Below are 72,089 nucleotides of genomic sequence, written 5' to 3'. Positions count from 1 at the left end.
CATATGAAGAACGCCTCTCGTAAGGACCAATTTTTATAGAGCTTATGCCTTACCACAGCTGTGCTCACTTTTGGCAAATTTTACTTTTTCCCCACAGGCTTTCTTTCATGCAAGTTTGGAAACGGCTAATCTTAAAACCAGATAAAAAACTGCCCCTAGCTTGCACTCCAGAAAGTTTGCATGCCCCCAGGTATAGGATAGAATTTCGAGGCTGCCCCTCCTCTCCCCTACTTCTGTTTTTCTTTGGGTGTTCACATTTATTTGTCATCTTGCTAATCTAATGCTAACGATACTTGTCTTCTCGTTATTTTAAGGGGTCTTACGCAGTACTCAGGCTTCCCGTCGGCCCACTTTTAACAAACAGCTATTTATGACAATAGGAGAACACTACTCAAAGATAAAACATTGGTATTATTGAGGGAGGCTTGCCTCTTTCTTATTATTCCAAAGACGGTTCGATTTGCTGCCGCAGATCAATCTCTTTCTTCGGCGGTGCCTATCATTGGGTTGTCCTAAGATGGTTACCCTCTGTCACAACAATACGGTCTCCTTCTCAATAGACTGCCCCTGCTTATCCTTCAAAACACATGTTTCGATGGGCGAGGCTTGAATTTAAAGATGGTGACTACTTGTTGTAATAAGGGAATTCCTACTCGGGCATTGCCCACTTTTTTAGACAAAGGTGAATGATTCCCAAACACATAACTTTAACAAAAGATCATTTTTCCAGAACAACCCCACTTCCTACGGACGGGGTACGGACTAGTCATGTTCTCCTGCGGAAATTCTGTCTTATACCCGGAGTTTCTTCTGCCCGAAGCAGACCAGGGTGCATGCCCCCTGGGTCCTAGTCTTTCTTTCCGAATCACTCGCGCTCATCGGGAAGGAGGACCGGGGGCGGAGGCGAATCTTGAGTGAACAGACCATTTAGGATTGGTATTTGACTATTTGCGATGCGAGATCCCGGAAATGAAAGTTGGTCTACGAGCTTGACCACCCTTCCTTCATGTGGAAAACACATTACTCTAAAGAGTGAGGAGACTATCGCTCCCATGCAATAAATATAGTTGCGTCCAAGGAGTAGGTTATAATCCAAGGGTCCTTGAACTACCAACACGTTCATCCTGACGGTCTTCCCCTTTAATGTAACAGGTACATCGGGGAGGATCCCTAATGGTCGACTGGTTCCTTTATCAAAACCTGAGAGATTTCTCAACTCAGGTAAAAGCGCCGGGGAACCCAGTGCTTTCCAAGCAACAGAGGAAAGGATACTCACAGACGCCCCTTCATCAATGATAGTACCAGCCATAATCATTCTATAGATCTGGACAATGATTCTGAATGGTACACTGGCTGGTAACCGGGGTCTGCCTAGTTGATTCCAATCAAAGGATACAACCAGGTTGCTTGGCGGTGGGACCGAATATACGGCCGGATACGACTCTGATGATGTTCCTTCCTGCGATAAAGGAATGGGCGCATTGCCCTGATGCTCATCGGAGTCGGTGCTGATGAAAAGAACCTGGATGGTGTCATCCTTGTTCTCATCAGTGAGGGTGTCGCATGAAGATGACTCTTCGGCGACGGTGCCATTTGAAGACGGGTCTTCAATGACGGAGTCATTGGACGATAGAACCTCTGAAGGAAGAACCGGGCCAACTGTCGTATCGACCTTTAGACTTTCGTCTAGTCTAGATTCAGTAGGTTCATTCTCAATGACCGACACTTCAGCTGACCACTTGAGTGGTTCAACTGGATTTTCAACTATCGAGGGATTAGGCGCGAGTTTTTGATATCCAGGTGGAAGTCGCACCGGTGACACCGGGCGATCTTCTAAAACTCTCTTGGCCTCATCTAAGAATGGACATTTGTGGATGGCATGATGACCTTCACACAATAGACAGGGTGATCTTGGTCCCCTTCTTCGTCCTTCACTCTCGCTAGTTGACGGAATGCAAACAACATGACAACCAGAGGTTGATGCTACCGGATTGTGCAACCTTGGGGACCAGTCCCTTAGTATCCGGGGAATACAAGGACAATCACGATGGAAATGGATCCCTTTGCAAATGACACATGGCGATTTAGGCCCGGTCGGTGCAGTGTGTGGGTTTTTGTCAGCTTTCTTCTGCTTGCCCCCAGTCGCCTTCGCCAGAGGCTCCTTCTGCTTCTTTTCTTTCTTCTTCTTTTCCTTCTTCTCCTTGGGAGGCTGACTTTTGCCGGCTCTACCTTGCGAAGATGAAGGATCAGAGGAAGTATCATAAGAAGTGGAAGGCTGGTGGGTAGTTCTAGATTGTTCTGACTGTTGATTCGAATGCTCAGGATTAGTGGCGATCTGGACTACATTAGTTGAAAAGAGCCATACAGGGAGGCCGATTGTCAATCCTGGAAGCGACAATGTAGCCATATGAGGCGCACCAACATCTCCCCAAGAGGAGAAGGGATTTGGACTTCCGCCAAGGTTACTTCCTTGGTTGGTGGGCTCCATACTTTTCAACTGAAAGATCAACGTGGGAATAACAGGTGATTATGTTCCGCTTTAAAATAAATTTTATTAACGACGCTTTTAGACACAAACTTGCTTTTTCATGTTTTAAGAGTCGAGAAAAAGCTAAAGATGACTCTAGTCGCCTTCGATGTATTAACGAGCCCGAAGTGACAAATGCTCGGTTGGACTTTTTCAGTTATAGAGTTTGAAAAAGGCCAAAAGAAACTGCTCTGGAGATCTAGGCAGAGGGTGTGCCAAACCTTTCGCAAAACCACAGAATACGTTTTACGGTACGGGTGGTCGATCTTCGTGAATGCTGTGTTCACTGCATCGCGATCAGTAGGGCGGCCGACACAGTTTCCTAAGGATAAAGGATAAAAACCTATAGGGGTCTCCCAATATACGCGACGGTACGCGGGAGCTCAAGTCCGTGTTAGTGCCACCGACTCTCAGGAGGAATCACCCACCTTCGTAGAGATCGACAGTCACTATGTTTAACGACGCCGGAACACGTCTCTACCTAGACCTCTAGATGTTTGCGTTAAATTCCAAAGCGTTGTTATGTAAATTGAGTTTATTTTAATGTTGATCTTTCTTAACAGTTTGCCTTTCAGGTTCGCCACGAGATGTATATATACAACTTCCTATATGCAATCTAAGAATGAGAAGCAAATCTTTTCAATCTTTCAACTTTGAAAACCTTAATCTACTTGAGGGAAAAGAAGGACACAACTTTTTCCACAGATCAAAGAACACACACTAAAATGCACATCTTCCTAAATCGTCAAGCATACAGTCAAATGCAAAATGCACAATGCATGTATTTCTTTTCGTTATCCTTAATGTTGATGCTAGACAAAAAGGAAACTGTTGTATGATTTTGAATCTAATTTCAAGTAGAAATAAACAAGCTTGTCCACAATAAAAAAGACACCTTATGATAGACTTGTTTGAACACAGGAAATGTATAGATTCAAACCATAAAAGTGAAGAGCAAACAAACTCAAACAGCCATGAACAGTAATAAAACTAACTCAAAAGATCACAAAGACACTTTTACAGTTCAGGATCTAAGAGGCCACAGCTATACTGGTTCGCTTTTCACAATGGGAAACTGTAACTGCAACAAGAAATACTGAAAGAACATTCACAGTTTCATCACACAACTGAGGCGGAATAATGTCAAGGAGAAGTGGCTTACAGCAAGTACAATAACCAGCAAGCAATCAGCCAAAAACAAGTGCAAACAGGGCCAAGACACAATAGGAAGACTGAGCAAGACAAGGGCTAACTGGACCAGCGCAGGTTCTAGTCTGCCAATTCCACTCTCAGCGCAGTTCCCGAAGGGAGTACCTGCGCTGTAATGCAGGCTGCCTGTGTACAGCCTGCACTGACTCACGAGAGTTTCGTCTACAAAGAATTCCGGGTCATAAAAAGCTCAAAAATGCACTGTTTTTGATGAAATAAAAAGCTATAGGTCAAGTACAGGCTAAGGGATGATCAAGAGGATGAAGATCTATCACAAAGAGTAAAGAGTCTTTTGTAGATAAGCTCTTCAAATCTTGAATTTGCTCAGCAAATGAGCAAGAGTAGCAGTCCCTCTACTTCGCTTTTGATATAGTCAAAAGCTTTTCGATTTGGTACTCTTTTCTTCAAGAAATGAATAGCAAAATACTACAAACACCAACAAGATACTAGGCTCCCCAGCGGAGTCGCCAGTTTGTTGTGAGGAAAAGTATCCGATGCGGATGACCCTATCCCTACTCTAAAGGTGACAGTCTTTAGCAACAACTGAAAGTAAAGCTTTGATGTTTTCCTTTATGAAAGTACAGAGAGGGGGAAGAAATGATCAACCAACCTGGTATCCTTCGCTTAGTCGATCTTGATCCTCTCTCTTTGTCTCTTGTTCCCAGCTCCTTGCTCTCTTTGCCGGTCCAGCTACACACAAGCCTTGCACAAAACGAGAGAGGAAACTACAAGATACAAGTACTCATAACTGATGCATGGATTAGAGTGAATCAAATATACATGTAAATACAATACATCAATGCAATACAAGTATATAGGAGAACATGCAAAACTTTATTGATAGAAGTAACAGGGTTCTGAGAAGGTTACAACCAATGATGGCTCCAATCCAGCAGCACCTCCCCAGCAGCAAGAACTCTCCTCTTCACCTCTAGTAAAACAATCACCCAATAGCTCTAACTGTAATCCAACAGCACCTCCTTGCTTTACACAAAATTCCAGCCTCCTTAGACCTCATAGAAGAGCTCTATATATAGGAGAGAAGAAGAGAGGATGAGTCAGCTTGAGGCTGGCATAGAGCTGACTAGTGTCCTCTCCCTCTTCAGTTAATCTTCAGTTCTTGAGTCCACTTGGAGATCCTTGCTTACACATGGTGATCAAGTACCTCTTACTCATCACAAGGCGAATCTGATGAACCAAGTGTCAGTTTGGAAGCTTCCTGGGCAGTTGACACCTTGCAGGATGACTGTGCCACTTGGCCAATCTCGCCCAGCGCAGGTAGCCTTCATTACTTTTGACTTCCAGCGCAGGTACAGAGTGGGACAGTTGCATTCCAGCGCAGAAGCTCAGTTAAGCAGCTGACATGATCCAAAATAAGCCTGTTTTGAAGTGTTTTCAGGTGGAGAACTGATTGGAAGTGCTGTTGCTTGATGACCTTGTTCTTTTAGGGGTAAGAACAACATGTTTAGGGACTGAGGATCCCTGTAATTATTGACATTCCATGCTCCATGATGCGAGGCACAAAAATGTCTATAACACATGGGGATTGATTCATAGGGTTTGTTGAGAGTTTTGTTATTTTGGTGTTTACGATTTGTTTGCACTTGGTTTGTGGTTTTGATTATGTTTGGTGCATGGCCATGCCACTTTGTTGTGGTGTCATATTGCTATTGGTTTTTCAAGGTTTCTTCTTGGTTTCTTTTGGTTCTCACCTTTTATGTTTTGATGGATTTGGGAATTGGTTGGGAAGGATGAAGTCAATGGAGTTAGGGGAGAGCGTGTGGTACCCAACAGATAATGTTAGACCCAGATGAATCTTGGTGCATGAGTGTGGGCAATTGAATGAAAGAATATGACAACTAGTTGGACTGGTTGGGTCCATTGGACTAAATGGATAGTTGCATTATAGTTATGAGAAAGGTAATAGGAAAGGTAAATTAAATGGATTTAAGGGGTCGAATGCCTTGGCTAACTTAGGAACTGTTATTCTCAATGTTGTGCATGTTGTGCACAGATAAAGGGGGTTATCTTAACCTTGGCCTTATGATATATGGTAATTATGTTGTGATCATGATTATGCGGGTGTCTATATATGTATACATGTATGTATGTATGTTGTTGTCTAACAGGGTCATGAGAGATCATGATTGTTTTATGATAATGTTTATTTGTATACATATGCATGTATATATTTTTTTGTCTAACATGGTCATCAAGGATCATGATTATGGAGGAATGATTGCTTATGCATGTGAATGGAATGAAGAGGTTCCTGATTTATGAGGAATCAAATGGGAAGAGTAGCCCTGACAGATATATGAGGTTACTATCATGTGGATATGAACTAATATTATGTGATTATACTATGTCTATGTTTATGCTATGACAAGTAATGCTAAGAGATACATCAACTGAATGAAACCAGTGTGATCCGCGACATGCTGGGACAAGCATGGATAGTGGAAGGACAGTAGAAGCAAGGTTTATTGGTAACGACGGTATAATATCTAGATGTGTGGTACTATTGTTGTGTATATGTTGTACATGTTATACTTATGATGTTTTGTACATGTAGTGTTGTGTATATATGGTGTTGTGTACATGTTGTTTATGCAGCGTTGTGTACAGATGGTGTTATGTGCATGTTTTATGTGCGATGATGTGTACATATGGTGTTGTGCACATGTTGGATATGTGGTGCTATGTACATGTGGTGTTGTGTGCATAAGTGTACATGTGGTGCTGTGTTCATGTGGTGATGTGTGCATGTTGGACATAGGGTGTTGTGTGCAAGTGATGCTGTGTACATGTCACACATGTGGTGTTGTGTACACATCATGCATGTGGTCTTGTGTACATGTGGTGTTGTGTACACATTGTGCAGGTGGTGTTGTGTACATGTTGTGCAGGTGGCACTGTGTACATGTGGTATTGTGTACACATCGTACATGTTGTGTTGTGCATATTTGGTATAGTGTTATGAATATTGTATAATTGTTGTATCGTGACATGCGTATTTGTGTTATTATACTATGTGTACATGTATGTATTGCGTTGTACACCATGTATACGTATATGTGTCGTATTGAAGACCGGGGGTAGGTATATGTGTTGTGTTGTACACCGGGTGTAGGTGTATGTGTTGTGTTGTACACTGAGTGTTGGTGTATGTGTTGTGTTGTATACTGGGTGTTGGTGTATGTGTTGTGTTGTACTCCAGGTGTAAGTGTATGTGTTGCATTGTACACCAGGTGTAGGTATATGTGTCGGGTTATACATCGTGTCTAGGTGTATGTGTTGTGTTGTACACTGGTTGTAGGTGTATGTATTGTGTTGTACACTGAGTGTAGGTGTATGTGTTGGGGTACATTGTGTATGTGTATGTGATGTACAGTGTGATGGGATAGGAAGGTACGAGATTTTCTGGCCCTTGTCGGTATTGAGGGTTGAGGCGGTTTAGTCTTGGGATACCCTTTTTGATGATATTGAGTGAGGAGATGATTTAGTCTCCAGATTCCTTTGTTTCTTAAAGAGAAGGCATTGGGTGCTTGTTGGGTTTGGCACCCGATTCAGTGTGTATATAGAAAGGAAAAAGAACAAAGGAAGAAGACAAATAATCATTTTAAAGATAAGTATTAGTATTTGATTTCAATTTTAATTATGCAGGTGATCTATGACTCTAATTTATGATGGTTACATGTGATTTATGATTTGATTTATGAAGATTAAGTTTTGAGCTAACCATATGTGATATGTTTATCCATGATGATTTTATCAAAGAGTTAGTTTGAATTGTTGTGACATGAAGTAAACAAAATTGCAGATGTACCTTATTGATGGGCCATCAATGAGATATGATTTGAAGTTATTTCAATTCCTTTTTAGTGTAATTAAATTATGTGCTTCGTACAAGAAGCATGAAAATGCCAAGTTGGGTGGTTGAAATTTACTGCAAGAATTAGCAGTAGTAGTGAAAGGAAATGGAACATGCAACGATATGTTGGTAAAGCACTTCAGGAGCAAGGCCATTATGGGAAACTGGTACCCAATAGTGTTCATTTATTTCCATGAGCATGATCGGTATGATGGTTTTGAAGAAGGGATATGCCTTCGTTTTTGGACCTTCTGATGCGAGGAAAAATTTCCAAGGGATGGATCACTAGGGATAGGGGATGTTGAGGAACTTGGAAGGTGAGTGACTGCACAAAAGGGGATGACAGGATTCCCTGAAGGACCATGTGGAAGAGAAGGGAAAGTCAGAGAATGGATTTGTTTTGGTCATTAGCATTACCAGATGGAAACAGATGCACACTGGGAGTGTGCACTAGAACAATAAGCCGATAACTGTTCACTAAGAGGACAAGTGGCACAAAATTGTAGCGTTGGACATTGGATGCAGAGTTGAATTTGGATTTGGATTCTCAACTTCCTAGGAAGGAGGTGAATCCTGGTATTACCTTAAGAGTAGAGGTGTGAGCCTCTAGATTCCCTTGTTGTGGATGGAGGAATTGTATCATTTTATTTGTTGGTTGAGAAAATGTGCACATGTGTATATTGTTGTGAATACTGTATCGAGCTGAATTTATAAATCTCTATAAACAATATGGCTATTTGCTGGTTGAAGCAAATGTGCATTAGTATATGTGGTTGTTATTGTAAATACCATAATGATTTGTGTTATAAAGCTCCAGTAAATGGTTTGGTTGTCATATTTTCAACAATAGTCATTGTAAATACTGCAACGAGTTGGGTTATAAATCTCCATGGGCAGTTTGTTTTGGATTTCAACGGTTTTATTGGTTGGAGGTGTCATTGAACACCGATGATAGTGTTCCCCTAAGGGGGATGGGTTTGTAACAACCCTGGGTAAAATTTTATGTAATAAATAATAAAGGCAAAATAAGACCAAGGTCATGGGACACGTATTCCAAGATGAATGTTGGGGAAAACATCTTAGTGGGTGTTCATTTGGTTTATTATGGCTAAGGGAAAATGACAAAGGAAATGGAAAAGGCTTTGGAAAGGAAAAATGCATTAGTTGAAATTTTATTTATGAAAATAAAGTAAATAGGGGAAAAGGGAGATGAAAGGTCACATATTTGCATGTGAGAGGAAAAATAGAGGGAAATGAAGAAAATAAAGGCCTCAATGATAAAAAGGATTATGAGTATCAGTTCACAGCCTTTTGTCAGTTTAGTTTTTGAATTAGTCTGAGAGAGGAGAAGAACACCAAGAGGAGAAGGAAATAAAGAAATCAAAGGAAGGACAAGGAAAGCAAAGGAAAGAAAAGATCAAGCCAGGAAGAGTTGGATCAAGTGAAATAGGGATACTTGCAAGTAACAGGTTGCATGTATGACTTCCTAGCTAGTTTTGGTATGCCTAGTATATGCATATGTGTATTTGGTTCATTTGTTGTCACTACCATGGGTTTTGATGGATTTTGATAGTGGTTTCAGCCTTGACTTGCCATTTCTGGATAGCCATGGTGTGATGGGATTCATTTTGGTTGAGCTTTGATTTCCAGAATGTTTTGGATCTGGGTGGGGTGGTCTTAGGAAAATCCCAAGGGTTGGGGGTGGAGATGATTTTATTTGTGAATCCCTCAACAACTGGGTGGAGACAGGAGAATTCCTCAAGGGATGGTGAAGGAATTCTGAGGCATCCAAGCATAGTTTGGTTTTTTGATCTCAGGACCGATTTAGTTGAGATCACAGTAGTGTGAGGGTGAAGGTGGTTTAACCTTTGGGTTCCCTTGGTTTATGGATTGGTTTATCTCATGATATCCCACATTCATGCTTTGAATATGGCATAGGGGTTATTAGCTGAAAGAAAGATTCGGTTTAGACTAATCTATTGTCAGGTGGTACGTGGAAGTCCCTAATTTAGTTAGATTTTGTATATGATTAATAAGAGCTAAGTTCCTCTTGTATTTGATGAGTAAATTTACATGTTTTTTATCTTTTAGGTTTCTGCGATCGCCATAACTGTTTAGATCTTCTTCTGGATTCATCGCATGAGGTTTCTTTTGATCAACGTTTCGAACCAGCAACGGTGGTTCATCTTCAGGATGTGAAAGATAAGTGGAAGACTGTTCTTATTATTTCAATAAATAGATATATGAGATGCATTGCCGACAGATGTTAAGAGTTTTAGTTGTTTTAATTATATTTTATTTTAATTGTTTAACTGTTATCTTAATTATGTTTTTATTTTATTTGTATGTTTCGATTGTAATTATAAATGTGGTTTTTTTTTATAAAACTTCATTAGAAATAACCACATTTAGAATGAATCCTAATAATTATTTGAAACATATAATTAAGAATAAAATACAATTAAAAAAATCAAAATAAAACAATTAAAATATAAGATAGTTATAATAAAAAATTATAAATTAAAAACAACTATAACAATAACATAATTAATACAAATTTAAAAGAAAATATAATTAGAATAATAATAAAATATAATTAGAAAAGCAAACTATAATTCAATAAAATTTTAGATGTTTAATTAATACATTAATAACATTTTAAACATTCAAACTAATTGAAACATACAATTAAACCAAATTGAAAAACTAGTTTCAAATTAAGTAAAACATATAATTAAAATAAAATAAACAATAAAATAGACAACAAAAAACATAACAAAACAATTAGTATGTAATATAATAAGAGAATATAAATTAACAAACGACTTTAATACAATAATAGTTTAAATATAAAATAAAACAATTAAAATAGAACAACCAATAACACCATTAATATGAAAATTAATTGAAACATATAATTAAAAAACATATGTCTCAAATTAATTAAAATATGAAATTAAAATAAAATATAACTAAAAACAACACAATACAAGATAAATAATTAAAATAAAATTTAAAATTAAAAATATGTTGAAGCCCCGAAAATCGGGTCTACAACAAGGGGATACCCAACCGGTCCGGACCTTGAAAGCAGCTTCTTTTCCGTTTGGGATGGTGGGTCCGACTGGGGATAATGGGACCAGTTTCCCAATTTGTGTGTGTGATAAGAATTGATATTTCCATTTTTAAATATTTCTAAGTAAAATGCTTTTAATCTAAGTCTAATTCAAAACATGCAATTATATTCTAATGAACAGAAATATCTAACTCTAAAACTAACCCGGGATTTAACTTTTTGCTTATGCGATCTAAAATAGTTTCTAACAACAATTGGTAATAAAGATCATTCAATCGCTACGAGAAAAGAATTCGTTAAAAATGAATTGTTTCGTATAAGAAATTAGCCGAAACAATTGTGAGAAGCATATCGCATAATAAGTCATTCATACATTAAGCATAAACATAATAGTCATCACCGTACAAAAGTGCCAAATGATAACTCAAACATTCAAGCCTTCATATATAAATAACTGAACATAAAATATTACTTTGACACATAAGCAGAAATTATTAAGAGATAAAAGTACCATTGATAACAAGTTCTACTCATGAGCTTCAACAATATAGATTTATCTCTTCCTAATTCAATATCTACTAAGAGTACAAAAATGCATTTCAGTAGCAGACATTAAACACAGATATCAATAAATCTCGTTCCATTCATTCATCAAAACCTCCTCGGAGAGTGCAAAAATGCATGTTCTGAGGAAACGTTTTTGACAAATTTCAGGACCCCTCTCTAAATGCATGAGAGGGGTTAAAATACTACTACCTAAATACTAAAAATAGTTTATTACAAAAATATAGGAGGAGGTTTAAATGACCGTCCTCATCTAAGGCAAAAATAAATAAAAAATAAAACTAAAACTGTATTTAGAAATTAACTATCTATGTATCTGTTCTCTGAGATCGCAAGCATTCAGCATCGGCTTGAGGAGCATCGGTTGGCCGACCTCCGATTTTAGTTGTCCTGCGAAAACAGAATCGGCAAGTGCTAGTGCTATCTTCTCGGCAGAGTTTGTAAGGCATTTGAGAGTCATGCATTGACTGTGCGGTTTAACCAAGTACTGCCAGTAAGTGTCCCAATTCAACTTGGTTAACTTCTTGATGGACTCTACCTTTTCCTCAGCTTTCTGTCTCCAGCTTGTCTGCAGTTGCTGTGCCTTTGGGAGAAATCCCAGAGCGGTTTCTGATATCAGGTTTGCTCTATGAAGATTTTCATTGACACAGTCAATGACGTTGTTCGCCGTTGTCACTACTTCTTCCGCTGCCTGTTCTACCTTTTTAATCTATGCATCCCACTTATGGAACAACATTTATTTATGGGCTTCATTGATTCTAAGCAAGCCTGCTTTCTTCCCTTCCTCTAATTCCCGCCATTTTAAATAATCAGAAATTCTTTTATCAATCAAATCATAATCGAGTCGCAAATCCACGACTTGATTTGTAATTTTATCACTCATCTCGCAATGGGAACTCCATTGCGATATTCTTTGGCATAATGCCTCTTGCTGTTGCAAGAGTTGGTCGTTTAAGGCAAGGGCTTCTGAGACAAACTCTGTAATTTTGGGGTCATCTCTATGCAATTCTAGCATAGTCTGGAATTGATTTTCCTTTTCGGACAAATTGTTCTGATACCCGAGTTGAATTTGTTGAAATTCTTGTTGTAATTTTTCTAACTTATCCTCTGCTTCTTAGTTGGCACTAGCCTGCTATAGCTGTTACTGCAAAATTTGGATTTGTTCCACTCTATTCTTAAGTAATTGTTGTACCTCGGACGCTTTATCAATGGTAGCAGAAGTATAGGCTTCTGCGATCTGGGATAACTTAGTCAGATATTCAATAGGGTCAGTGGTAGGGTCTTGCCAAAGGACATCTAGCTGCTCTGCCTCAGGTGAGAGCACGTTGTCCAATTTCCTTTTCTTTCTTTGTCTTCTTACCACTGCCTTGTGCTACGAACTCTAAAATACATCTAGAGGAGGAATATTCTCTATCTTGAGCATGATTTCAGACGATGGGGTAATGGGAATATGCTCCATTTTTGGAGCATGGCTGATTGTTCCAATGACCATATCTGTCTTTGTTTGCACTGTATTCTCAGGTGTCTTCATGTTCTGCTCCTCAGTATTAATCAATTCATTGAATGTTTCCCACTCTTTATCCAGCTCAATTCTCACTGGCTTTGGTGGCTGGATGAGGGGAGGGGGAACCTTTACCTGTGGTGTAGTCAAGACCTGTTGCTCTGGGCACTCTTTAGATTGGACAGTATCTCTAACTGACCCTTCACTTTTATTAAGGTCGCTCTTGGATCGCTTTCAGTGTTCTGGTGATTCTTTCCCAGACATAGACCTGGATTTGTCTGTACCCGAAATTCCACTTAAACTAACACTGGGAGTTGGTTCCCTTATTGGTTCTAAGCGCAACTTATCCAAGGGGATGTTTGCTAGTCTCCTTCGTCTGTACAATTTGAATTCTTGGAATTCCGCTGGGGGAAATTGAATTTGAGCCATATGAAAAACTTCTTTCAGTGTGATTTTCTGTTGGAAGATATCATAAAAAAGATCATCTTCTTTAGAAAATACTTTTATCTTGACAACAATAGTAAAATTTTTAATGACATCAAAGGGGTCGAATTGTCTCCCTGGAAACTTAAACAGTGGTAGACTCAACATATTGTCTACTTCTTTGAATGCATGACCTAAATCAAACAATGAAAAGGCCCCACAAGCCACAAGAAATTGTGGCTAGATGGCCTTCTTCTTGTCTTTCAACTCTTTGCTCATTCCTCCCACCTCGCAGGTCTGGTAGGCAATTTCTCGAGCCAATAACTTATTAGGAACATACAAGGGTAGCACATGAGGGGAAGAAATGTTTCCAAATACTCTGACATAGGTGAAAAATTCTTCCCCAAACCATCTTCCGATAGGGAGAATATCAACTTCCACTTTGGGGGAAAATCTTGGGGTGTCCCTATTATACAACATTCTGTGAAGAGGTAACATAATTCCATGACAAATTCTGTAAAAATACGGGATGAACTTGGAATCCCACAATTCTTTATGATAAATGTGAATGGACAAGGGATTCTGTATAGTCCACTTCCAATCCATTAAAGGAAATTTGGAAACATAACAGATGGCATCCATAACATAAGCAACTAAAAAGAAAGGAGGATAAATCCTCTAAGAGGGAGTTTTTTTAGACCGGTAGTTCCAAATAGCCGAGGCTAAATTATCAGACAATATCTGGGCCCAATTCATAATAGTGGCGTTAGTGGCTGCATCTAATAGGGGTAGCCACTCGGATGAAAAGTTGTTGATGTCGGGCCTTCCAAATAGCCTACATAACATAGCAGCAACAAAATGATATGGGGAGGAGAGGGAACCAGTACTGTACATACCATGTTTGTCCTTTTTCAATGGTTCTTCCCTTGCCGACCAGTTCTTGGTGCACTCCACCAAATCTTTGTTTTCTTTGGAAAACCTCTCCACAAACTGTTTGTTGTAGCTTGCTTGTGGCTTTGGTAGATGATACATAAGCCTTAAATATTATGGGGTGAATGACCCAATCAGGTCTTGGCTCCGAGACTTGAATTGTATATCTGTTATATCAGCACTGTCCAGTACCCACTTGACCATTTCTGTGTATGGAAGTATTTTAGGCCTTGCCACTATTCAATGAAGGAATGAACATGCAAGTTTACTAATTGATGCATCAGATGACCTGCGTGAGTCTGCTATTGCTTTAACTTCCATAACTCTGGGGTTTTCTTCTTCGAGCAGACTGTACATGCCTTCCCAAGTGGTTATGTCGGCATCTCTGGTACAGGTGGTGTCTGTGAATAAGGGCGCCATCTCTTTGTCCTCGACAACTGGAGCTTTTCCCTTCTTTCCCATTACGTTCTGCACACTACTGCGTATATTATTCTGCTTACCGCTCCTGCAAATTTACAAGTAAGGAAAGAATAATGGTAAGAGATAAGGTGACGGGAAAGCTCTTAATTCCGAAATCATATCAAATATATCACCCTATGTGAAACAACCTTTCGATCAGATCTAAATCTTATCTCATAAATGACCATCAACTAACCATTAAATTGACATTAATGCCCATAACTCGGTATCAGATTACGAGAAATAATTTATTGAACAATGAGCCCTGCCGATCTGCGATAAAGCGATTTTGCGATTTGCTTCGCAATATCGCAAATCGCAATATCGCTAATCCTTTTCATTAACAATCATTTATTACCTTATGCGTCTGCGAGATGCGATTTGCGAGATGCCTTATCGCATATCGCCGGATCGAGATATTTTATCTTAGGTGATACTTGCAGCATATGAAATCTGTGATGTGCGATGAGTCTTTAAGGTGTGCGATCTTGCATCACGTTTTTGCAATTTCGAAAGCTTGTTTATATGATGTCCTCCATTACCCTTTACGATGCAACGTTTTATTGTTAAGAGAACAATTTTATTCGAAACTTATCATAAAACTTAAGTTGTTTGGGTTTTGGTTGTTTTCCTAAGCTTATGATAGTATGTTTTATTCAAAGGGAAATATAAGCGCTAGTTTTTTTTTATTTTTAGGAAAGGGTCCCCATTTATTTAGTTTTATTACTAATGCTAAATAAAAAGGGGGGGGGGGGGTTGTTGTTGGCCACAACAATTGACGATTCACTAGGAAGAACCAGTTATCTCTGATTATCTTTTGAATTTTCTAAACTTCTAAAACAGAAAAGTTTTCTGGAAAATCAAACTTTATTATAGAAATATAAAGTGCATCATGATTTCAACCATTAATGGTAGTTTGTTTCTTCCGTGTTAACTCTGATTATTTTTTTCCCAAAGCTAGTCATTGTATTTACATCAGCCACTACTTAGTTTATAAAGATAAAAACAAAGACTTCTCTGTAGATCAGTTTTAAGTATGCTCACTTGTCGTAGGCAGAGCCTCTACTGCCAGCAGGTGCTCATAGCCTCGACAGGGTTACCTGTTACCCAACAATGATCCTGTATCCTACTTGGAGAAATATACAATTTTTAAAGGTAAATCCATATCCACACTTATTGCTTTTGTTTTCTTTTAATTCTTAAAGAAGAATATCTTGGTTGGGTAGCCAAATTATGACAGTGCCATTCACTTGATTTATAAATTTGCTGAACAAGTTGGCTTGTGATGAGATCCCTTGTCTTTTGATTGCAACAATCTTAAATCATTGCCCTGTTTTGGTATGTAGTTTTGGCAATGTCAGCAAGTTAAAATATCTATGATCATGATAAATCGGCTCGTGATGAGACCTCTTATTCTTTAAGTCTATAGTGTATCATTGGATTACTCCTTGAAACTCGTAATTTCCTAGGTGGGGAGGGAGTCATTGGTTCCATAAGAATAGCTCTGGACGATAATTATAGAGTTTTTTGGAAACAACTTTTCCACAGAGAATCTTTGTTTTGTTATTGATTCTTTTCATTGACTGATATAAAACAAATTCCCACTAAAGGTTGCTTTTATCAAAATTCATAAGGATGAAGCTAGTAAACTATTCAGGTTTGTAGCATTTGGCTGTATCTTTCAATAATAATGATTAATTTTCCAAATCAGTTCTATTTATACAAGCAAAAAACAAAATCTAAAAGAAACACTAATCTTTTTTGTGAGTTCCAAAGGTAACCATTTACAACCTGTTTTATTTTCAAAATAAAGCTATAAACAATAATTTACAAAAAATAGAAGAGGTAATCTTCTATGGAAAGTATTTTTTAAGGATCTACCCATTAACAAGTAAAGATTCTCTTTTCCCTGCTAAATCTTGCAACATAAAAGTTGATGGACCTATGATTTCAACAATTTGGAATGGTCCAAGCCACATTCATTGGAATTTAGAATGTTTGCCTTTGTCTTTATAAGCCTTATGCCATTTCAATACTAAATCTCCAATTTGAAAATCCTTCCTAGATACCATGTTTGAATCGAAGGAAGCCTTTACTAATACTTGATGATGAGTGTGTGTGATTTTAGCCTGTTCTCGTTGCTCTTCTAGCTTAAGGATCTGCAGTTGTCTTATTTGTAAAGATGAAGTTGGTGTTTCGTCAATAAATTGAACTAAGGTCAAAGAAGGAATTTATAGATGAGTTGGGAGAACTACTTCTTTCCCATAAACTAAATTAAAGGGAGAAGTGCCAATGGAAGCCTTTTGAGTTATTCGATCTACCCACAGAGCATACATCAAAGATTTGTGCCAATTTTTATGATTCTGATCGATGGTTCGCTTAATGATTCTGATTAAGTTTTTATTATTTGATTCGGCCAACCCATTCCCTTGTGGGTAATAATTGGCAGAACATTTAATCTTAAAACCTCTTTTAAGTGCAAATTCAGTCATAGTATTGCCAGAAAAATATGATGCATTATCAAACATTAAAGCAGAGGGTAAAACAAACCTGGTAATTATGAATTGATCTATGAAATCAATGATGTGTTCAGCATTAGATGTCTTGAGAAGAACTGCTTCTACATTTAGTAAAATAATATGTAGTTGTAAGGATATACCTATGTTGTTTAGAAGAGTGAGGAACGATCTCACTTATTATATCCAATCCCCATTGATCAAAGGGTTGATCAATATTGAATGGTTGCAAAGGAAACGATGGTTTCTTCTGTCTTCCAGCAGCAGTTTGACAAACTTGACATTTCCTTACATAGCTATGCACATCTTTAAATAGTGTAGGCCAATAGTATCCTGTGCACAAAATTTTATGTGCTGTAGCATCTCCCGCATAATGTCCACCTACTGGTCCATCATGGAGTTCCTGCAACACCTTTTCAACTTCAGATTTCTCAAGACATCGAAGGAGAACAGAATCATAATTCATCCTAAAAAGTATATTGTTTACGAGTTGATATTGCTTAGCCTTCAATCTTAGGGCTCTTTTCTTTGTATAATTCAGATTTGAAGGAGCATATCCATTCTTTAGATAAAATATGATATCAACATATCTCGATTCAATATCGTTTAGGCTTACCTCATACATTTGTACTTCTTGATTTGGAGATGGTATTTAAGAAATAAGCGATTCTCCTGCTAACATCTTGCAAAATCCTTGACCTTTTACAATATTTGCTGGCTTGATCTCAGCGTCGTATTCTTGTAAGGCAGTGACCCAATTTGCTCTCTTTTCACCCACGTCTTTCTGTAATAAGAGATTTCTTACCGCTGGAAACGACACTATGATCTTTGTATGGGTTTTAAGAAGAAAGGGTCTAAAATGTTTGATCGCTTTGAAAACAACATAAGCTTGTTTCTCAACGTCAGAATAATTTAATTCAACCCCTTGAAAATTTTAACTAAAGAAGGAAATTGGGGCTTATGCCTTGTCTTGATTGGCTTGAGTGAGTATTGCAGCATATGATTTATCAGAGGCAAATGTATACAAAATAAAAGGATCGGAAAAATTTGGAGTTGCTAAGGATGGGGCATTAACAATCGCTTGCTTAATCAAATTAAACGCTTCATATTCTTCTTGGCCCCATTTGAAGAGTGAATTCTTCTTGATCATTGCTTGTAATGGTGACACAATCCTTGAGAAGTCTGGAACAAATCTTTTAACAAAATTAATCTGGCCAAGGAAGGATTGCATGGCTTTCTTATTATGTGGTAAGGATATTTCAGAAATATCCTTAATTATATCGAGATCAATATGGATTCCAGATTTTGACACTATAAATCCAAGAAGTTTTCCTTCACTTAATGCAAAAAAGATTTTTTTTGGATTAAGTGAAATTCCATACCTTTGGCAACGTTGGAAGATCTGCTTTAAGTCTCTGAGGTTATTACCATGTTTTTTAGAATATACTATTATATCATCCAAGTAAATCACCACTGATTTGTTTACTAATCCCTTAAATGCAATATCCATGGCCCTTTGAAATGTGGCGCCAGTGTTAATCACCCCAAAAGGCATCTTTTGATATGCATAAGTACCCCATTTGGTTTTGAATGTGGTTTTTAACTGATCGTCAGGATGAACCAAAACTTGGTTGTAGCCGGAGAAACCATCTAAAAGGACATTAATTCTGATCCTGCAACTGCTTGCAATATTTGTTCCGTAGGAGGCAAGTGAAAATTATCCGTTTGGCAGGCTTTGTTAAGATTTCGAAAGTCAATACAAATTCTAATGTCTCCATTTTTTTTTCTAACTGGAACCAAGGTGGAAACCCATCTTGAATGTCGAACAGGAAAAATAATTTTGGCTTTCAATAATTTATTGAGCTTAGATTTAATCTGACTTTCAAGATTAGGATGGATCTTCCTCAGCTTTTGCTGGACAGGTTTTTCATTAGCTATCATTGGGATAGTATGCTGAATGATTGAAGTGTCGTAAGTCTTAAGGTCATCGTAATTCCAGGAAAAGACACTTTTATACTATTTCAGCAGCCGAACAAAGGCTAATTTTTCTTCCGGGGCTAAGCCAAGACCTAGGTTGATATTCTGTGGCTTCGTATCCGTTCCCAGATTTACTAATTCATAGTTCAAAGTTCAACTTTGAAGTTTTGAATTGGTAGACCTTTTAAATTTGTCTTTCAAATCGTATATGTCTTCCAACTTGACTACAGATTTTGGTATTGCATTATTGGTGCTTTCTTGTTGTAATTGCTTGTAATGTTGGTCTTCATCAATTATCTGATTAGTGTAAGATCCTTCTGATGTCAAGAAACTTACAATATCAGGGTCATCGTTAAAACTTCTCCAGTTGGTAACATTATCAGGGATGGAGGGCCTAAAGATTGATTCGATTGAGAATTTGTCTGGGCTATAGTCTTCTAAGGGAATGAGCTTGGAAGCTACATTAGCCAGGAGGTCAGCACTAGCATTTTGGAGTATGGGAATGGATGAAATATTGAATGCTATAAAATGTTCAGTCAGATCTTGTACTAAAGATTGATAATGCTTTAAATGACCTGATAAACAATGTATAGTATTTCGTACCTGTTTAATAACAATCTCAGAATCTCCAAAGACTTGTAGATACTTGATGTCTAGTCCGATTGCCTTGTACAGTCCTTGGACTAGAGCTTCGTATTCTGCAGTGTTGTTTGTGCAATCAAACTCGAGTCTACATGTTAGCATAGTTTTATTCCCCTCTGGACTAACTAATACACATCTTGCTCCTGCTCCATCATTAGACTTAGAACCATCAAAAAATAATTTCCAAAATAAAGAAGTATTTACAGGATTATCTATAAAATTAACGCATTTAGAACTATCTGTTTGAGAAAAGTTTTCTACTTGAGACAGAACAAAATGTTCTAAGTAAGGCGAAGTATGAGCATTAAAATTTCCTAAGAAAGAGTCAACAGAATAGTTGCCAATTATATTGTTGTTGTATGCTACAGGTTCATTTTCTCCTTCCAATTCCGTCACTATGTATTTTTGGTGTCTTTCTCGCTCAACCTTTATCTGATTCAGTTTACCATTGTAAGGGAGCCACATGTGTGACCAGTCAGTTGCAAAGTATCCATGAAGCTTTTCAAACCAATCCCTACTAAGAATTAAACCATAAAATTCGGGAATGTCTGCAACTAGAATATCAATTACTTGACATACCTTTGGATTAGATGACAGCCTTATGGTAACTTGATTTAGTTCACCAATTACTTCAACCTGTGATCAGTCTAGCTGAACTATGCGTACTGCAGATTTTTGAGGTTGGACGTTTAACTTTGCGCATATTGTTTTAGGAAAAATATTAGATGAAGCTCCTGAATCTACCAAACAATTATGCAAGTTTTTATTGAAAATTTCGTAAGTAAGAAGGAATGGAGGAGTATGGGATTTTGACCTACCTCCAATTAAAGCAATATCATTCGGGTCAACTTTATTTGCCATATTAGTTGGAGGTCTTCCCATCTCATGAGAAGCTTGCGAGATTACAGTGGCAGGAAGAGGTGCAATGGGTATTGCATGTAACTCTTTCAAAAGTAGCTTCTGTTGATGTTTCAATTTGCTGAGTTCATGAAAAGTAATGTTAGCCCTACTCTTCTTCATGTCTTCAACGATATTATACTCCATCTCATCAGAAAGAATCAGTGTTTTAGATGGGGTTGATGAATCGGCTTGGACTAGGCTTGTTTGAGTCGCTTTTGGTGATGATTTCTTACCCGCGACTTTATCTTTAGATTCCGAGCTTGCACTCTTCTGTTTAGAATTAGGTTGTGGAGGATCGAGTTGATTTCTACTTCTGGTACTGACTGGTGATGCCTCTTGATCCTCTTCGTCTGGAAGAATGAAGTCCCACATTCCCTGTAACTCAACAACTTCATCTTCATCAGTAGGTTCCTCATTAGAAACTTCCTCTTCTTCTCCTTCAGATTCGACATTTGTTATAGCATTGGGAGGCTTTGAATCAGTTGAGGGATTTTTTCTATAAGGCTTGTAAGGTTTCTTAGAAGAAGTTTCTACTACTTGTCTCTTAATGTCAAGCATTTCATTAGACATGGTTTTTAAGACTTTCTGCAATCCTTCTAAATCAAATGGGTCTTTTGATTGTTTTTTCTTAGGGTCATCTTTAAAAGTAATCTTTTTAGATTTTCTCTCATCAACAAAGTTTTTCTTTTCTAAAGCTAAGATACATCTTTCTACCGCTATTGCTTCGTTCATGTTTTCGGCCAATGTTGTCTTGGCAGCCCTATCAACAAAGATTTCTATGTTTGAGGGTAAAGCGGATATGTACCATTCACTTCGAACTTCTTCGCTAGGCTTGGAAGCGGTCAGAATTTTATCAAAATCTTGTTGAAACGAGAGTTAAAATATTTGATCGGTTCTCTCGACTCAATCTTAAGATTCGATAGATCAATGATCAATGTTGCTGTAGATCTATCATCGCCGAACTTAGTCAAGAATTATTCTTGGAAAATGTCCCAACTAGTAATGGATCCTGATGGTAATGAAAAATACCAGGACTCAGTTGCTGCTTGTAAAGTATAAGGAAAAAGTCTAACAATAGAATCTTCATTTGTAATCCCATTTAGATTCATTGATAACATAAAGTTGTTTATGTGTTCTTCTGCTAGCATGCTTGCTTCAGGATTAAACTTGGGTAGCCATTTTTTAGGATGGGCTGGTAATTGGCTCAAGGGTGTAGGCATTGAGACTGCCCCCAGATTATTCCATGGGCTTTAAGCCATCATTGAACTATTAATAGAGGAAAGCGCAGACGAAGTTCATTGTGGTTGGGAAGAAAAGGATATTACAGTTCCAAATGGTTGAGAAGTAGATGTTGAAGTTCCAGTAATGTGATGGACAACAACTTGAAGTGGAGGGTGGATGGTTGAATTTGCAGTGGAGAAGTTGAAATGGATGATGATGATGAAAGAGTCTCACTATCAGACCCTTGAGGTGTCTTCCTTGCTCTTTTCCTTTTAGGCAGAGGTAATTCAGTTGGTTCAATACCAAACTTTTCACTGTGTAATTTGGTAAGAGGATGAGAAGGATTGTATTGCAAAGTCACACTACCTTGAGATAATTTAGAATTTTGTGGTGATATGGAAAATCCTTGAAGTTTATGAATCAAATACTCAACTTCAGGAGGTTCGACAGTGGATCTCTCTAAAATGTTTGGGTTTGTGGCAGTGGTTGTTGTTTTCTTAACTTCTCGCTCAAGATTTAAAGACTCGAAGTGCGATGGAGAAGTCAGGGGAGATGTTGAGGGAAATTTACTCTCACAATGGTATTTAGATTTAGATTTACTAGCCATTCACAGTTCGGGGCCCTCCTTCTAGCGCCAAATATGTTGAAGCCCCAAAAATTGGGTCTACAACAAGGGGGATACCCACCCGGTCCGGACCTTGAAAGTAGCTTCTTTTCCATTTGGGATGGTGGGTCCGACTGGGGATAATGGGACCAGTTTCCCAATTTGTGTCTGTGATAAGAATTGATATTTCCCTTTCTAAAGATTTCTAAGTAAAATGCTTTTAATCTAAGTCTAATTCAAAACATGCAAGTATATTCTAGTGAACTGAAATATCTAACTCTAAAACTAACCCGGGATTTAACTTTTTGCTTATGCGATCTAAAATAGTTTCTAACAGAAATTGGTAATAAAGATCATTCAATCGCTATGAGAAAAGAATTCATTAAAAATGAATTGTTTCGTATAATAAATTAGCCAAAAAAATTATGAGAAGCATATTGCATAATAAGTCATTCATACATTAAGCATAAACAGAATAGTCATCACCGTACAAAATTGCCAAATGATAACTCAAACGTTCAAGCCTTCATATATAAATAACTGAACATAAAATATTACTTTGACACATAAGCATAAATTATTAAGAGATAAAAGTACCATTGATAACAAGTTCTACTCATGAGCTTTAGCAATATAGATTTATCTATTCCTAATTCAATATCTACTAAGAGTATAGAAATGCATTTTAGTAGCAGACATTAAACACAGATATCAATAAATCTCGTTCTATTCATTCATCAAAACCTCCTCGGAGGGTGCAAAAGTTCATGTTCTGAGGAAACGTTTTTGAAAAATTGAAGGACCCCTCTCTAAATGCATGAGAGGGGTTAAAATACTACTACCTAAATACTAAAAATAGTTTTTTACAAAAATATAGGAGGAGGTTTAAATGATCGTCCTCATCTAAGGCAAAAATAAATAAAAAATAAAACTAAAACTATATCTAGAAATTAACTATCTATGTATCTGTTCTTTGAGATCGCAAGTATTCATCATCAAATTGAGGAGCGTCGGTTGGTTGACCTCTGATTTTAGTTGTCCTGTGAAAATAGAATCGGCAAGTGTTGGCGCTATCTTCTCGGCAGAGTTTTTAAGGCATTTGAGAGTGATGCATCGACTATGCGGTTTAACCAAGTACTGCTAGTAAGTGTCCCAATTCAACTTGGTTAAGTTCTTGATGGACTCTGCCTTTTCCTTAGATTTCTGTCTCCAGCTTGTCTGCAGTTGCTGTGCCTTTGGGAGAAATCCCAGAGCGGTTTCTGATATCAGGTTTGCTCTATGAAGATTTTCATTGACACAGTCAATGACATTGTTCGCCGCTGTCGCTGCTTCTTCCACTTCCTGTTCTACCTTTTTAATCTGTGCAACCCACTTATGGAACAACATTTCTTTATGGGCTTCATTGATTCTGAGCAAGTCTGCTTTCTTCCCTTCCTCTGATTCCTGCCATTTTAAATAATCAGAAATTCTTTTATCAATCAAATCATAATCGAGTCACAAATCCATGACTTGATTTGTAATTTTATCACTCATCTCGCAATGGGAACTCCATTGCGATATTCTTTGGCATAATGCCTCTTGTTGTTGCAAGAGTTGGTCATTTAAGGCAAGGGACTTTTGAGACAAACTCTCTAATTTTGGGGTCATCTCTATGCAATCATAGGATAGTCTGTAATTGATTTTCTTTTTCGGCCATATTGCTCTGATACCCCAGTTGCATTTGAAAATCTTGTTGTAATTTTTCTAACTTCTCCTCTGCTTCTCGGTTGGCACTAGCCTGCTGTAGCTGTTGCTGCAAAACTTGGATTTGTTCCTCTCTATCCTTAAGTAATTACTGTACCTCAGACGCTTTATCAATGGTAGAAGAAGCATAGGCTCCTGCTATCTGGGATAACTTAGTCAGATTTTTAGTAGGGTCAGTGGTAGGGTCTCGCCAAAGGACATCTAGCTGCTTTGCCTCAGGTGAGAGCATGCTGTCCAATTTCCTTTTCTTTCTTTGTCTTCTTACCACTGCCTTGTGCTGCAGACTATAAAATACATCTAGAGGAGGAATCTCCTCTATCTTGAGCATGATTTCAAACGATGGGGTAATGGGAATATGCTCCATTTCTGGAGCATTGCTGACTGTTCCAATGACCATATCTGTCATTGTATGCACTATATTCTCAAGTGTCTTTGTGTTCTGCTCCTCAGTATTAATCAATTCATTGAATGTTTCCCACTCTTTATCTAGCTCAGTTCTCACTAGCTTTGGCGTCTAGATGAGGGGAGGGGGAACCTTTACCTATGGTGTAGTCAAGACTTGTTGCTCTGGGCGCTCTTTAGATTGGGTAGTATCTCTAACTGACCCTTCACTTTTATTATGGTCACTCTCGCACCGCTTAGAGCGTTCTGGTGATTCTTTCCCAGACTTAGACCTAGAATTGTTTGTACTCGAACTTCCACTTAAACTGATACTGGGAGTTGGATCCCTTATTGGTTCTAAGCGCAACTTATCCAAGGGGATGTTTGCTAGTCTCCTTTCTATGTACAATTTGAATTCTTGGAATTCCTCTAGGGGAAATTGAATTTGAGCCATATGCAAAACTTCTTTCAGTGTGATTTTCTGTTGGAGGATATCATCAAAAAGATCATCTTCTTTAGAAAATACTTTTATCTTGACAGCAGTAGTAAACTTTTTAATGACATCAAAGGGGTCGAATTGTCTCCCTGGAAACTTGAACAGTCATAGACTCAGCATATTTTCTACTTCTTTGAATGCATGACCTAAATCAAATTGTGAAAAGGCCCCACATGCCACAGGAAATTGCGACCAGATGGCCTTCTTCTTGTCTTTCAAATCTTTGCTCATTCCTCCCACCCTGCAGGTCTGGTAGGCAATTTCTCGAGCCAATAACTTATCAAGAACATACAAGGGTAGCACATGAGGGGAAGCAATGCTTCTGAATAGTCTGACATAGGTGAAAAATTATTCCCCAAACCATCTTCCGATAGGGAGAATATCAACTTCCACTTCAAGGGAAAATCTTGGGGCGTCCCTATTATACAACATTCTGTGAAGAGGTAACATAATTCCATGACAAATTTTGTAAAAATACGGGATGAACTTGGAATCCCACAATTCTTTATGATAAATGTGAATGGGCAAGGGATTTTGTATAGTCCACTTCCAACCCATTAAAGGAAATTTGGAAACATAACAGATTGCATCCATAACATAAGCAGCTAAAAAGAAAGGAGGATAAATCCTCTGAGAGGTAGTTCTTTTAGACCGGTAGTTCCAAATAGCCGAGGCTAAATTATCAGACAATATCTGAGCCCAATCCATAATAGTGGCGTTAGTGGCTGCATCTAATAGGGGTAGCCACTCGGATGAAAATTTGTTGATGTCGGGCCTTCCAAATAGCCTACATAACATAGAAGCAACAAAACAATACGGGGAGGAGAGGGAACCAGCACTGTACATACCGTGTTTGTCCTTTTTCAATGGTTCTTCCCTTGCCGACCAATTCTTGGTGCACTCCGCCAAATCTTCGTTTTCTTTGGTGAACTTCTCCACAAACTGTTTGTTTTAGCTCACATGCGGCTCTGGTAGATGATACATAAGCCTTAAATCTTGTGGGGTGAATGACCCAATGAGGTCTTGGCTCCGAGACTTGAATTGTCTGTCTGTTATATCAGCATTGTCCAATACCCACTTGACTATGTCTGTGTATGGAAGTATTTTAGGCCTTGCTGCTATTCAATGAAGGAATGAACATGCAAGTTCAGTAATTGATGCCTAAGATGACCCGCATGAGTTTGTTGTTGCTTTAACTTCCATAACTCTAGGGTTTTCTTCTTTGAGCAGACTATACATGCCTTCCCAAGTGGTTATGCCAACATCTCTGGTACAGGTGGTGTCTGTGAATAAGGGCATCATCTCTGTCCTAGCAACCGGAGCTTTACCCTTCTTTCCCATTACATTCTGCACACTGCTGCATATATTATTCTGCTTGCCGCTGCTGCAAATTTACAAGTAAGGAAAGAATAATGGTAAGAGATAAGGTGACAAGAAAGCTCTTAATTCCGAAATCATATCAAATATATCACCCTACGTGAAACAACCTTTCGATCAGATCTAAATCTTATCTCATAAATGACCATCAACTAACCACTAAATTTACAGTAATGCCCATAACTTGATATTGGATTACGAGAAATACTTTATTGAACAATGAGCCCTGCCGATCTGCGATAAAGCGATTTTGCGATTTGCTTTGCAATATCACTAATCCTTTTCGTTAACAATCATTTATTACCTTATGCATCTACAAGATGCGATTTGCGAGATGCCTTATTGCATATCGCCGGATCGGGATATTTTATCTTAGGCGATACTTGCGGCATATGAAATCCGTGATGTGCAATGAGTCTTTAAGGCGCGTGATCTTGCATCGCGTTTTCACAATTTCGAAAGCTTGTTTATATGATGTCCTCCATTACCCTTTATGATGCGATGTTTTATTGTTAAGAGAATGATTTTATTCAGAACGTATCATAAAACTTATGTTTTTTGGGTTTTGGGTGTTTTCCTAAGCTTATGATAGTATGTTTTATTCAAAGGGAAATATAAGTGCTAGTTTTTTTTATTTTTAGAAAAGGGTCCCCATTTATTTAGTTTTATTACTAATGCTAAATAAGGGGGGGTTGTTGCTGGCCACAACAAAACAATAATAATTTTATAAATCAATAAAATTTCAAAACTGAAACAACATTAAAAAAAACCACATTTATAATTACAATCGAAACATACAAATAGAATAAAAACATAATTAAGATAATAGTTAAACAATTAAAATAAAATATAATGTGACATTAATATCAATTTTCAACGTTGTGTCCGTTGATATTCATGATTACTTAGATTATGAATGGACGAGGGTTTTTCTATATACTAATTCTCATTGTAATGCAAAATGATTTGACATAAGTTTTTTCATGATGGTTGGCTAGTGTATTTAACTGTAGGGATTGTGATGGTTTTTGTTGTTGTTTGTCTCGAATTACTTTCATGAATTAATGATATGGAGTTGAAGGACTTACAAAGACAAAGGTTTTTTTTTTTTTTTTATGTTCAACATTTTGGGTAGAGGTGTTGTATTGAAAGAAGTAATTGATTGATACTAAAAACACATGACAAAGTTCCATACATTGAAGTTTTCACACTTGCCTATGAATTAATTATATTGTTGTTTGTCATCTGATGCTAGAACGCATGCATTTTGTTGCTTGTTTGCAGTGGGCAAAGTTTTTAATAAATATGTTGGCACCTTATATTTGAAAATTTTAAAGATGATGCTTTGAGATGGCTGTTATTGGTATTATGCAGAGATATAATGATTGTAGAAAGGTATAGTGTATTGATTCATTATGGTTTTGGCAGAAAATTTTGATGTGCTAAACTTCCTTGGTTAAAGTGATGATGATATGATTCTTGTGTGTCATGTCATCAGGGTTTGGAATTGGTTGAGTGAAAGATTATTGTTGATGTTGATCCTTGAAGCAGATAATAGTGCTTAACAGTTTGACATCAACTAGGGTTTGATGTTCAGTCCGCATAAAGGGTTTTGAGTTGTGTTGAGATCAGTTATTGAAGAGAGGCTTGGTTTTGTATTTAGTTTGCTGAGATTTCAGTTTGATACTAAATCTAGGGTTTGGAATTATTGAGACCTGTTTGCTTTTATTGTCAAGGATGTCTTTATTAGTATATTTGGCATTTGGAATTTTGTTATCATTGAATATTGTCGGTTGATGTTGATGGTTAAACTAGCCTTGTGAGGTTTGATTGGCTACTAAAGTTTGATCAAGGTTTTCTGTTGGATGCATAGGTTATTGAGTCTGATTATGCATTGGTACGTCAGCTAATGTGTTATTGCAGAGGGAGATTTATTGATATCTTCCTTTTCAGTTATTGAGCATATTTGATTGTATAATGGTTTTGGTACTTGTTGAGTGGATTGATGTATGTGGGTCCAATTTGAAAATTGGATGAAAAGTGGCCTACTAGACTAGTGATTGTTAAGGGTGGTCCTAGTCTGAAAGATTGTGAAACATGGATCATAAGAGATTAAAGGGAGTGGCTTCTACCTTCCAGTAGTAGCTAGAGAATTCAATGGAGGTACGTAGCAACCTCTAGTAGGTAGGAGCCTGCGCACTGCAAAAATCATGCATCAATGCAAGATGTAAATAATTTTCTTCAATAATGATAATAGAAAACGAAGTAGACAACAAAAACAATGTTTTTTCCCAGTTGGGTTTTCCACCTATAAATGAAGTGTCTCATGTGATGACATGCTTATTGTTTTATTGATGTGCTTAATGGTTTTATGATTTATGTATGATATGGATATGTTTGATTTAGTTGTTCATTAACATAAGAAAAGAAAAGTAAAAACCATAATTGCTTGAAATACTGATTCAACCCCCCTATTTCTAACAATTGGTATCAAAGAAAAAGTCCTTCAAGAAGTAGCTTGAATTCTAGTTGGCGAAAATGTGAAATTGGGAAATGCTTTTAGCTTGTTTTTTACATAGAAAATTGTGAATTTTTATGTTGTTTCAACTTCAGCTTATAGAAACTCATATTTTCATTGAGAATTTTTCTTTGCAGTAAAAATAAGATTACTAGAGAATTGTCTTGCCTCTGTACTCATATATTTTATTTTTTATTTTTTATTTTTAGGGACATATAGCTGGAGAAATTTGGTGGATATCGAATGCACATAATTGAAATTTTTTGGCAAGTATAATGAGTGACTTAAGTATCCACTATGGTTTGTAGAGATGCTAATTCATTTTGGGAAAACATTATATCATCACAATCTACACAAATTTCACTTGAACCTAGACCATTTTTGGGGAATTTTCATATTCAATCACTATGTTTAATCATTTAATGAAATAAAATGGTTATTTTTCAACACTTTCGACAATCCATAAATTTTCATTTAATGGGATCATCAATAATTCAGATGAAAATACTTTTTTGAAGAGCACAGAGAGGAAGTAATGAGTGAATTTTCAAATGATTTGGTGTTTCGATTGTGAAGTTATTGATTTCTATTTCAGGTAATTTTTAGAAGTCTCAAAATATGCAGTGGCACAATTCAATATAAAATTATTAATAAATGCCATTTCTACACGAAAATGAATCAAACTTATATAATTCAAAAATAGATTCAGAGTTGAATCCAATGGTACCAAAGGCATCAAATAACTCTTAAATTTAGTAGGGATTCGACTCCTATGAAATAGTTATTTCCTGAAAATCGCTGATTTTTTCCCAATTTTCGTTGACCGTAAACTTTTGGCTGAGAAAATATTTCGGCCAAGAGTTGCCAAAAACTCTTGGCTGAGATATTTTTGCAACTCTGGTTTGTATTAACCACACTAGGGTAATGATGTAAAAACTCTCGATCGAGAGTTTGCGTGGAGGATCTTTCCCTACCGATACTCTTGGCTGAAAGTTTGTGTAGGAAATATTTCCCTACCAAAACCCTCAACTAAGAGTTTTATATACATTTGTTTCAGAGTTAAGTCCCAAGAAAAATCCACGAATTTTCCAAATTATACCTTTTAGCCAAGATTTTTAAATAGAATCTAAACTTTAGGATGAGAGTTTTAAATGGAATCTAAACTCTTGTCTGAGAGACTTTAAATATAATCTAAACTCTCGGCTAAGAGTTGTAGTTAGAATCTAAACTTTCGACTGAGAGTTTGTGCCAGAGATTTTTTTTCTTCCAAAACTCTCTACCTAGAGTTTGCAAACCTAGGATTAAATTTTCTAAACCCTCAATCGAAAAAATATTTTGACTTTTTTTCTCAGCCAAGAGTTTTTCGAAGATAGCGCAAATTCTCTCCACATACCAAAAAGTGTTTCCCATGTTCACGTTTTCACACTAGAAAGAATATCTAGTAGAAATGAGTGTGCAGGACAAATTATTTTCATCAAAGCCACATTTGTTCAATGGAAAAAACTTCAAATTGCGGAATATCAAAATGAGATCATACTTGCAATCACTTGGAGACGATGTTTGGGTAGTTGTTTGTAACACCCTCATCCCACATTTACCTAAGCTAATCGATCCATTGGGGTAAAAATGTGACAAATAGTTACTATGATGTGATTCAACTCCCCATGTGTAGTTAAGGAAGTGGAACCGGCAAAACAAAACCAATCTGACCTTTCTCAGGAGCTATAGAACCGTCAAGAGACAACCAAGCCTTCAAGGTGCCAAACCCCTGAGACAACTTGTTATTTTGTTGAGCTAGACCCCTAGTTTCTCCCATGAAAAGATATGCATGCGACTAAGACCCTCAAGTCACTCCCACAACAAGGCATGCTTGTGACTATAGCCCTCTTTAGGTAGATCTGAGTTAGAGACCCTAAATTCCGTGCCACTTTTTCATGGATAGGCCTTAGGCCTCTATCAAAAAATTCAGGAACTTCCAGAAATGATAAATAACAATGAATTAAAGCTACTAATGAAAAAATTGGTACAAGGACTTGACTTACCCCCTACTAGCCATGAAAGGAATTTCGCCAAGCATATCACAAACATGTAATCTACAGGTCATAACCATAAATTTGAGCATAGGGGTCTCATACTTATCTAAGAATATTCAAGAAGAATTGATTCCTTATCATAATAGCTACATTACCATCTATTAGGTCACATATTCATTCACATTTCATGTACTGATTAAATCATGATGAGAGCCATAAGAAAAGTTTGTCATGAACCATGCTTATGACCAGCATATATCCAACATAATAACAATAATAGAACAACCATTAAAGCCACTCATTAACAAGTACATTTACACATAAAACACAAGAGGAAAGGAGCTATTATTAACATATGCAAAAGCCAACCAAGTCCGGGACTTCCTTGTACCACCTGACTATAGATTGGGCTGAACCAAATATTTCTTTCAACCAATCACCCCCATACAATATTCCAGGCATGAATGTGGGACTCACAATATAACCAATCAATGTTTCCTTAGGCTTTACCGTATATCCACCAAGGGTTCCTATGTCTGAAATCCTCATCAATACAACTAGGTTTTACCACAATCCCACTAGATCACTAGGCCCTAAATAAACATGGATTCCTCCAGATTTCTCCATCTAAACCATGAGGAATTTGTCTGTCTCCACCTCTAGGATTTACCGTATATATCGCCATTCACCAATCGAGGATTACTAGGCCCAACAAGGTTCCACCCTCTATGCTTTATCGTATATCCTGCCATTCACCGGTCGAGGATTCCTAGGCCTAATGACGACATACACAATCAGGCTTTACCACAATACCACCTTCACTAGTCCAGGGATTCCTAGGCCTTATGTTTCTCCCTTGAGACCACCCCACTCAATTTCAAAAACCATCCTACAATCCAGCTCAAGAAAAACAATAGAACCCCATCACACCATGACTATCTAGAAATGGCAATGCAAGGCTGAAAATCATTGTCACACCTGGAAATACCCATGCCAAAGACAACAAGAGAATCAAAAACACACATGCATGTACCATGCATGCCAAAACTAATAATGAAATCATAGATGAAACTTGATACCTGCAAGTAATTCCACTGTAGCAACTTGATTCCCGCTCTTCCTTGCTTGCTCCTTGCTTCCCTTTGCTTTCTTCTCCTTCCTTTGCCTTCCTTTCTCCAATGCTAGAGTGCTCCAAGGATACTCTTTGTCCAATAATATGAGAGAGTAGAGAGAATAGAGAGAGCTCCAAAACTGAACTGAAAAAAGTCTATCAAATGATCCTCATAAGCCTTTTTGTCAATGAGACCTTTATTTTCTTCATTTTCCATTATTTTCCTTCATTTTCCTCATCACATGCAACCTGTGACCTTTCACCTTCCTTTTCTCCTATTTTCCTTTATTTTCATAAATAAAATGCCAATTGATGCCTCTTTCCTTTTCAAAGCCTTTTCCATTGCCTTTTCCAATTTCCTTTAGAAATAATAAACCAAATGAACACCCACACTAGGATGTTTTACCCAACATTCAACTTGGAATACATGTCCCATGACCTTGGTATTATTTTTCCTTTACTAACTTTGTTACATGGAATTTTAAACAGGGTTGTTACAGAACCCTCCCCCTTGGGGAATACCATCCTTGATGTTCGATGACACCTCTAAACCAACCAACCACCGAAAATAGAAAATATTTCCCATGGAGCTTAACACAACTCGTTACAGTATTTACAATGACCACCACTGAAAACATGACAATCCTACCATTTTCTGGAGCTTTATAAAATATCTCATTACAGTATTTACATTAACATCCACATATATAATCATGAACATTTGCTTCAACTTTCAAATAAAAGGATGTGATGCCTGCATCTGTAATAAGGGGATTTATAGGCTCACACCTCCACCCTCAAAGTAATACAAGGATTCACCTACTTCCAAGGAAGTACAAAATCCACTTCCAAGGTTAAAGTTGCATCTAATGTCTAATGCTACAATCCTGTGCCACTTGTCCTCTCAGTGAACAATTACTAGCTCATTGTTCCAATGCACACTCCCAATGTGCATCTGATTCCATCTGGAAATGCTAATGACCAAAACAAATCCATCCCCAACCTTCCATTCTCTGCTACACAGTCCCTCGGGTAATCGACCACCCCTTTCTGTGCAGTCACTCACCTTCCAAGTTCCTCGACATCCCCTTTCTCGAGTGATCCATCCCTTGGCAAGGTTTCCTGACATCGGAAGACACATAAACTAAGGCATCTCCCTGCCTCAAAAACCATCATAATGGTCATAACATGCTCATGGAAATAAATGGACACTAATGGGTACCAATGTCCCACAACGAACCCGCTCTTGAATGCTCTACCAACATACTGCTTCATGTTCCAATTCTTTGTGCTGCTACTACTAATTCTTGCAATCAGATTCCAATAACCCAAACTGAGCATTTTCCAACCATGATTTCCTGTACCAAGCACATAATTTCCATTATATTCAAAATAAATTGAAATAAATTCAAATTATACCTCATTGGTGGCTCGTTAATAAGGTACACTTGCAATTATGTTCACTTCTTGTCACAACAAGTCAAACTAGTTATTTGATCAAATCATCATGTATAAACATATCACATCTGGTTAGCTGAAACTACAACCATCATAATCAAAATCATAGATCACATGTAATCCTCATAAACTAGAATCACATATCACATGCATAATTAAAATTGAAATAAAATATTGATACTTATCCTTTAATCGATCCTTAGCTTCTACCTTTATCCTTTGTCCTCTCTGTAGGCACATCAGATTGGTTTCCACACCCGACAAACACCCAGTGCCTTCTCTTCAATCATGTACACATACACATAGTGTGCATAACACATATACAACCACACACAACATACAACACCATATAATACAAACACCTACACCTGACATACAACAGATGCACCTACACTCGAAGTACAAAACAACACATACACTTGCATCTGGTGTACAACACAACACATACACCTGCACCTGGTGTACCACACAACACATATACATACACAGAGTAACACAATGAATACACATGTCATGATATCAAGACCACACAATGCACATACACAATACCACACGTACACAAAACAACATCTACAACATGCACACAATACCACGTGCACAACACATCATGTGCAACATGCACACAATACCACATGTGCAATAGTACCACATGTACAATAGTCCCACATGTACGACATGCACACAATACCACATGAACACAAAACCACCTGAACAACATGTACACAACACCACCTGCACAACGTGTACACAACACCATATGTATACAACACCACATGCACGACATGTACACAACACCACATGCATGACATGTACACAACACCACCTACACACAAAACCCCATGTACAACATGTACATAACACCACATGTATAATAATACACACAACACCGCATGTACATAGCACCATATGTACAACGTGCACACCACACCATCTATACATAACACCACATATGAAACATTCACAAACCACCTGGTGTACATAGCACCGCATATCTAACATGCGCATAACACCATATGTACATAGCATCGTAGATACAACATGCGCATAACACCATCTGTACACAACACTACACAGACAACATGTACACATCACCATCTATACACAACAATAGTACCGCACATCTAGAGACCACACTGTCTCTACCATACAACCTTGCTTCCAATGTCTTTCCACCATCCATGCGTGTCCCAACATGTCGCAGATCATATTGCTTTCATTCCGTTGATCTATTCCTCAACATAGCCTGTCCATAACATAAACATAGACACAGTACAAGCATATACTATCAATTCATATCCACATGATACTAACATCATAGATTCGTCAGACTACTCGTCCACTTGATTCCTCGTAAGACTAGGAACCTCTTCATGTCATTCACTTGCATAAGAAATCATTCCTCCACAAGCATGATCCTTGACGACACTGTCATAAAATGACATACATCCATACATATATACATATAAAATTATCATAAAACAATCATGATCCCTAATGACCCTATCAGACAACGACATACATACATACATATATACATATATAGACATTATCATAAGCATGTTCCCAACATAATTACTAGATATCATAAGGTCATAGTTAAGAGAACTCCCTTTATCTGTGCATAACATGCACAACCTTGAGAACAATAGTCCCCAACGTAGCCAAGGCATATGATGCCTCAAATCCATTTAAAATTACCTTTGTTGTTATATTTCTCATGATTTTTCTACCATCGTCCATTTATCCCAATGGACCCAACCAATCCAACCGACTATCATACTCTTGCCTTCAGCTTCCTTTTACTCCTGGAATGACTTCATTTGGGTCTTACAGTACCTGCTGGTTTTTATCTATCTCCCCCCTAGATCCATTAAATTTCCTCTTTCCCAACCAATTCCCAAGACCCTCAAAACATAAAAGGCCAAAACAAGAAACAAACAAGAAGAAAACCATGGAAAACCAATGGGAATACAACACCACAAACAAAAGGGCATGGTCATGCACCAAACATAAACAAAACTGCAAACCAAGCACAAACAAATCACAAAGTATTGAAAGAAAAAAACTTTCAACATACACCATGACCCAATCCTCATGGGTTCCCAATGCTTCCGAGGGAAAGCTGAACCCAAACCTTCTTCAAGATTTCAAGGCAGTCTCTTTTGCCATGAAATCCCCTACATCATACTACCATAAGGACATAACTGTCGGTGCATAAATAAACATAATAATGTACCAGTAGCTGAACATGTACACATATCATCTCTCAAGGTATTCCAATTCCTTGACGAATCCAGCCAAAGTTGAAAACTGTTGTAGCAGCTACAACCACCCTCCAAAATTTTTCCTTAGCTTTGTTTTGGAGCCTCCCTGCCAACCTTTCATAGCAACATGTCTTGTCTTGTCAAGTACACAAGCTTAAGTGATTTTCTTGCAGAATGATAGCCTATCCATCAAAGCTTGTTGCATCCCCCTCACATGCTATTTCATCGGACTTGGTCCAGCTGCAGGCTGAGAAACTCCCTCAAGAAATTGCGCAATTTTGGACGGTAACCAGCCTTCCCTCCAGAAATTGTGCAATTCTATCTGGCAGCCTCCCGGGCTCCGGAATTGCGCAAATATGCATGTCACTGTTCACCGAGAAATTTGCGCAATTCCTCCTAGCAGGGCTGCTCAGCCCATAAATTGTACAATTTTGGGCAACAGTCAGCTGCTCTACCCAGAAATTGTGCAATCCCTCTGGGCAGCCACCCCAGCTCCCTCCCAGAAATGCACATTTTTTCCTCTTAGCTGAGTAGAATGTTGCATGTGCAGTTGAGATGACCAGTTCCCTCCAGCATCGAGAAAAACTAATTTGCATGCATGGGTTGTTCTACCCAGGAAGCATTCAAAGGCATCCCTTAATTCAGGGATCTATTTTTAGCAACTGGAGGTTACATGCAAGGATCATCTAAGAAACCTCTCTCCAAGTGTCACTTTTCCTAGATTTGTGGCAGGTGCATCACAACCTCAATCTTATTGAAACTCATCAATCAGACATTGTAGAGCTCATTCCTCACATCAATCTTATCAAAACTCATGAACTGGACACTGTAGAGCTCATTCCTCACATCGATCTTGCAGCTCTGACATCCCACATTGCATCTAGGAGTCGTCGACACATTCATCTCAGCTGTTTTAGGGTAAGCTCGCTTTTCATGTCTCACGCTGCATTTCCGACGCTTTTTGTGTTTCGCTTCATATGAATGTTTTCTGCTCGATTTCAGAGAGCGCTTGCTATCGTTTTGATACATACTAGATTGTACTAGCACCGTTTCAGTTTTTGTTAACATCTCACTGTTGTCACATGCATGACACTGTTTTGCACGGACGGTCGCCATTACAGCGACTCACTTCACAAACATGCATGCTTTCTCGTTTTCTGAATCCTGCACCTGTTGTTTGTGAGAATGATCATTTACTCTTGTTTGCATTCATCTCATCATGCGTTCACACTTGTCATGTTTGTAGTCGCCCATTAGTCGGACTGCTCTGGCTTGGCTTGGACTATGCCTTGCCCGGCTAACAATGCGCATTTTTGGAAGTGAAGACTATACCTTCCCTCCAGTAATTGTGCAAGCCTATCTAGGCACTGACCTCCAGGATTGCATTGCACAATTCTTGGAGGCAGTGTCCTGTTGGCCCCAGAAACTATGCAATGCAGTTTGTTGGTTGCATGTCATTGTTCACTAAAATTGCGCATTGCGTAGTTTTAGTCCCCGGTAGGCCAGGCTAGACTGTGCATAGTGTAGTTCTAGTAGTCAGTCAGCCTCCTGATAGCCCAGACTGTGCCTTGCGCAGTCTTGGTAGTTAGTCTCCTGACCTCCTGGCGGAAATTGCGCAAACTTCATGATCAGTGACACAGGTATGTTGCAAGTCAGTTCTCAAGTTCATTTTGGTTTTCGACTAAACAATTGCTGCCATGAGTGTTGCCATGTCTCCAAGTATTGCAGGTGTTCATCTGCCTCTTAGCAGCATAGGTACAATGGTTTCCAGGAGAGTAGAGTCGAAGACACCATTCAGAGCATGCTTGGGGATGCAGTCGATCAAGTGTCTATGAACTTGCCTACCCACGAAGACATCAAGCTGTTCATAGACAAGGACATCAAGGTATGATGGTAGTAGCATCACAATAAGCAACACCATCAACAACAGCTGAAGGCAGCATACCGATGCAACAAACACAAGAGGAAGGTTGTTGACAACACATAGGCAGAACAAAGTTGCAAGCTCAAGCAGATCCACTTGTGGTGAAAGCAACTTTGGAGACTCAGGCTATGAGGTGACGGCGCGACATGAAGATCACATGAAGGCAGAGAATGGAATAGAGAAGGAGTTGCATGTGCTCAAGAAGAAACTCAAGGAAGAACAGGATATGCATAGACAAGATAATGATTTGCAGCAGGAACAAGTACAACAGGGGGCGTAACATGCATAGACGGATGAAAATACATAAATACAAGTTATAAATTCATCCCAGCAGCTGGCACGGAGCAGACATGGTGAGTGGTGTTGTTGATCACATGTAAGGGAATTCAGTAGCATGCATGTCATTGTGTGCATACATGTGATCTAACCCATTTGGCACACTCACCGAGGCAAAGATAATAATCAAGTCCAACTGGATCTGAACATGTAGTTGACAGTTGATGCACATGACCACCATCACACACTGGAAGATCAAAATGGACACTATGCATCAGTGTGTTGTCGGTTCGTCAACACCCAAGAAGACCATATGCATGCTAGCAGACGAGTTGGATGGAGAAGCCATACCAATGCGCCCGGATGAAATGGAGGCAATAGTTTGCTTCAACAAGATGTCACCATGGAGTGCATGCACACTATCATAGACGACCAAGCTTGGCATCAACTCACCACCTTCACCATCACAAGCATGTCAAAGAGTTGGTCTCACCACAACGGACTGAGTCAGTGATGTCTTGCATGGCTTTCTCAAGGCATTTTGTCTCACATGAGCACATGTGCATTGTAATGTAACGTCTTGTCAAGTGGAAGTTCAAGTGTCGATAGTTGGATGTAATAGTCATAAGTAGATGAAGATTCATGAGGGTAGATGAACTGTCACAAAGGGGAATGTCAAGGCTCACCCCACCCTTTGCTATAAATAGAACCTCATAACTCATTTTAAAGGCTTTTGGTTAGCCAAGTTTTCGATAAGACTATATTGGAGAGAGCTTGGACAATATTGTAACGAGCCTTGGCTTCTCCATTGCGCAGAGCTAGTATATCTCTTTGGAGGAGCAGGCGGTTGTGGCCATAATGTTCTGCCGTTGGAACTAGTAGTTAGACATGGATGTATTGTATGACTGGAACTTGCACTTCTTAATATAACAGAGCCAACACATTTCATGAATATGTTGTATTCTATTTTATGCTATCTGGTTTACTCTAAATGATATATGTATTTGTTTGCTTACACATGCATGTATGGACTATTCTATGTATGTATGTATGAATCTTTCTGATACGTGCTGTTGGTTTAACCATCACTTTGGATTGCTAGCTAATTTTCCTTCCATGTTGTGATGCATATTTTCTTGTGTGTTCCCTTCTTAAATCTGTGCTATCACAGGTTTCTAAGGGGCACACTCATCTCAATCCCCGTGTGTTAGAACCTCTCATGCACCTTCCTTGGCTTGTTGTAGTTGTCACACCCTTTCTACCAACAGAGACATCTTACTTGCCTCTATGTGAAATTGCGGTCAAATCATTACCGTACGACCCACTACTGGGACTCCTACACCAAACGGTTTGAGGTCTAATTGGGACTTCTTACCGGGGAGATCCCCTTACATGTTTTCAGGTCCAACACCGTCAACAAAAACCAATTTCTATATCTATCAAATACATTTTCATGAATATAGCACATATCCACATAATGTCAGATGAAATCAAGGTTAAGAAGGCTTCTTGTATTCATGTAAAGCACTCATTCGTTCAGAACTGTGGTTTCCAAACATAACCAAAGGAATTCTCACCCAATTCCTTTCCTTTACCTTTCACCTTGCTGCAATTAAGTCTAATTATGTGTTATCACATCACCCAACTGTTAGTTATATAAATAAATCTATTGTTACCTTGTCATGATAATGCCAAGCATGTTTCCCCACAATTTTTCACACATGTTAGTCACACGTTCCAAGATCAAGACAACATGTCTATTAAATATCTTTTACCAAGACTAATAACCATGCCAAAATCAACAATCAACTCACAGTCATTAATCTTAACAATAAAACTAGCAATCACTTACACTCAAGTACATATCAGTTGTCTCAACACATATGTGTTAGTACAACCATCTTAAAACAAAATAATTCCTTCAAGCAATCTCATAGACACATACTCATATCATGTAGTTAATCAAACATTCAAACATCACGTAGACAACATAATAGACACCAAACACTCAAACACCAAATACACGAGATAATCGAACTCATACCTCAATGTATCTCGGGGGAGGCTATCACATCTGTACAAGTCATAATACAGTGGTACGACACAATATCACAAATATATCGACTCATATCTAAATATCAAAACCATAAGCACTTGCATAGATCAATCTAGGCTAGCATGAAACATAAAACATCAAGATACTAGCTGCAATGAACATACTCGTCATGCATATGACTGCAATGCATATAATAACAAGTTACTCTTAGTCATAACTATCTGACGCACGTGCATATGACCAAACTGATGAACTACCATCTATTATACATGTAACCACAAAAATAATAGAATGAAAAACATGTAGATAACCCTAATGCATAGAATAATCCATTAATTAACATACTTGCATGCCCAACATAGAAACCTGTATGACGATCTGCTCTTACTTCGAAGTCCAGTGATGCAACCTCATTATGATGATTTTCTTATCATGCTTCATATCAGTCAACACATCAACATCATAACATACCAATAGAATCATAATGACCTAAATTGTATACAATGACCTCACGATTCATGTCCGAACTACTTTACATGCATAACCATAACCATGACAATGCACGCATAACAACATATAGACATTGGCATGCATAGAAAATGCATATACAACCGACATGCATTCATGAAAAACAGATCCCAAAAACAACATAATCAACTTCTACATGACAACGCAACTACAACAATGACTGTTGAGCATGGAATGCCCGCACAACATGTTTTGGGCTCAAAGCCCAAGTTTTAGTCAAATGTATTGTAAAGACTCCGCGAATTGCGGGTGTGGAGTGCGAAGTATAGGATGAGTCATAGGATTGTCCACCCTAAATATTGTAAAGTAATGTAATGTCATGTCGGCCTACCCATGGTTCGCGGACCATGGGATTGTATAATTAGAGCGAGGCTCTAAGTTGTAAAGGGAGTGAAGAAGAGAAAGGAATACGAATGGTTCAAGCATAGAGTAAGAGTCTAAGTGTATTGGGTCATAGTAGTAGGAAGAGACTCTGTAGCTGAGTGCGCAGAGGCCTAGTAGAGTCCATAGTTGAGTGCGCGGACCCCTGCAGCTGAGTGCGCAAGGCAGTGTCGAGTCTATAATCTTGATCGAAGAATAATAAAGAGAAGTTGATTCCTATATCTGTGTATCTGCTTGTGCATTTCCTTCTTTACATTTATACTATTTTATTTATAGCGCGCACTGATATGATTGCTCAATATGCTGTAATAATCATTAGTCTTACAAAAATAAGTAAGCAATCGGGTAATAACAAATTAAATAGCAAGGAACTTGGGTATTATACGGGTCGCACCCCGAGTAGGGCTGTGCGGAAGCAGCATCACAGGGTGTGAAGAAATAACAAGTGCGCGTAGCGACCTGCGCCCAGGGTCAAACCGCGGACCTCTAAAATCTCATCAGACATCCCCAGGGCGCGGAAACCTGGTTCTAGCACCCTCCCATACTACTTCAAGTGAGACCTCAGTTCGCGCTCCGTGGACTATTACCGAAAGGGCCAGTAGTACCAGGATTGCTTGGCTAAATCACCTTTGAACCTGGGTCAGGCCCATACAAGCCAACAAATGGTTCCGTTGTCAGGACCAGGATTTGCATAAGGGATGTCTGATGTTGTGCAACTAGAATCCAAGAAAGAAAGAAATTGAAGAGTCTTTGGACAAGAAGATTCATGAGTTCGTGATGCAGGAAAACATAACTCCGTGAGTATCTAAGGAACAGTGGTTGGAGCGCTACTTGTATATGGAAATCCACAAAATTTTCTTTACATCCTTTCCTTCTGAGCTGTATGAGTGGATCGTGAAGTTAGCAAACAACCAGGGAAGGTGTAGGCTCGACAAACCAATAGTGTGGACTCAGGAATTAGTACACAGACTAGAAGCATCAGGAGATAAGATCGCCCGAGTTGTGGACCATTGGCTCGACGGAATAATAGGAGGATTTATCAGTGAGTTTGCGGTAGACACGATCGTCAGCTACACTGAGGCGGAGTGACGTTTTCTCAAGGGACCGCGAGGTAAGTATATTAAATCTTTGAACACTTGGATTAAGATGCTATTGTGTGAAAAGCGGGTTATGCGAATAAATTAATGTTTGGAGCTACGTGAAGCGGGAAGATCTACAGAAGGGCGGTAGCAAAGAATTAGAAACCATTCCCTTAATTTCACCCTCGCGGGAGAGCGAGGAAGAGCTCGCAAAGGTTTCTCTAAGAAGTGCGGTCAGTCTAATAAGGCAGCCTATTCCGCGTTTACCACCTCCACCCACACCACCACCCATCTCACCCTCCTCACCTCCATCTCCACCCACCCCACCTTTTCCACCACCACAGTTCAGTATCATGAGTACGATCAAACTACCGATATATAGAGGAGTGGGGAATGAAGATCCAGACCAATTTTGGTTCGTGGGAAGAGCAGTATGGGAAGCACAAGGCGTCGTGGATGACAATATTAAGAAGGCTACGCTAGTGAGCACTGTAGGATTGCGCATTAGCATGGTATATCAAGCATTCTAATGACCACCCAAACATAGGAATCACAGAAATCTAGGCCACGCTGAACAAGGAATTTAGCAGGCCAAATCCAGAAACATGATCAATCATCGAGTTTAAGGAGATCACGATGCTCCCGGGCGAGACCCCCTGGGATCTGGACCAAAGGCTGAAGAGTATGATTCGTGAAGCCAATATGACTTTGACAGATGGACAACACTGCGCATGGTTTGTAGCATCACTTACGCCACACTTAAGGACAACGTTATCATAGCAAAAAATTTCCACCCAGGCTGAAGCTTCGAAGATGGTAATGAGATTACATGAGACCCCTATACGAGACTCTGGGTTGGGAGTCCAAAAAATCCACGTGCAACTACATAATCTGTGTCTGGAGATGCAAAGTTTGAAACAAGAAATGATACCTCGGCCGGAGGCGCGCGAGGAAGTATGGTGCATAAAATGCAAAGGGCAAGGGCACGATAAGGACCACTATCCAGTGTTCACGAACTACTTGGCAGGAGGAGGGCCGATGCTGTTAAGACCTGAGGCACAGGCAGGGCCGAGCGCGGTGCCTGCATTATGGTGTGTGATCTGTCAGATAGGAGGAAAGCACACTATGTATAATTGTCATCTATTGTAGAAGTATACGTAGACATCCCAACAATTGTTTTGTAATTTCTGTAGGTCGGTAGGCCATGATGAACGGACCTACCGAAGCTATGAACTAATGATGGATCGAACTCCTGCCTACAGGGTGCAGACTGAAACACGAGCCCTTGACCCAAATGCAGGGATGGCGCGCGCTGGATTTCAGGGGCGCAATCGAGGTTGAGGTGGAATGGGACCAGGAAGGGATCGCAGAAAACTAATTTGTTACAATTGCGAAGGGCCAGGACACTATGCCCATGATTGTACAAACCCGACAAGGACATCATGTCGGTACTGTACTCAGTTTGATCATGAGGTAGAAGACTGCCCTTCACTGAGAGCGAGGATGCGTGAAAAGGGGGTACTCCAGTCCTCTCTAACTCAGAATTTGCAGATGATGTGGTCTGAGCCACACAAAGAAGTCCTGAATGTAAACAAGATGCTCAGGAGCGGTATGACCACAGGCAATGATAAAGGGAAGTAGCCAGAAGAAAGTGCATGGGTTCACAAGGCTCCTACAAAGGAACCCGAATTGATTTAGAATGCACGAAGGAGACATTCATGGAAGCTAAGAAGAGCTTCACGGAGGCCTCCACTTCAGGTAGTAAGGATCAACTAGAACCAGGGATAGATCCTTCAATGCTCACTACCTTTCTGGAGACATGCATGAAACTACTGTGCGGTAGCAAGGCAGTCAAAGGACTATAGGAACTTATCACTAGGTGCACACGGTTAGGGGAACCGCGCGTGGTTCGGAAACTTGGAAAACATGCATTGCACACATGAAGGGCAATGAGGTTGACTGCGTAAATCGACGAGTATGAAATGGATCAGGTAATCCTGGATCTCAAATCAGACGCGAATGTACTGCCAAAACAAACATGGGAACACATGGGAAAACATGGGCAGACCCGCACTACAGTGGTCTCCTAACCAGTTATGAATGATGAACCAACAGAAGATTTTTCCCATGGGAAGATTGCAAGGGGTAACAATAAACATTGAAGGTGCGAGCGCGCAGGCAGATTTTGAAGTGATAGAGATTGTCGATGACAATAATCCCTATCCCACACGACTAGGAATAGACTGGGCCACCGCTATGAACATAGTCATAAATCTCAAGAAGTGCAAAATGATCTTTGAGAAAAAGTCACTACGCGTAGTAGTACTGCTAGATCCAGCCAAAGGAGCATGATTCACTAAACCGGTGCGTGACGATGATAGTGAAGACGATCTCGATTGTATTTACAAGATAACTACACGGGAAGAGGATTGGGTGAATGCAATTGCAGATGGAAGGATTTCATGGGAGCGTGGAAGCTCCTGCACTTCGGATTCAGACGAAGAAATAGAGCGATGGCAGAATCAACTGCACAAAGTAACAATGCTTAACTGCAACATGATGGTTAGATCACTATGCCGTGTGACAACAGAAGCAAGGGATCTTTTAAATAATTGACCGGAGAATCCACAGTTTTATCATTTTTGGATCGACGTTTCGAATCCCAAGTGGGATCCATCTTCAGGATGAGAGAATGATGATGATAGAAGAGCAGCGGAGAGGTAATAAATAGTGATGAGGATGAAACGATTATGAAAACAAACAAGTCGGCTGAATTAATAACTTTATTATTTTTATTTTTATTTAATTTTTATTTTTAATTTTTATAATATGTTAAAAATTTTTAAAAATATTTATTTTGATATGATAATTAATATTAATCTTAATAAGAAAATAATAACCAAATAATTTAATTAAATTATTAATAATATTAATAATACTAATTAATTATATTATTAATATTAATTAAGTTGATTATAATAATATTAATATTATTATATTAATTAATTAATTAATAATAATTATATTAATAATATTAATTATTGTTATTAATTAATTATATTAATTATTTATTGTTTTTGAATATATTATTAATCCTAAATATATTAATTAAAATATTATTAATATATTATTAATACTAATTATTATTAATTATATTAATTATATATTATTATTATTAATTTATTAATTAATTAATATTTAATTATATTAACCATATTATTAATTATAAAACTAATCATATTACTTATATTATTAATATTAAATAAATTTGTTAAAGAATTAATTTTGTTATGAAATTAATTTAATTTTATACCTAGGAAGGAATAATTCTAATGAGAATAAACCTGGGGTAATAATATAATTAATTATATTAATAATAATATTAATATTAATATATTATTATTATTAATGTTAATTATTTTAATTATGTAATAAATTATTATTATTAATATTAATTAATTATATTAAATTATATTATTGTTAATATATTAGTTAATATTAATTATAATGATTATATTAATTATTATTCTTAATTATTTAATTATATATTATTATTTATAATTATAAAATAATTCCTCAATATATTAATTAAATTATTATTAATATATTATTAATTATAATATGATTATTAATATATTAATTAATATTAATTAATTATTTATTTATTTATTTATATCAATTATATTATTTATTAATTATAAAATTATTAATAATAGTTCTTATTAATAATGTTATTATTAATATTAATTTGTTTTTATATATAATAATGATTCTAAAGGAGATTAATGTTATACCCAGGGGAAATTTTATAAGAAATAGATTTTAACCTAGGGACCAAAAGGGAAATAATATCTAGGGTTAGAATATTCTAGAATTTTACCAAAATCCTATACCTCGATTTAAATGAAAACAAAGACTAAAGACACAAGAAAGGAGAGGGATAACTTACCTGCTTGAGGCCTTTACCTATTACGGGCGGAAGTGCTTACGCTTTTCATTTCCTTGATCAAGGGTGGTGGATGAATTCCTGAGCAAATTTGAAAGCGCAGTACCATAACAACAATAATTCGATGCTCTGAAATGGGCGCTGCATGCAACGCCCGCATGATGGTGGGGTATGCATCAAGGAAATTTGAGGACTGGCGCGGATGCAGAAGAATGATGCGCCTACAATTCGGGAAACAACAAATATGGCTAGGAGACAAATATGATAGACGAGATGATCCATGCATACACCTCACGAAATGGACCAAGGTCTACGAGGAAGAGCCACAGCCTGAATGGGTACATTTATTCTATCATACCCTAGATGTCATACCCATGAATTGGTATACTGAGACCGAGCTCTGCCATGGTACAGGCAAATGTGATGTCTTGCATGAGGGATTTTTGCTAACCTTCACATTTGAAGATCGTTGGTAGGATACTGTTGACGATGCGCTACAAGTAGTAAAAGCCGCTATCTTCAAAATACCGCAGGAGCCAATGGAAGTACTTTATCCAGAATGGGCAACACAGTTGAGTTGCACACTAGAGTGTTATAACGTAAATGTTGAGGAGGATGATGAGGACCCATGAAACATTAACATTTCAGAAATGGAAGGCTGTCGCGAGATTCACAAACCATCACTTGAAGACCCTGACATCACCACGCCGCTAAAGACGAAGCAGGTCAACATTGGAACGGAGGCAGAGCCGAAGTACACAACGCTTGGGGACTATTGGGACGATGCCACGGTGGATAAGGTCGATGAGCTACTCTGCGAATACCAAGAGTTGTTCCTGACCAAAATTACAGACTTAAAAGGGATCGTTGGCAATTTAGGGATGATGAAGATCACCCTGAAACCCGATGTGAAGCCAGTTAAGCAACACCCTTACTGCTTGAATCCAAAGTATAAAGAAAAGGTCTGTGACGAATTAGAAAAAATGCTCGCAGCCGAAATTATTGAACCAGTGGAAGAATCTGACTAGGTGAGTCCTATGGTAGTACAGGGGAAAAAATAGAAGGGTGAGGTAAGAATATGCGTAGACCTCAGGAAGCTGAACGACTCTTGTGTACACGATCCATTCCTAACACCATTCATAGATGAAGTACTAGTAAACGTTGGCGGTCAGCAAGCATACTCATTCACGGATGGATTCTCAGGGTACCATCAGATCAAGATCGTGCCAGAGGATAGGAGCAAAATGACCTTTGCAACAGAATGGGGCTTCTTTCAATACACCGTCATGCCGTTTGGACTGAAGAATGCGCCAGTTATATTTTCGTGCATCGTTGTGGCCATGTTCAAAGAATACATTCACAAGTTCTTGGAGGTATATCTGGATGATTAGACTGTCTTTGGATTAGTTAAGCACCATGTAGCGAGCTTACACTTGATGCTGGATACTTGCTGCTGATACCAGTTTGCGTTGAACCTGAAGAAGTGCACATTCCTCGTTCCCTTTGGAAACCTACTGGGACATGTGGTTTGCAAACAAGGACTGATGGTGGACCCTGCGAAGATTTCCATTATCCTAAATTTGGAAGCACCGTGAAGTGTTAAACAACTGCGCACTACCTTGGGACACACTAGATCCTATAGGAATTTCATCAAAAGTCATGCCCAAATAACCGCGCCGATGGAAAAGCTAATGAAAAAAGATGTTGCATATTAGTGGAATGATGATTGCATGAGGGTTTGGATGTCCTGAAGAGGAAATCGACCTCCGCTCCAATCCTGCTCTTCCCAAAATGGGATGCATAATTTCATGTACATGTTGATGCATCATGTATCGCGTGGGGAGCCGTACTCGCACAGGAGGGCGCAGAGGGTGTGGATCACTCGATTGCGTTTATGAGTCGAAGATTGTCCAAAGCAGAAAAGAACTACTCTACCACCAAGCACGAGGGGTTGGCAATGATGTACGCGCTCCAAAAATATCGACACTATTTACTCAGGGGACATTTTAAGATGTATACCAACCATTCTGCATTGAAATACCTGGTGAATAAGCCTGTGTTGGGGGGGCGCATATGCAGATGGCTCTTACTATTTTAAGAATATGATTTTGAGGTCATAGTCAAGCCAGGATGCCTAAACGCAGGGCCGGATCACTTGTCATGAATTGAGACGGGCGAGGAACCCACGAATTTGGAGGAGGGACTACCTGATGCACAACTTTTTGCAATGCATGTTGCGGACAGACACTTCGAATATATAATCCATTTTTTAACAACAAGGACTGTGCCGAAGGAATACTCAGTCCAACAGAAGAAGGAATTAGTGGTGTGCACGGCAGACTTTTCTATCATCGCATGGCACCTCTACAAGAAGGGCAACGATGAAATATTGCGAAGATACGTACCTGAATTTGAACGAGGTCGGATCCTAGCGAAAGCACATGGGGGCGCTGCATAAAGACACTATGCAGGACGCACGACCGCACAGAAGATTCTTCGTGCAGGGTTATGGTGGCCGACCCTGCACCAGGATTCAAAAGCACACTATAAGGCCTGCGATATATGTCAAAGGACTAGAAAACCATCACGAAGGGATGAGATGCCACTAAATCCCCAAATGACAATGCAGCTGTTTGAAAATTGGGCAATTGAATTTGTGGGCCCGATTAAACATCAGGGAAATATGGGTGTGCTCTACATCACCATCGCGACGGAGTACCTGACACAATGGGTTGAAGCGCAGCCGGTCAAGGACTGCATAGCCGCTACGACTGCAAAGTTTTTGTTTGAAAACATGTTGACACGATTTGGCTGTCCGAAAATATTAATGAGCGATCGCGAAACACATTTCCTGAATGAAACCATCAGTGCACTCACATATGAGTTCCAGGTGTATCATCAGAAAAGTACACCATACCACCCACAAGCCAATGGGACAGTAGAGGCATTCAACAAAATACTGGAGACTGTGCTGACAAAAGTATGTAACACAGCGAAATGACTGGGACCTACGTGATGAAAAGAGATCTTGGGGTAAGGCCAAAACCCCTTTTCTTTAAAATATTTCGATCCTGGACCTGTGGGTTAGGGTCGACAAGTCTATCAGAAGCATTCCATAAGGCTTTAAGCCTTTAAAATCAGACCATATAACATTTCGAAGCTTTTACACTATCGGGAGAATTTAAATATGCGCTTAGCCTTAAAACCCGTAACCATACAACTATTGGAAATACACGGAACAAGGGAAATACAAAGAAAAACCCCGCTGGAACCCTTGGGCCGGATCTCAAATATTATAAGTCCGCCTCTATAAATATCAGCTGGTCTGCTCCATCGCACCATTCCGCAGTGCCACTCTGATCTCCGATCTCCGATTAGTGATTGGCTCAATCTCCAATCGTCGACTTATCGCAAGTGCATCGACATTCCACCACATCGGCACTATCGCACTGTCCTTTTGACTTCCCCGATTGCGATCAGTGATTAGATCTGGACCGTCGATCTGGCTTCCGATCCGACGGTCCATGTTCCATCGCATCATCGTGATCGCAATCATTCAAGGTCCGTTCCGATCAGTTCAGTGCGCCAACCCGATTTGCCTTCTAGACCTAATAAGGGTATAAGCCTTTTATAAGATTTCAAGTCCAGATTTCAAATCCGACTGTGTTTTGCGCTGATTCTTAGTGTAAGTTGGGTTTTCGCTTGTAGGACCAAAACTGTGTAATAGACTTCGCCGATGTGATATTTCGCTTTGCTCCTCCGCGACATCTTCTAAACCGTTGATCCATATGATCAAACGACTCCTGTACATTCTCGCCCGCTTCCTTTTTAACTTAATATTGCTTGCCTTTTGAAGGATTTCTATGTTAAACATAGTTCTACCACATTCTGAAAACACACGACATTCATATAATTGACATCGTTAGATCGCCATCGATCCTATGGTGATTGATGATCGATCAACACACTCTATAACACTGGATTTCAAGCCATTAATGCATATAAACATAAATAACACGAAATGGCATTATTACATAACACACCAGTGCATCAATCAACACTTAACCACACACTTTTCTATTATATACAAAGAGATTACAAGCTAAGGCATTTCAGCCTTAGAGACAAATTCCCTATATCGATTACATTGTGAACACTCTCTATCTCTCTATTGAACACGCAGGCTCATATATATTTCTAAGGGAGCATTGAATCGGATCACTGTGAAGGATCCGATCAATCCTCTCCATGAATCACTCAACAACTCCCTAATCTCTCTACATGCATACATATGTGGCAGTATTACATTTAATAAAGTCTTCAAGAGACTTATCCATTCCATCATTTAAGCTTTGTTTTAACAGAAATGTCCCCTATTTTTCTCGATGGTCCGCGTTGTCCTCCTCTCCACTTTGGATTCCTCTTTTGACTAAGGAGGTTCACATGCTCCTGCATCAGACTCCTGAGGCACAAAAATTTATGACCTCCTGGTCATATGCTTCTCCTTGTCCTTAGCAATTCTACCCACATCTCTATGGAATTGCCTTTATGATCTTCTGTGAGCTGCAACCAACCTTTGTAGTAACAGTCTTCCTCTGCTACACGATACCTCACCAAGCCCTCCTCATTTGGTGTTTTGGCATCCTTCTGGTTCTCTTCTCTGGAACCAATTGAGCACTCCTTGCTCTAGGTTGCTGCAAATCTTCTCACCTTCCACTGCCATTCTCTACGCGACGGTAAGACCAAAAACTCTCCAACTTTAAACAACTGTACCTCCTTCTCCTTCTATTTGCACTCTTTCTTCCTTCTCGCAGGAAATCCTTATTTGCACGCAGAATCTTTTTCTGCTCTGATACCAATTGATGAAAATAGATCTTGGGGTAAGGCCAAAATCCATTTTCTTTACAATATTTTGATCCTTGACCTGTGGGTTAGGGTCCACAAGTCTATCAAAAGCATTCCATAAGGCTTTAAGCCTTTAAAATCGGACCAGATAACATATCGGAGCCTTTACACTATCGTGGGCATTTAAATATGCATTTAGCCTTAAAACCTGTGGCCATACAACTATTGGAAATACACAGAACAAGGGAAATACAAATAAAAACCCCGCCGGAGCCCTTGGGCTAGATCTCAAATATTATAAGTCCGCCTCTATAAATATCGGCGGGTCTACTCCTTCGCACCATTCTACAGTGCCACTCTGATCCTCGATCACCGAATTATTGCTATTGGCGTAACAGCGTTCCACCACATCGGCGCTATCGCACTATCCCTTTGACCTCCCCGATTGCGATCAACGATTAGATCTGGATCATCGATCTGGTTTCCGATCCGACGGTCCATGTTCCATCGCATCATCGTGATCGCAATCATTCAAGGCCCGTTCCAATCAGTTCAATGCGCTGACCCGATTTTCCTTCTGGACCCGATAAGGGTATAAGCCACCTTTTATAAGATTTCAAGTTTGGACTTCAAATCCGATTGTGTTTTTGCACCGATTATTAGTGTAAGTTGGGTTTTTGCTTGCGGGATAAAAACTGTGTAATAGACTCCGCCGATGCGATATTTCGCTTTGCTCCTCCACGACATCATCTGGACCATTGATCCATATGATCAAACAACTCCTGTACATTCTTGCCCGCTTCCTTTTTAACTTAATCTCGCTTGCATTTTGAAGGATTTCTGTGTTAAACACAGTTCTGCCACATTCTAAAAACACACAACATTCATATAATTGACATCATTAGATCGCCATTGATCCTACAGCGATCGATGGTTGATCAAAACACTCTATAACACTGGATTTCAAGCCATTAACACATACAAACATAAATAACATGAAACGCCATTTTTACATAACACATAGGTGCATCAATCAACACTTAACCACACACTTTTCTATTATATACAGTGCAATTACAAGCTAAGGCATTTCAGCCTTAGAGACAAATTCCCTCTCTCGATTACATTGTGAACACTCTCTATCTCTCTATTGAACACACAGACTCATATATATATCTAAGGGAGAATTGGATCAGATCAGTGTGAAGGATCCGATCAATCCTCTCCCTGAATCACTTAACAACTCCCTAATCTCTCTACATGCATACATATGTGGCAGTATTACATTTAATAAAGTCTTCGAGAGACTTATCCATTCCATCATTTAAGCTTTGTTTTAATAGAAATGTCCCCTGTTTTTCTCGATGGTCCACGTTGTGCCCCTCTTCGCTTTGGATTCCTCTTTTGACTAAGGAGGTTCAGATGCTTCTGCATCACTACATGTACCTACCGTCTTATGGGCATATATGACAACGTGTAAGAAATTGACGGGACAGACACCTTTCCGATTAGTCTATGGCACGGAAGCTATCATGCGGATGGAATACATCGTACCTAGTCTATGAATAGTAGCGCTCATAGGCATGATGGACCGCGAAGCTCTAGAAGAAAGGCTAGCGCAATTAGAAGAACTAGAGGAAGAACGGTTTCTTGCTGGATTTCATCAATAGGTGCAAAAGCAGCGTGAAAAGGTCTGGCACGACCACCATATCAAGTTTCACACCTTCAAGGTAAACGACTTAGTACTGCTGTATGACAGTAAGTTTGAAAAATTTCTGGAAAAATTCAAAATGCACTAGCTAGGACCATATGTGGTAAAGGAGGTCACAGATGGAGGCACGGTACAGCTAGTCAAACTAAATGAAGAACCCTTCTAGGAAAAGTAAAAGGCAGTCGCTTGAAACCCTACAAGGGTGGGCCGACATCGTCATGCATACATAAGAAGATAATATACAACCTACATGCATGCATGACAACCACATTCTGCTTATCCAGTCCAAAGTTTGAACCATGCTCTGATACCACTTTGTGGTATTAGATTTCACTAAAAGAGAATGAAACCAGACATCACACAATGAGAACAAAACTCGCTCAGATACCACTCTGTAACACCCTCCTCCCCATTTACCCAAGCTAATTGTTCCATTGAGGTAAACACGTGATGAAGAGTTACTATGATGTGATTCAACTCCCATTGTACATTTAAGGAAGTGGAACCGACAAAAAAAAAACCAATATGACCTTCCTCAGGCGCTACAGAACCTTCAAGAGACAACCAACCCTTCCAAATGCCTGACCCTTGAGACAACTTGTCATTTTTCTCAGCTAGACCCCTAGTCGCTCCCATGACAAGCCATGCATGTGAATGGGATCCTCCAGTCGCTCCCACAACAAGGCATGCATGCAATTGTGGCCCTCTTTAGGTAGTTCCGAGCCAACGAACCCAGATTCTGCACCACATTTTTAGGGCTAGGTCTCAGGCCTATGCTAAGAACTTCATGGAACTTCGAGAAATGATAAATAACAATGAATTAAATCTACTAATGTAAAAATTAGTATAAGGACTTGACCGGACCCCTAATAGCCATGAAAAACATTTCGTCAAATATAACACAAACATGTAATATACAGGTCACAACCACAGATCTGAGCATAGGGGTCTCATAATTACCTAAGAATCGTCAAGAAGAATTGATGTCTTATCACAATAGTTGCATTATCATCTATTAGGTCATATATTCATTCACATTTCATGTACTAATGAAATCATGATGAGATCCATAACCAAAGTTTGTCATGAACCATGCTTATGACCAACATATATCCAACAGAATAACAATAATAGAAAAAACATTAAAGCCACATATTAACAAGTAAATTTACACATAAAACATAAGAGGAAAGGAGCTCTTATTAACATATGCAAAATCCAACCAATCTAGGGACTTCCACATACCACTCGACCATAGATTGGGCTGAACCAAATCTTTCTTTCAACTAATCACCCCCATGGCATATTCCAAGCATGAATGTGGGACTCATAACAAAACCAATTGATGTAGGAATCAATTGTTTTGAGAAATATCAACAATCGGCCCCGCGTTTTCCTTTCCCCTTATATTCCAATCTTCCACAGCGCTACTCTGATTTCCTTAATATAAGGCCAACAACAAATCTTTCTTTTATTTAGTAGAGCCACTCGGTGGTACATCGTAGATCACCTCACCTTCGATCCAATGGTCCAGGTTATATCGCAATCGAATATCGCTATGGGCAAGCAATTAGGTATCGGCACACACATATAGAATGTTGCGATGTGATATGTTCAAATGGTCCCACTACCCATCGCATATCGTAGTTTCCCAATGTTTCAGGCCCACTTCCTTTCCATCTGACATATTGCGATGTGATGGATCGCAAATTCACATCACAATGTTCCACAACCAGAGGTCCTTACCATACCTTAATACTTTGTTACGATGCGATATTTCGGAGATTGAAAATCGCAATTCTTCAAGGTCCGAGGTCCACCCCCTTGGAGCCAAATATTGCGATGCGATAGGGTGATCCAATGGTTGGAACTTAGATCAATGGTTGGGATTTTTAAGCGGGTGTCAATAATGTTAATAACATTAATAACCGCGATTCCCGTTGAACTCTGAGTTTTTATAACATAAAGCATAAAATAGAGAAGAGTTCTTTATTTATTCCAAATGCAAATAAACAGAGGCAAATGAGAGTTTTCAATGGAAACGACACATTAACGCACACTAAATCATTTATTCAATACAATAACACTTACAGAGTCTTGGCCCTCTGGCTCGATTACAACAATTAAAAAGACCCCTGTTTCAATATGGAAATCCTCGCTCTATTACTTGACTCTCACTTCACTCAATCCTCTCTCATCTCTACCGATCCTTTTGCATTACATTTTTCTTCTTTTTATCAATCCAATCCTGCCTAACAACTCAATCTCTATTTTCAAGCTCTATCACACACCTATGCTAACAACTTATCTTTGAATCTAAAATAAGACAATTTCTAACTATTACAATAATGAAATACAACTCATTTCTTGAGAGATCCAACCCTCTCGGTAAAAACTGACTTTTGACCACTCAGGTCAGTGAAATTCAACTTGTTTAGCCACAACATGTGAATAGACTTTCACATTGCTGGCTAAGTCCAGATGCTCCTGCATCAGACTCCTGGGGAAGAAAGAAATCATCCTTCAGACTTTCAGGGCTTACTCCATACTTCTACAACTCTGTTGTAGTCAACCAACTAGCATCCTCCACTGGCTGTCCTTTCCATTTGACTAGATATTGAAAATAAATCTGTCCTCTGGTTCTTTTGGATACTCTTTTCTCTAAAACAGCTTCAACTTCTTTCTTAATGGTCTTTGGCATTTGTTCTTCCCAGTTCAAGGTTTGAACTTCATCTTCTATAGTTCCCTCGTGTAGCTCTGTCGCTGTCCCTTTGCACGGATACAAATCTGAAATATTGAAAATAGGTGATATTCCAATCCCTTCGGAAAATTAAATTTCATAGGCATTAGCTGAAAACTTTCTTACAATTCTACATGGTCCTATCTTTTTCATTTTCAGATTATTGTATGTCTCAGCAAGAAATATTTCTTTTCTCAAATATACCATCACTAAATCTCCCACTTGGAATTCTTTCTATCTTCTTTTCATATCCACTCTCTGTTTGTATTTACCACTACTTTCCTGCAATCTGCCTTTGACATATTCTTATAGTCTTTGCATCTGTTTTGCAAACTCTTCAGCTTTTGCGCTTCTTGTCTCCTGTTTACCCAAATTTCTGAGCTCATACATACCTCTTGGATTCATTCCAAAAACAACCTGAAATGGACTCATTCCAGTACTTCGGTTTGGAGTGTCATTATAAGCAAATTCAAGCTGAGCTAGTGCTGAATCCCACTACTTAGGATTTTGATACACTAAACTTCTCAATATGTTTCCCAAGCTCCTGTTTACTACTTCGGTCTGTCCATCTATTTGAGGGTGGGATGATGAACTAAAACTGAGGTTAGCTCCTATTTTTTTCCAAATAGTTCTCCAGAAATGTCCTACAAACTTTGTATCTCTATCAGACACAATACTTATAGGCAATCCATGTAATCTTACAATTTCTATAAAAAATAGGTTAGCTATATGTGTTGCATCACTAGTCTTCTTACAAGCAATGTGGTGAGCTCCAGTATTGTAGCAATAATGCTACAACTCCTGGAGCTTCCTTCTCTAATTTTATCAACCCGGTAGTTCGTAACAAACTTGGAAGCGATGGTGCTGTATGCACAAGTACTAGCTCTTGTCGCAGCTGTCACTTGGTCAGCTGGCACAAGTCCGCTAGGGCTCAAGCCAACTTCTATATGTTCTCAGAAGAAGCTTTCTAAGTGATGCACGAAGGCTATCTCAGAGGAAATTAACCTACTTTGCAAGAATGAACTGAAAGCCAACCAAACATGGAAACCCTAGTAAACCCTAATCTGACTAGCTTAATCCTTATGATGCAATGGTGGGGATGCAACTTCTAGAAATGATGCCATTTCTTCTAGTGAGATGAGATGCATGAATTTAAACTACTTCCATTGAAGACAACACGTTTTTGTATTTTTGCTCAAGTGGGTGGAGTTATTATGATTGTGCTTCTTACTGGGTCTTGACTGCACAGGGGTAGTTCAAAGGGGAGGAAGACTTGGGAAAGGTCAGGAGGACTCTGAGAGGTTCCAGGGGATCCTTCACATCATTCCACAGAATTTCCCAACGTTTAGGTGCTTGGCAACCGTGTTCGCAGGCTTCTACAGGATGTCTGCAAGGGATCCTACAGGAAGCTCGGGATTTCTACAGGAAGTCTGCTAACTTCTACAGGATGTTTTGCAGTCGGAGTTTTGGATGATGGAGGAGTGAAGGAGCTGTATGGATGGATGGGTAAGATGAAAGAGGAGCTTGAGATGGCTCAGGGATGGAGAGATGAGATGGGGAAGGTGTGTGTAAAGCTGGTTGGTCTAGAGGGGAGTAGTAGTAGTGGAAGGTCAAAAAGATTGAGCAACGTGGACAGTAGAAGGGTTGGAAGGCAAATGAGCTGAACAGAGGATGAGTAGGTGGCTTAGGCACGGTTCAGAAGGATAAGAACACGATGAAGTGGTGCTGCGTAGTGTAAATGAAACAAATCACCCTTATCTTGCATGTAATACGAAAGTTCACCAACCTATTCTAACTGTTTTATTAGGAATCAAAGAACAACAATGTAAGTTGAAGGGAAACCGTGCATGATGCTGAACCAAAGAGTCATTACTCAAGATATAATCGCATGGACAATTCTTCAACCGAAAACATTACATCAATACTTGCATGCATATGTTAAAACATTATTTTTGGCAGTTGGCACGGTCTACACTTCCGGTCCCCAAACAGAGGTGAAAGTGAGCATGCATTCAACCTTTTTTGAACTCAACGTAACTTCAATCTCACTACGCTAATTCTAAACTACTGAAACAACTGCATTCATGAAACTAACCTACATAACCAAACCGAAACAGTCAACTCAGCAAACTGTGTTTTCCAAGTGCATGTAAAGGAAATAAATGCAATGATAAAAGAAAGACAAGTAACAATACAAAGAAAAGGAGGTCTATTGCTCTCAGGTTGGGCCCTAACCTGAGAGCTATAGCTCCTCTAAGAACTCATAATTGAATCCAAATCTGCCTGCCTTTTATTACAAGATCATAATCATGAGTCTAACAACATGCCAAAATTGGCTTACAAAGAGCAAAAACAGAGCTACAACTCGTGATTCAAAATCTACAACAAAAGTTCAAGAGTCTCATCGAAGGCTACAACCTCAATATTTATACATGATGAGGGCCAAGCTGGCCTCCTCAATTAGTGGGGCTTGGCTGTCCAACTAAAAGTAAACTGATGTTCCTGTAGAATCCGTTGGCTGCCTTCTAGCTCGGTGGTGATAGCTGTTGGAGCTCGGAGTTGGGGTGGAGATCACAAGGAAGGTCATTCAAGGCTGTGGACAACCTCCCTATAAACCCACAATGCCACCTTGGCTGTCTCCTTGTCTTCATTTGCGTGGTCTTTGCTCCATTTAATGTCAAAAAACCTGAAATCATCATGTATTAGCCACATAGGCATAATGACTGCCCTTCTTCCTACAAATAACACGAATATACTAAGAAATGATGCATAAGTGATAAAAAATGAAGGGTTGAGCAAGGTAAGTAGGCCAAATGAGCGCAAATTGTTACCAAAAATTGGGGCTCATCATCACCCCCCAGCTAAAATATTTGCTCATCCTTGAGCAACTAGTCCAACTCTTCATCCTTCATTGCCTTTACTGCTACCCTTACATCCCAAGCCTTTGTAGTAGTGTCCTCCTTGCTGATATGAAACCCAGCCCTTCTGTTTACCTCTTCCCACTGTTCATTATCATCCTTCTCTATGCTGCCTTCCATCAATCCTAGCAGCAGTGGTGGGCTGAGTTTAAGGCCAATCCAGCTGGCCTGGAGGTTTTGCATGGATTTCTTATAGAGGGCTACCCGTACCAGAGCTTCTCTCATCCGAGTTGGGGTATGGTACTCTCGGATTTTTAGATTGTGTGCCAATGTATTCCATCTGCGTATGCATGCTTGGACAGCGTTGTCTCCTAACAGTCTCTCCATGTCCTCAAAATGAGTTATGGCTTGGGCCTGTTGATCCATATATCTTAATGAAGCTTGAGGGTCAGTGGACAAATGTTGGTGTGCCGAGATTAGTGCAACTGGATCCCCTGGTTCTGGTCTGATGAGTAATGGCTCGTTCAGCTCTCAGTTCATGATTTCTTTGGCTTCTGCTGCTCTTTTGTCCTCATGGTTCAGCCATGAGGCAAATGCCAATAATTGCATATCTCCCAAGGCCATATTGGGATCCCATGAAACTACATTAGGCAGGGCCAGATTATGGAGGTAGAACTCCGCTAATTTGGCCCTATCCTCTGATGAGCTAGTACTGCAAACTTCAGTGAATTGCTGCGGGTCTTGGAGCTGAGAGATACCTCTTTGCGCCAAGGTATTGATTTGGAATTGCAGCCATTGGTCTTTCAAGTACAAGCCATAGGATTTGGTTGGATGTCTGCATTGGATAACATCCATGGCCCAGCTGGCCATGCAGGCCAATTGTGCCTCTTTCTGCTGCAGCTGTTCTCTGAGAGCTTGCACCTCGATTTGTGCTTGCTGTTCTGCTTCCTATAGAAGTGTGGTTGGCTCCCCAAGACCGGTGTTCAGTTCCTTTTTGCCTTGCTGTTCCTCTGTGGTGTCCTTGGAGGATGTACCTGTCCCTGCCCTCAGCTCTTGTAGCTGCAATCTCAGCTTCTGGTTTTCTTCCTGTAGGAACACGAGTTGGCAATTTGCCACGTGTTTGGCCATGGACAATTCACTTCTGGCCTCCTTGAGCTGCTCCTGTAAGGGACCTATGTCCGCCACACCCTTTGACTTGTCTATTTTCATCCACATGTGTGTACGGACTCTTTCTTCCTCTAATGCAAAAAACAGTGGCACAGTAAATTTCTGAGGTATAATCTTGCCAGCCTCTAAAAAGTTGTAATATGAACTCAGACTTGGCTGAGGGCTGGGCTCTGGTATATGCTCTTTCTCCACTTCCTTTGGTGGCTCTACTTCACCCTCCCTTGGTGGTGATAAGGGTGCTTTTCCTTCCATTCTCTCAGTTTCTTTAAGCCTGGCTAAGGTTTCCTGTAGAGCATCTTCAACATCCTGTAGCCGAGCTTTTCAGTCAATTGGTCTAACTTTCCTTGCCACGTAGTTTTCTTCGGGCTCCCCCTCTCATAGGTGACTGATATCCTCGAGGGGGACCTTTCCTTGGGCGAAGTAGGGGCATCTTCAATGATGATCGGGCTGCTGGACGGAGGCTGTGGCTGGGCATGTGAATGATATGAATGAGTAGTGGGTTGAGTAGGGTACTGAGGTGGATAAGACCAGGGAGGAGGCATAGACCAGGAAGGATGAGCAGGGGGGCCCCAAGAAGGCATAGGAGTCGATTGGTTGGGGTTGTAGTAAGCTTGGGGTGCCCCTTGCATCCCCTGCTGGTAAGGTCTAGGTCCTTGTGGCCTCCTTTGGTTGAGGAAATAGAGAGGTTCAGTGGGAGCTTCTGTCCCTTGGTACATAGCTTTAAGCCCAGGTAAGGATGGAAATTGATTTGTGGGGTGGTCCTCCTCACAAACGAAGCACACTTCAACCGAATGCAATGGGCATTCGTTCTTAGGGTGTCTCCTTGTACATCTAGGGCAGAAGATAGCCAAGGCCCTCTCAGCTTCTTCCTTCTTTTGCTGGACCCTGAATGTGTCCAGTTGCATGGCGATGGTCTGTCTCACCTCACTCTTAAGATCTTCTAATTGATTTGCAAACTCATGCTTGGAGAAAGGAATACCAGCTGAGAGAAGGTTTCCTCTACCTTGTTTTCGGGCTGCCCTAGAGTGGTTTCTGAACACAGTCTTGATGTCCTCATAAGGCAGCTGGTAAATATCTCCCCTAGCTAACATGTGAAGGGTATCTAAAAGGTCTTCAGGGACTCCTCGGAGAAGGACCAACTTGAGGGATTCAGGGTCAAGTGTGCACCTGGACCGCTTATAGCTAAGTTTGAACCTCTCCTCATAATCCTCTAAGGACTCATCATTTCCCATGGACATCCGAAAGATTTCTCCCTTGGTTTCCTTGGACCTACAGTAGTCCCGGTACTTGGTATTGAAAGCTTGCTGCATCTGAGCCCAAGTGGTGATACTATTCCCAGGTAAGCCCATGAACCAACGTAATGCTGCATCCTTAAGAGTTGAAGGGAAGAGTTTTAGCTTCTGCTCATCTTCAGTATAGTCATAGGTTCTACAAAGGACAACAAACTCAAACAGGAAGGTATCATGAATTTCAGTAGTCAGTCCATGGAAGTGAGGCAGAGCAGAGGGGCTAATGTTTTTCATCTTCATGTCTCCATTGGTTTCTCGGATGGGGAAGGCACCTTCTATTCTCTCATCTTCTCCTCTATTATCAGCCATATCTTCAGATGGGATGGTCTCTACTTCTTCTTCTGCTATAGGATCTGTTAGTGTCAGTCTTTCTAGTCTTCCTCCAGTGATCAAATATGCTCTTACAAAGTGATTTTGAAGTGTCAAGGTCAAATTTTGTCATTTCAGTGAGTCTTCAAGCAAAATTTGGTCACTAGGCATTAGGTCTAGGGTTTGCCCAAATGTCGGTCTATGTCACCATTCAGCTGAGTTTATCATCATTCAGAGGGATTTCATCATCATATTAGGTTCCATTGGGTCATTGTACACCTTGTTCATGCTTCAGTTGTGCTTTGGCAAGTTCATTTCCCTCTCCTAGGGTTTTGAAGCCAATTTCTCTTGGATGGTCAAGTCACCGGAAAAACTTGTTTCCTGATGTTCATACACCCTCCCCTATCCTTAAAATACCTTATCAAACACTTCCCAACACTCAGATCCGCCAAATTCCTCATTTTTCCACAAACCCTAGTTTTTAGCTACAACCTGGCAATTTTCTAGGTTTGACCTGTGTTTTATCCTTTTCGACCCCTTCCCCTCACTCAATATCTGAGATTCCACTTTCCCCTGCTTCCTAACATCCCTCCCCACTCCCAAAAATTTCCCCAAGAATTTGGAAGCCCCCTATCCCCTTCATTTCGCTTCATTTCGACAAAATCCCTTGTTTCACACATCGGGACAAGTTGCACTCAAATGATGTTTTAGAGAAATAAAAGATGAATTTTGGAAAACTGAGAGAGGTTTTTGTCCAAAACATGCCAAAGAAGAAAAACCTCCTTCACTTTTTACACAGGTGTCATGGTTTGAGAGAAATGTCAAAAATACCGGCGAGAATGAAGGTGCTCCAAGGACGGTTGGCCAAAGCACAAAAACGAAGGAAAATGCCCGATCCACTCCAAACTTTGGCCAAATCCTCTTTGACTGAGCATGGTACTTGATTGGGGACTCCCAACTCAAATTTCAAGAAATTTGGAGAAAATTTTGTCATTTGTGAATTTTTTGTGCAATTTACAGGTTTTGGCCATTGGAGTGGTCTCACCCCGCTCGCGACCACTCGGGAGGACTGCTCAGAATCACAAAAAGTTGACATTTTTGGAAAGGGCATGCAAAAACTAGAATTACCTATACTTGGGGTCAACTTGATTTTGAGATTTGGGCCTCCAAAAGCTCAAAATACATCAAAACTTTGACTTTCTGCCCACTTTTTGAGTTGCAGAAAGTGACCTTGGGAGAATTGACTTTTGAGGGGTCAAATCAACTCCAAATCCAGAAATTCCACTTGGGATGGAAAGTAGACACACAGAGATTTCCAATGAGCCATCTTGCACTTGATTTGGACAACTGGAACCCACTCAAAAAGTGCTGCAAAGGGGCGCGACCACTCGAGCAGGGGTCGCGACCACTCGAGCTAAAATTGCCAGTTTTGACTTTTCAAGCCTGCAAACTCTGTTTTTTACCTTGGTTGATCATTTGTACTTGTAAATGATGGATGTATGGATAATTTTCATGGCACATTGATAGATTTAATCTCTCTTAACCCTTCTAGAAGCTTCCTTGATGTAAATAGTGAATATTTAATGCATGGATGAGTTAGCTAAGTTTTAGAGGCAAGTTGTTTTGACTGCCTATTATCTAGTGCTAAGTTTAGAATTAGTTCAAACTGCTCCTAGGAAGCTGAGCTTGACCCCTAGAGGTGGGGAAAGGAGTTATATGGTCTATATTATGCCTTCTCTTGCTCATTTTCATGGTTGGACTTTTGAGGGAGAAGCTCTATTGTATATTTTACTTGTATCTCTGCAATTTGAGGAAAAGGAAGGCCAGGGTTTTGCAGACATCATTGTGGATTCTTGTGGATTGTTGTGTTGATGGTGTGTTCTTTACATGTTATTTTAAGTGTGTTTATGTGTTCCATCTCTTTCTTTGCTGCTAATTGAACAGATGAAGTGATAAAGTTTGAATTCATGCATGCCATGCTCAGCTTTTAATTTTGTTCAATATCTATGTTTTCCACTGTCTAAAGAGGATTCAAAGTTGTTGTTTTCCCTCTTTAGCTCCTCCTCTATCATTCCTGATCATCCATCTCAGATTAAGGCATTAGCACTCACTCCTACCTTGCCCCAAAGATCCCCCTGCAAAAACTGAGCCCAATCCCCGCACCCTGAATTGCACTCCCTCCAATTGCCACCAAAAACCCCAAAAACTTTAAATCAACCCTCCTTATCAGTTTACTAGCCTAATATCAGTGTTCCTAATTGGGTCAGCTCATCCTATTGAAAGATCTACCGAGCTTGACCGGAGAGAGCCTTCTCATACCCCGTAGGGCTAGCTACGAGGTGAAATGGTTTGATGTTGCCTTGAAGGTTTACCTTCCTCAGCCTAGGGTGAAATCTCAAGCGCTAACATATTGGCGACCATACTGGGGAGAACAAACTTGTTTGTGGGTTGATGTGTTTGTTTCATAAGTCTTAGACGGAGCCTGAAGTTACGCCAAGTAGCCTTCGAAAACGCTCTTGTTTTACATCAGCGTTAGTAGATAAACGCTGCTTCAGTCAATCTCCGTGAGCTTGTGAATACAACACTTCATTTTCATTTTACCCCAGTACATGTATCAAGTTCAGATCTGATTGTTGATGGTGAACAATGATCAGACACTTGACAGGCTGAAATCATTCACCTGGCGACTCTAAATCAGTTTTGAAGATCAGATCCAAAGACTCCACTGGAGGATGATCCCGACTAGCATAAACATGAAAGGAGAACATGGCAAGATCAGGTACTCAAGTTGGAATTTCATCCAAGACATTTTGTTCTTTGTCATAAATTATTTCTTCTCTTTTCCCAAGAATGTCAAGAAGGCTTTGCAAAGTATATTATGCTTGAGAAAAGATCCTCGGCCTGCCGTTGATTCTTTCCCTTTGAAGATTGTGAATACCAAAGATTTGCATGCTTTTGAGCTTGATCAAGATCCTTTTTCCGAATTTTGTGATGAACCTATACCTGCTGTACATACCCCTATACCTTGTAAAATTCCAGATCGGTATAAACCTCTTGTTTTACCTTCTGTTCTTCATGCTTTCCCCAAAAACTATGATCTATACTTGCCGATGTTTGATGGTGAATGCAAGAATGTCAACGCTGAGCAACATGTCCAGAATTTTGAGAATTTTCTAGATCTTTTTGAAGTTGATGATGAAGATGTCAGTATTAGGCTTTTTGCTCTTTCTTTGCAAGCTGAAGTGAAGAGTTGGTTCAAAACCCTGCCTGATGCGAGCATCTCAGATTTCTAGCAGTTCGTCAAAGTTTTTCTCGATAGGTGGATGATCGGGCAGAACCTTTTCTTGATTGTAGAAGAGTATAACCAGCTGAAAAGATTGCCAGGGGATACAGTACAACAGTTTTCGGCCAGATTTAATCAAGTTTATTATTCGCTGCCAGTTGATATAAGGCCTACTCCTAGATCTGCTCTCTTACACTATCCGGGTGCCTTTGATCCGGAGATGGAGTTTCAGTTGAGAGAAAGGGATATTGCAACACTTCATGAGATGCAAAACAGTGCAGTGAATGTAGAGGCACATCTGCTGATCCGAAGGGCAAGGATGAAGGAAGAAGAGATGAAAAACATAGATCCGGCCGAATCAACATCTCTAGAGGTAAAGCTTGACATTTTGGTAAGTGCAGTGGAAAAGATGATGGACAAGATCAACTCAAGGAATGATTATGATGTTCATGGCGCGCTGATTGAAGAAGAACAAGTTGCTGATCCAAAACATTTTGTTTCTTACCCTAGTTGTCGTAGTGATTGTTTTATAGATCATTGTGAAGAAGAGAGAGCTGTTGATATGATGTGTATGTTTGATGATGACTTGCCTCATTATGATCAGTATGATGATTATTATGTTCTCCAAACAAACGCTAATCTTGCAGACAAACCAGCAGCTAGTTTGTGGGAGGAAAAAGTTCATTTTCAGCAGCTTGAATACAATGTTCAGCCATCACATATCAGCTATGACAGTGACGAGGAAAGTGCAGCAAATTTTGAAGTAAGTGAAGGATCTTTGCCTCTTTTTTTTGATTCATTTCAGTTCATCAGAGACAACTTCCATGAAATTAGGAATCAGCTGTCAACAAGTCTTGATCTAGACCATCTTGAAGGCAATAAAAACCTTGTTCAAGACTTCTCATATTCAGATTTGCAGCCCCCAAATGCCATTGGTTTTCAAATTGCAGATGAAGGCATGGAAGTTGACATATTTGATCAAATGATACAAGAAGGTTCCCTGCCTTTTTGTTTCGAATCATTTCAGTTTTTGAAGGGTAGGTTGTATAGTAAATCTTTAAATGGACATCCTATAACAAATCAACAATCTCTCAGTGTTAATGTTGAGGACGAGACAAATAACAAAATGCTTGAGCAGCCTGTAGCATCAGATTTGCAGCCACCAAATGAACTTGAAGGGCAGATTACAGATGAAGGTATGGCAGCCGAAATAGATGATTTGATGATGCCGGAAGATTCTATACCCTTTTCTTTCGAAGCATTTCAGTTTATAAGGCAGAATCTTTGTAAAACTTCTCAAGAAAAAGATGAACAGCTAGAAGGATGTCATACATTTTCAATGGATACATTGCAGCGGTCTTTTCAAGTTTTTCATGATCCAATAGCTGATGTTTTGGATGAGGTTTGCAGTCAAAGTCTTTCTCCATTGACCACATGTGAGCTTGAAACATGTGCTGATATGAATTTGATCCAGCAGTCAGTTTCTTTGTCATTTTCAGCAGAGGTCTCGTCACAAGGCTCAGATCAAAGTTTGCATTCATGGTATGAGGAAAAGATAAGTAATCCATTCGATGAGCTAAGTTCCAGTGTGCTTGAATTTCAAGATCCTTATGCAGTGTTTTTGGAGGCAGATAGAGAATTCATATCATTCCACGGATCTGTTTCTAAGTTGTCATGGGAGTTGCCATCCAGCAATTCTCTTTTGTTGTTCATAAGCAAGCACTTGTGGAAAATTCAAACAACAGATGGGATACTTGCTTGGTTACATTGGTTGTTTCATTTCACTTGATCATGTGATGAATGAAACTGTTAGAGTAGGTTGTGTTGAATAAGCTCCACTTTGAGCATCATTTTTAGTTGGTCGATTGTGTTTAAGTATTGAGTCAAGTTGTTAGTTGAGTCATGAGTCCTTTATGAGTCAATTTTTAATCTTGTTGTTAAGTTAGTTTGTGTCAGTTTTCAGTCATGCATTTCAGCTTGAGTTTTTGACTCCATCGCCCAATGGTTGCAAGCACTGGTCTGCTCTCCCAGATGTCTACGGTTCTTGGCACCTCCAAGGAGCTACCATCCCCATTGGAGCCAATGTTAGTGTCAGTCTTTCCAGCCTTCCTCCAGTGATCAAATATGCTCTTACAAAGTGATTTTGAAGTGTCAAGGTCAAATTTTGTCATTTCAGTGAGTCTTCAAGCAAAATTTGGTCACTAGGCATTAGGTCTAGGGTTTGCCCAAATGTCGGTCTATGTCACCATTCAGCTGAGTTTATCATCATTCAGAGGGTTGTCATCATCATATTAGGTTCCATTGGGTCATTGTACACCTTGTTCATGCTTCAGTTGTGCTTTGGCAAGTTCATTTCCCTCTCCTAGGGTTTTGAAGCCAATTTCTCTTGGATGGTCAAGTCACCGGCAAATTTTTTTTCCTGATGTTCATACACCCTCCCCTATCCTTAAAATGCCTTATCAAACACTTCCCAACACTCAGATCCGCCAAATTCCTCATTTTTCCACAAACCCTAGTTTCTAGCTACAACCTGGCAATTTTCTAGGTTTGACCTGTGTTTTATCCTTTTCGACCCCTTCCCCTCACTCAATCTCTGAGATTCCACTTTCTCCTGCTTCCTAACATCCCTCCCCACTCCCAAAAATTTCCCCAAGAATTTGGAAGCCCCCTATCCCCTTCATTTCGCTTCATTTCGACAAAATCCCTTGTTTCACACATCGGGACAAATTGCACTAAAATGATGTTTCAGAGAAATAAAAGATGAATTTTGGAAAATTGAGAGAGGTTTTTGTCCACAACATGCCAAAGAAGAAAAACCTCCTTCACTTTTTACACAGGTGTCATGGTTTGAGAGAAATGTCAAAAATACCGGCGAGAACGAAGGTGCTCCAAGGACGGTTGGCCAAAGCACAAAAACGAAGGAAAACGCCCGATCCACTCCAAAATTTGGCCAAAGCCTCTTTGACTGATCATGGTACTTGATTGGGGACTCCCAGCCCAAATTTCAAGAAATTTGGAGAAAATTTTGTCATTTGTGAATTTTTTGTGCAATTTACAGGTTTTGGCCATTGGAGTGGTCTCACCCCGCGCGCGACCACTCGGGAGGACTGCTCAGAATAAAAAAAAGTTGACATTTTTGGAAAGGGCATGCAAAAACTAGAATTACCTATACTTGGGGTCAACTTGATTTTGAGATTTGGGCCTCCAAAAGCTCAAAATACATCAAAATTTTGACTTTCTGCCCACTTTTTGAGTTGCAGAAAGTGACCTTGGGAGAATTGACTTTTGAGGTGTCAAATCAACTCCAAATCCAGACATTCCACTTGGGATGGAAAGTCGACACACAGAGCTTTCCAATGAGCCATCTTGCACTTGATTTGGACAACTGGAAACCACTCAAAAAGTGCTGCAAAGGGGCGCAACCACTCGAGCAGGGGGCGCGACCACTCGAGCTAAAATTGCCAGTTTTGACTTTTCAAGCCTGCAAACTCTGTTTTTTACCTTGGTTGATCATTTGTACTTGTAAATGATGGATGTATGGATAATTTTCATGGCACATTGATAGATTTAATCTCTCTTAACCCTTCTAGAAGCTTCCTTGATGTAAATAGTGAATATTTAATGCATGGATGAGTTAGCTAAGTTTTAGAGGCAAGTTGTTTTGACTGCCTATTATCTAGTGCTAAGTTTAGAATTAGTTCAAACTACTCCTAGGAAGCTGAGCTCGACCCCTAGAGGTGGGGAAAGGAGTTAGATGGTCTATATTATGCCTTCTCTTGCTCATTTTCATGGTTGGACTCTTGAGGGAGAAGCTCTATTGTATATTTTACTTGTATCTCTGCAATTTGAGGAAAAGGAAGGCCAGGGTTTTGCAGACATCATTGTGGATTCTTGTGGATTGTTGTGTTGATGGTGTGTTCTTTACATGTTATTGTAAGTGTGTTTATGTGTTCCATCTCTTTCTTTGCTGCTAATTGAACAGATGAAGTGATAAAGTTTGAATTCATGCATGCCATGCTCAGCTTTTAATTTTGTTCAATATCTATGTTTTCCACTGTCTAAAGAGGATTCAAAGTTGTTGTTTGCCCTCTTTAGCTCCTCCTCTATCATTCCTGATCATCCATCTCAGATTAAGGCATCAGCACTCACTCCTACCTTGCCCCAAAGATCCCCCTGCAAAAACTGAGCCCAATCCCCGCACCCTGAATTGCACTCCCTCCAATTGCCACCAAAAACCCCAAAAACTTTAAATCAACCCTCCTTATCAGTTTACTAGCCTAATATCAGTGTTCCTAATTGGGTCAACTCATCCTATTGAAAGATCTACCGAGCTTGACCGGAGAGAGCCTTCTCATACCCCGTAGGGTTAGCTACGAGGTGAAATGGTTTGATGTTGCCTTGAAGGTTTACCTTCCTCAGCCTAGGGTGAAATCTCAAGCGCTAACAAGATCTTCGTATATCTCAGGAGGTTCACCTATAGGTTCTTCTGGATCACTGTCACCGAAGAAGAGAGAAGGGTGACTCAGTGATGTGGTGGGGGTGTTGGGTAGGAATTTGCCTGTTTTATCTCGGTTCCTACGAGGCATGAAATGGAAAGACTTTTTGATTGCTTTTGTTTTTTTTCTTTGGTACCTGCAAAACTGAAACAGATTGATCTACAACTAACTATCTTGCTGAAATAAAAATGCAGAATTGAAATGAAAGCAGGAAAGGACTAATCTACTTTGGTCAAATGGAATTGCAGGAATGGAAATGCTAGTCTACGCTTGCAGAATTGAAATGCTAATCTATGCTTGCAAAATTGAAATTGCGGAATTGAAATGCTAATCTATGAAAGCAGGAAATGTCTATGCTATTTTTACAGAATGGAAATGAAATAAACTACTTGGCAGAAGGCGAGAGTAGGAAAATAGAAGAAAAGCAACAATTACTAATACTCTGACGCTTCCCCGGCAACGGCGCCAAAAAGATGGTGAGCTCCAGTATTGTAGCAATAATGCTACAACTCCTGGAGCTTCCTTCTCTAATTTTATCAACCCGGTAGTTCGTAACAAACTTGGAAGCGACGGTGCTGTATGCACAAGTACTAGCTCTTGTCGCAGCTGTCACTTGGTCAGCTGGCACAAGTCCGCTAGGGCTCAAGCCAACTTCTATATGTTCTTAGAAGAAGCTTTCTAAGTGATGCACAAAGGCTATCTCAAAGGAAATTAACCTACTTTGCAAGAATGAACTGAAAGCCAACCAAACATGGAAACCCTAGTAAACCCTAATTTGACTAGCTTAATCCTTATGATGCAATGGTGGGGATGCAACTTCTAGAAATGATGCCATTACTTCTAGTGAGATGAGATGCATGAATTTAAACTACTTCCATTGAAGAGAACACGTTTTTGTATTTTTGCTCAAGTGGGTGGAGTTATTATGATTGTGCTTCTTACTGGGTTTTGACTGCACAGGGGTAGTTCAAAGGGGAGGAAGACTTGGGAAAGGTCAGGACGACTCTGAGAGGTTCCAGGGGATCCTTCACATCATTCCACAGAAGTTCCCAACGTTCAGGTGCTTGGCAACCGTGTTCGCAGGCTTCTATAGGATGTCTGCAGGGGATCCTACAGGAAGCTCGGGATTTCTACAGGAAGTCTGCTAACTTCTACAGGATGTTTTGCAGTCGGAGTTTTGGATGATGGAGGAGTGAAGGAGCTGTATGGATGGATGGGTAAGATGAAAGAGGAGCTTGAGATGGCTCAGGGACGGAGAGATGAGATGGGGAAGGTGTGTGTAAAGCTGGTTGGTCTAGAGGGGAGTAGTAGTAGTGGAAGGTCAAAAAGATTGAGCAACGTGGACAGTAGAAGGGTTGGAAGGCAAATGAGCTGAACAGAGGATGAGTAGGTGGCTTAGGCACGGTTCAGAAGGATAAGAACACGATGAAGTGGTGTTGCGCAGTGTAAATGAAACAAATCACCCTTATCTTGCATGTAATACGAAAGTTCACCAACCTATAATAACTGTTTTATTAGGAATCAAAGAACAACAATGTAAGTTGAAGGGAAAATGTGCATGATGCTGAACCAAAGAGTCATTACTCAAGATATAATCGTATGGACAATTCTTCAACCGAAAACATTACATCAATACTTGCATGCATATGTTAAAACAATATTTTTGTCAGCTGGCACGATCTACACTTCCGGTCCCCAAACAGAGGTGAAAGTGAGCATGCATTCAGCCTTTTTTGAACTCAACGTAACTTCAATCTCCCTACGCTAATTCTGAACTACTGAAACAACTGCATTCATGAAACTAACCTACATAACCAAACCGAAATAGTAAACTCAGCAAACTGTGTTTTCCAAGTGCATGTAAAGGAAAGAAATGCAATGATAAAAGAAAGACAAGTAACAATACAAAGAAAAGGAGGTCTATTGGTCTCAGGTTGGGCCCTAACCTGAGAGCTATAGCTCCTCTAAGAACTCAGAATTGAATCCAAATCTGCCTGCCTTTTATTACAAGATCATAATCATGAGTCTAACAACATGCCAAAATTGGCTTACAAAGAGAAAAAACAGAGCTACAACTCGTGATTCAAAATCTACAACAAAATTTCAAGAGTCTCATCGAAGGCTACAACCTCAATATTTATACATGATGAGGGCCAAGCTGGTCTCCTCAATTAGTGGGGCTTGGCTATCCAACTAAAAGTAAACTGTTGTTCCTGTAGAATCCATTGGCTGCCATCTAGCTCGGTGGTGATAGCTGTTGGAGCTCGGAGTTGGGGTGGAGATCACGAGGAAGGTCATTCAAGGCTGTGGACAACCTCCCTATAAACCCGCAATGCCACCTTGGCTGTCTCCTTGTCTTCATTTGCGTGGTCTTTGCTCCATTTAATGTCAAAAAACCTGAAATCATCATGTATTAGCCACATAGGCATAATGACTGCCCTTCTTCCTACAAATAACACGAATATACTAAGAAATGATGCATAAGTGATAAAAAATGAAGGGTTGAGCAAGGTAAGTAGGCCAAATGAGCCCAAATTGTTACCAAAAAGTGGGGCTCATCACAATGAAATGTGCCATCTTGGAAAATCTATCTACCACAAGATAAATGGAATCATTCGCTCTTTTAGGTTTTGGTAATCCCAAAACAAAATGCATGCTAACTGCATCTCACAGTCGGTCTAGTATTGGAAATGGCTAATACAATCTTGTTTTCTGACTTATCCCTTTAGCATGCTGACATATCCTACACTTCTCAGAAAATCTCTTAACATCCGTTTACATTTTTTGCCAATAATAAAAAGCATTCACTTGAGCAAAGGTTTTATCTTGTCCAAAGTGACCAGAAAATCCTCCATTATGTTTTTCCTTTATTATGTTTTCCCTCATAGAATATTTGTGAATACACAACTTGTTGCCTTTAAACAATAAGCCTCCTTGGATGAGATAATCTAACCATTGACTTTTGTTATGCACTATTGGATTTTGAACTGCTGTATAGATATCTTTGAAATCGACATCATCTTTGTACATTTCAATCATTTCTTCAAATCCTACAACACCAACTTTGAATTCTTGCACAATAAAACTTACCCTGCTCAACACATCAGCGACTTTATTCAACTTAACACTTGTGTGATTTATCACAAAAGCAAAGCTCTGCAAAAATTCTACCCACTTGGCATGCTTCTAGTTCAATTTCGGTTGGTTATTTATGAACTGTAATGCATGATTATTCGAATACAATATGAATTCCTTTGGCAGCAAATAATGTCTCCATTTTTTCAAGGCTTGCACAATAGAGTAAAACTCTTTATCATAAGAAGAATACTTCTTCTTCACTTCATTCAATTTCTCATTGAATTATGCTATTGGTCTTTGTTCCTAACTCAAAACTGCG

This window comes from Pinus tabuliformis, chromosome 4_1, assembly GCF_031772625.1.
Source record: "Pinus tabuliformis cultivar Carrire ecotype Pingquan chromosome 4_1, CPIR1, whole genome shotgun sequence".
Lineage (NCBI taxonomy): Eukaryota > Viridiplantae > Streptophyta > Pinopsida > Pinales > Pinaceae > Pinus > Pinus tabuliformis.
This window is presented reverse-complemented; position numbering follows the sequence as displayed.